Source organism: Mchenga conophoros, linkage group LG3, assembly GCF_057382185.1.
Source record: "Mchenga conophoros isolate Kocher_MC1m ecotype Shallow Benthic linkage group LG3, M_conophoros_male_GT1.1, whole genome shotgun sequence".
NCBI classification, from domain to species: Eukaryota; Metazoa; Chordata; class Actinopteri; order Cichliformes; family Cichlidae; genus Mchenga; species Mchenga conophoros.
Genome location: NC_140528.1, coordinates 29990170 through 30062258, shown reverse-complemented (window position 1 = coordinate 30062258; position 72089 = coordinate 29990170). Strand labels below are relative to the sequence as shown.

The 72089-nt window shown below is 42.4% G+C and overlaps 2 protein-coding genes, 1 long non-coding RNA gene and 1 pseudogene across 4 annotated transcripts; 3 read left to right on the top strand and 1 right to left on the bottom strand.

Moving 5' to 3' along the window:
* Window positions 1-14294: 14294 nt before the first annotated feature.
* LOC146578089 (endoplasmic reticulum chaperone BiP-like) lies at window positions 14295-23254 on the top strand. Its single transcript, XM_085269427.1, has 9 exons — window positions 14295-14376; window positions 14989-15130; window positions 15223-15454; window positions 15551-15688; window positions 21297-21409; window positions 21513-21903; window positions 21992-22229; window positions 22321-22488; window positions 22623-23254. Exons 2-9 carry the CDS (start codon window positions 15015-15017, stop codon window positions 23132-23134), a joined length of 1908 nt encoding a protein of 635 aa, XP_085125553.1. The 5' UTR covers window positions 14295-14376; window positions 14989-15014; the 3' UTR covers window positions 23135-23254.
* LOC146578090 (uncharacterized) lies at window positions 20576-20966 on the bottom strand. The gene is made up of 2 exons (XR_014891655.1): window positions 20930-20966; window positions 20576-20626 (listed from the first exon to the last, which is right to left on the bottom strand). It is a non-coding gene; the product is annotated as an uncharacterized LOC146578090 (long non-coding RNA).
* Window positions 23255-51930: 28676 nt separating the features above from the next.
* LOC146578088 (E3 ubiquitin-protein ligase TRIM21-like) lies at window positions 51931-58124 on the top strand. Of its 2 annotated transcripts, none has more exons than XM_085256147.1 (2): window positions 51931-52046; window positions 53616-58124. In XM_085256147.1, the coding sequence occupies exon 2, from the start codon at window positions 53625-53627 to the stop codon at window positions 55311-55313; it is 1689 nt and encodes a 562-aa protein (XP_085112273.1). In that variant the 5' UTR covers window positions 51931-52046; window positions 53616-53624; the 3' UTR covers window positions 55314-58124. The 2 variants fall into 2 exon arrangements, with proteins under 2 accessions (XP_085112273.1, XP_085112274.1); XM_085256148.1 differs by having other exon boundaries at window positions 51956-52027.
* Window positions 58125-64336: 6212 nt separating this feature from the next.
* On the top strand, window positions 64337-65229 carry LOC146578087 (putative C-type lectin domain family 20 member A; annotated as a pseudogene).
* Window positions 65230-72089: the final 6860 nt, after the last annotated feature.

The following is a 72089-nucleotide window of genomic DNA, read 5'->3' as shown; positions in this document are numbered from 1 at the left end:
TTAACTGGGAAAGAATAAGATAAAATATATAAATTAAAGTTGAAAATAAAATAACTGTACAACAAAATACACAATATAGAACTATATAAGAATGTATGAACAAAATACACAAGAAGTATAAATAAATAAATATATATATATATATATATACACACACACAATAACAGCAGCTGTACAAGTATGAACTGGAAATGAAGAATATAGTGACCAGTGTTGTGCAATCCACATTATGTCTTGTGCAGTGCAAATATGCTTAAAGTGATTTAAGTGATGAAGTGATAACAATGTCCAGAATGTCCAGTGTGTGTGTAAGAACTATATGTGTGGGTCAGTACTGTGTGGTGTGTGATTGAGAGACCGTATCGCCTGCGGGAAGAAGCTCCTCCTCAGTCTCTCTGTGTTGGTCTTCAGGGAGCGGAATCGCTTTCCTGACCTCAACAGAGAGAACAGTCTGTTGTTGGGATGGCTGAGGTCCTTCACGATCTTCCTGGCCTTGGTCCAGCACCGCCTGCTGTAGATTGAGTGCAGGTCAGGGAGCTCGGAGCGGATGGTGCGCTCAGCTGACCGCACAACCCTCTGTAGAGCTCGTCTGTCCTGCATGGTGCTGTTCCCGAACCAGGTTAAGATGTTTCCCGTCAGGATGTTCTCTATGGTGCACGAGTAAAAGTTCCTGAGCACCTTGGAGGGCAGTTGGAAGTCTCTCAAGCGTCTGAGGTGGTAGAGACGCTGACGGGCCTTTTTCACCACGGAGTTGATGTGACAGGACCATGACAGGTCCTGCGTGATGTGAACTCCGAGGTATTTGAAGCTGTCCACTCTCTCCACTGGGCACTCGTTGATGACGGGGGTCTGGTAGTTCATCTCCTGCTTAGTGCTGAAGTCCACTATCAGCTCCTTTGTCTTACTGACGTTTAGAAGGAGGTTGTTCCTCTGGCACCAGTTCTCCAGATTCCTAATCTCCTTCAGGTAGGCCGACTCGTTGTTATCAGAGATCAGGCCCACCATAGCAAGACGGAGGAAGCGAAAACTGCTGACACTTGAATGGCCCCTCCTTTCAAACCTCCTGCGTCTCACACCTTGAGGGCCAAAACCTTGAGTGGGCAGTACTGTGACAGTGGGTATTACAGGTCCTGCGCTGCAGTTGTTTGTATGTGTATCATTACACTCTAAGGTTAATTATGGGTATGGGCAGATATAACTGAGCTTATTGTATTTAGATAATATGCTAATCAAACAAATACTTTGGTTGGCCTTATTGACTGGTAGGCCCACAAACCCCTAGAGCTGATGTGGACTCATCCAACCTGACTGCCTCAACTTCTAGGTGTGTTCCACCCTTGCCCTGATATGAAAAAACCTGAGTAGCTTTGCAGATCAATTGCTATCAGTCATATCTATTATGACAGCCCCTCTAGATCATGGCACTTATTAACTAGGGGTGCAACGATACTCGTATTGATATTGAACCGTTCGATACAGTGCTTTCGGTTCGGTACGCATATGTATCGAACAATACAACATTTTTAATTTATTTGATCAACTTTCCTTCTGACGATGCTGTCTGTGTCGAGCGCTCAGTGGATCTGCGCTCGACAGTGCAGCCTAGGCGGAGTAGTCGAACGCAGATTCACTGAGCGCAGCGCAAGCTAGCGAGACAGAAGTTAAGCTCTCCTTGCAACATGGCAAATTGAACCTCCCCCACCCTCATTCAGATGTGGCATTTGGAACTATTTTGGTTTTCATGTGACGTATGACCCTGAAGGTAAGCGTCTCATGGACTAAAGTAAACAGTATGTCGGATGTGCCACGCAATGCTCAATTACATGGGTGGGAACTAGTGTGTTAGCACAGTTTGCTCGTTGACGTGTTGGCCGTCCAGCCCCATGCACGGGGTGATCCGCAGTAGCTCGTTAACGGAGATTTGCCGTGTTGTGGCTTTAACGTCATTTGAACGAGATTAACGCTGACAGCACTAGTGGGGAACACAACAAATATGACTGCACATTTACTCCAACATCATCCTAGTGCAAAGACAAGTGGAAGCAGACAAAAACAACAAGCAGGCATGCTACAAACTTTACCCCAGTCATTTAGACAGCCGTTAGCACATGATTCTCCTTATGGGGACCTGATATGTTTAATATGCTGCTGAGAATATAGACTAGAATAGAATAGAATTCAACTTTATTGTCGTTGCACATGCACAGGTACAGGGCAATGAAATGCAGTTTGCATCCATCCAGAAGTGCTTTAGTGATATAGATATATTACAATATATATTAGCAATAATATAGATATGTAAGTATATCTATATTATTTATTTATTGTTTTATTACTATGTATTTATTGTTTTATTACTTTGTTGTTTCAGCAACATTAAATTTAAAAACTGTACTTTTGAGTTAAAATATATATTTATATTTTTCAATAAATGACAAATTAAAAAGGCATGAACATTTTTTTTTGTATCGAAAAAATATCGAACCGTGACACCAAAGTATCGAACCGAACCAAACCGTGAATTTTGTGTATCGTTGCACCCCTATTATTAACCTGAGATGGTTTACAAACCCAGACCACAGGCTTCAGGGGAAGTTTAGACTTTAATTGCAGATTTCACAAATAATAATCAAATCCCATCAATTCTAATTATTTAACTAACCCACTCTGAGCTAATGCTGATGTTGTACTTGTCTTTGGAGGAGAGAGGTTGGTGGTGAGAAAGACACTTCCAGCAGTGTAGGTGTGTTCCAACTCAGTGCTCTGTGTTACTAGAAATATAGAAATAATCAGGAAACAGGAAGTGATGGGAAAACCACAAACAACACCCTCTGTTTCTACACATTCACACGGCAACTCAACGGCAGCACATTCACAACAAATCAAATCAAATCAAATCAAATCACTTTTATTGTCACATCACATGTGCAGGCACACTGGCACAGCACATGCGAGTGAAATTCTTGTGTGCGAGCCCCACAAGCAACAGAGATGTGCAAAACACAACAACACAAACGAGCAAAATACAAGAATGGCCAACCTGAAACTAATAAATTATGTACAATATATAATAGTGTATGCATTTCTGGATGTGTATACTAAATGTTTTTCTACGTGTGTGTGTGTGTGTGTGTGTGTGTGTGTGTGTGTGTGTGTGTGTGTGTGTGTGTGTGTGTATACACATTTTTACAAATTAAATAGTAAAAAATAATAAAATAAAATATATAAAAATATACAGAGTTGAGACATGTGCAAAACAGTGGCATTACTGTACAGTGTGTAGTGCCAGCCTCACAGCACACACAGACATGCAGGACAGAAAAACTCAAGCGCGTATATGCTTCCTCATATGACTTAATATGCACACACATAGTCAGATTTATGGAGCATCTCACCACACATTTTTCTTCTCTCTATTTACAAACAAGTGAAGTATTTGTGTAAGCAAAACGTGCAGCATGCATCATTATCTGCACACACAACTGTGGGCATACTAAGGTTTTTTTTTACATGGAATGTAAATGACGCTGGCACCAGAGAAAAGAGGTTAAGAGATTTAACCAACTAAAAAACAACAACAAAAAAAAAAAAAAACAGGCATGTGTTGTCCTATTTCAAGAGACACACAGACCCGTCAGAGGTTTAAATGAACTTAAAACACCTGAGTTTCTGAACGTGTTCTCAGCCTGTTATAACTCTACACAAAGGGGAGTAGCAATTTTAATACATAAAAAATATTAATTTTACAGTACTTAATACAGTTATAGAGCCAGAGGGTAGATTCCTAATTATTAAATTATCTACAAAAAGCTATGTATTGTCCAAATATTGATGACCTGTCATTTTTCCATGGTTTCAGTGTGTTAGGTTTTGTATTGTTGATTGTCATTTATGCTTAGAAATATTTAACCATATATGCTTAGAGGTGTATAATCAATTGTGTAGTGATAGGCTGTGTGATCTCTAACAGGCTACAAAGGCTTGGTGTGTATTCCACACCTACATCCTGGGAGCATGGGAAGAGGTCGTACCTTCTCTTATTGTTTTATGGCAGGATTAACGTAGCTACGTCTGTTCTAGTCTAAGTGATTTTTGTTTAGATGAACTGCTGGACTTCCTCACCGTGTTATCTAGGGTGAAGCATCTAGGGTGAGACTACCCTCTTCCTGACCAAGGATGTTTGCTTTTGTGCTTTCATGTTATAGGACCCTTTGATCAGCAGTACCCCCCCCCCCCCCACACACACACACACACGGTACTCTTTGTTTGTATGTAGACGTCATATGTTAATGGACCTATGCATATTCATGTAACCTCAATAAAAGAGCAGTGTTACGGGGGAACGGACGAGAGCAACTGGGGTCAAGCGAAGGAACGGCGTCTATCCGGTTCTCTCCCGTGCACGAGAAACATGAATAACTTTGCCTACTTCGTGTCTTGCTTGCTGTGTAATTATATTGTCTTCAACGTTCCAGCGAATAGGTTCAAGCTGCAAACCTATCACAGTGCACTCTCTGAACACCTAGATTGCACACTTGTTCTTCGTGGTGACCTCAACCAGGGACTGAATGAAGAAATAGATAGGCTCAAGGCAGCAGGAACTCAGTTCAGTTGGCAGTCCACAAATATATATAAACAGTATATGAGTGACTATGGGCTTTGTGATGCATGGTGCTCCCTTCATCCCAACCATAAGGAATATACATTCTTCTCAAATGTTCATCACTCCTACTCTCGTCTCGAATATTTCCTAGTCAGCAGCTCACTGATGAGTGACATTTCAGACACTGAGATTCACGCTATAGCTGTCAGCGATCATGCTTCTGTATCTTTAGCGCAAATAGATAAGAAGAAGACGACACAGAGTAAAACACATTTAAAACATCGCTGCTCAAAGATGAATATTTATATTCATGTATTTATTCATATTTCGGCTATAATGACTTTCATGGAACATCAACATCTGTTTTCTTGGGAAAAGGGAATGCTGTGATGAGAGATAAAATAGTTTCTTTATCATCTGGATTCGTATATTTCTAAATTCCTTCAGAAAGATAAATCCCTGCGTATCAGCTTAAAAATGCTACAAAAGACCAAGGATAAAGGAGGACTAGATGTGCCCAACTTTCAACAACACCTCTTAGCCAACAAACTACAATCCATCTCAGGATGGTTAAAACACACCCTGCTGGATGAGCCCTGGCTAAATGTAGAACAAGCACTATGCAATAATCTAGAGATTTCAGACCTACCATTTATCAGCTCAAACATCAAACGACAAGAATGCTTTAAAAGCATTAACATCAGCTCTTCTCTGACAGCATGGTGGGAGTTTCTAAAAATTACAGGGTGTTCATTAATCCCATGCAAACGTACACCTATCTGGAACAACGCTGACATATTACAAAAAGATAATATGATTAACTTCCCAGATTGGAGTTGTAAACGAATTAAATATTTGGAACATATATTAGAACAAACAGACTTTATTCTGACTATTTATACAGACTAGTTATACAATATGGGATCAACAAGAAACATTTTTCAGAATAGCAACAAATTAAATCTATAATAAAAAAAGAACTAAGCTTAATCAAGTTGAATTACAAACACAATTACGCGTGGTACAAATTTCTTACTCTTAAAACACCTAAATTATTGTCTAAAATATACAAAAACATTTTAAAAAAAAAAGGGTGAATCAATATCCCTTCCTATTGTAAAATCAGTCAGCTTAGACCAAAACTTCTGGTCTCACAAATGCTTAAAAACCTTTCAACTGATTAATCCCAGTCTTCAGTGAATAAAATATAACTACATAGAGTCCACTATGCAGTTCAAAGGATGTTAAAGATGTGCTTTACTTCCTATTCACACGGTCAAGGCAATACACCGGACAATTACATCCACGTGCTCAAAAATAATCTTCATTCTAACCAGTATAGAGACTGTCTAATAAACCACGTTAGTCTTGATACAGCCTCTGCCACCACATTAGATCAATCCCTCTGGGCTGCTTTGATTGGCACAAATATGATAACCTTATCCCACCAAAGCTGTGGAGGCCCAGCTTTTCGGATCCAATTACAATCAAATCACTCAAAAAGAGGAAAATACATAAAATAGTGTTTATTAAACAGGTCCATATGAACAGCAAAAACAGTACTATACAGCAAGATGACATAGCAAAAGCAAACAAGCAAAGCGGCGTGAACCCAGGGGTGTAGTGCCTTAAAGCACAAAAAACAGAGACACACAAAATGACAGACAGGGGGGGAGCAACAACCCGGGGCATATCTGACCCTCCTCTTTAGTCAGTCCTACTGCTGTTGTGTATTTTTTCATTCCTTGTTTTTTATTTGATCCATTTTAAATTTAAACTGATAAGTATTTTCTCAACTCTACAAATGTCAATATTATCTCAGTTATCAATGTAATATGTTTGTCAATGCTTTTCCCCAATGAGTTGTCAATCTGCACTTTGTTCTTTTTCAATCACCGACACTTGTGTTACATAACTTTCTAGCATTACTCCGTAACTTCCTGAACGGTGTTCCCATCTTCCATCATGTTTGATTGGGTTCCTTGGACAGTTTTATGGTCAGAATGAGTCCAAAAGGGCACAAAACTACAGATATCAAACAGACTGCAGAGTAAACACAATTAATCCTCCTGACAACCTATCGTGTTTTGCTGACAGAAGTGGGCTACTGTATCTGTTAAGGAAGAGGTTTTCACCACTTTTGGGCAGTGGAGGCGGGCAGAGAGATTACGATCTGCCTGCAGACACAGTGCTCATGTATTCCCCCTTTTATAACTCTTATTTACAGCAAGAGTTATTTTAACCTTTTATACACTGTATGTGATACTGAACTTGAAACCACTAATGTACCTCTAGAAAATGTTTTCATGGGCAACAATGTAAATGTCTTTCATATAGCCATCTTAACTCATATTAAGTCTGAGACAATGAACTCTGGTTTTGAAAAGTCTAAGACTGTTGACTCAGACTCTGAAAACTCAAAAACTGCTGGATCTGGATCATTAAGACTGTTCACTTCATGGACACTTGTTTAAAAGCTCTGGGCACTAAGGACTGTTTTTCACCTGCCTTCTCAGAGCGTGGAATTATGCCTCAAGCTACTCTTTTTTCTTAGGCTTCAGCTCAGCTTCCATCTCAGCCACCTGTTCAGGCTTTGACTCTACCACTTACTCCATGTCCACTCAGCCATTATCAAAGCCTGCAGCTCAATCATTAGTGCAGCCTGCAGCTCAGCCTTCAGTGCATCCTGAGGTCTCTGCATCTCCTGGCTCTGCTTCAGCTGGGGGTTTAGGACGACCCAGCCAGCAACTACTTGCGTCAGTTGTGAAATGAGCTGAGCTCATACAGCCTCCTCGTGTTTCCAGTGGAGGTTCTGGAGATATGCTCCAGCCGTCGTTTCCTGCTGGATCTGAAGGATCACTTCAGCTGTCTTCTGTCCTTATTGGATGGTCCAAGGACTCGCTCCAGCAGTCGTGTGGTCCTGCCTTGTCTGGTCCTGCATGCCACGTCTAGCGTGCCTGCCAAACCAAGTCCAGGCCTGCACGGAGGGTCTTCACACACCAATGTCACTGCCGGCCACCAGCCTACTGAGTTTTCTCACTCAAGCCTACACCGGCTCCGGTTATGTTGTGGGTCTCGGGGTTGACCTCCTGAACCAAGGAATATTGGATGCCTGGTTGGCCAAACTCCAGGTCAACCCCTTGAACACAGATTATGGACTTTTGTGCTGCTGAACTCCAGGTCGACCTTGTGATATTATTCTGTTATCATATGTTACCTTATATATGTAATCAAAGTAGTTGAATTATGATAACAGCTGTAGGACATATATTATCCTTTAGTTTAGATGGTGTGCTGTGTATGTAGTTTAGTTCTCATTATACTTTTGGGTTAAAAGAACATAATCATTTTGTAGTTCATTAGATAAGTATGCATCACTCTGTATGCTTGATCGGCTGTGAGTGTCTTACACTGTTTTCTTGACATGCTTTATTGTTGAATCATAAAAAGAAGGTTGTAAGCGGAGACTTTGTGTCTAGGGCAGAAGAGATAGACCACATTCCATACCCCCACCTTACAGAGGAGCAAGGAGCCGAGGTCATAACTTAGGCGCCGTAAGAGAGAAAGAATGTGAATGTTTAGGCTTTTACGACTAGATGGGGGCCGCTAGGAGTTATAAAAGGCTGTGAGATCTGCCGCCATTTTGAGACCTGATGCGAACCCTCAGCAAGCAGCTCTCCCGTCTAGACGTTCTAATGCTCTTAAATGTTGAATTGTATGGAAATAAATGATTGTTGATTGAGCATTTATACACCGAGTATTGTCCTTCCTTCAGCCCAAAGATTCAAAGAATTGGGAGATTTCAACAACCTCCAGAACTGCTTTCCTATAAACTTTGTGACTTGGACCTGAACCCAAATGCAGACATGGATGCATTAAACAGAAAACTAATTAAATAATTAGACAGAAAACAAACCTTTATTTTGGCTGATGAAACACCAGAGAAACAAAAGCATGGCAAAACCAAGAGAAGTCAACTAAACCTAAACTGGGTGAAGCTAGATATGATGAACAAAATCTGAAAAACGGGAGGGTGGCAGACGAAACACTGGGAATGACAAACAGGCATGATATGCAGAATGACATGCAGATGCGCCGAAGAAGAACAGAGATAACCGCAATCTAAATATAAACACAAGGTAACAAGAAAATGGCACAGGGAGACACAGCTGAACCCAATTAAACATGACAAGACAGTAAGGAAGACATGGACCTTCAAAGTAAAACAGGAAACACAGAACACAGGGATCATTGCGTACAATGACCAAAACCTAAGAACTAGAAATGCAAAACAGACACAAAATCAAACCAAAAATAAAGAAAAAGAACAATAACATTACAAAAACCAAAACACTGGGTCACCGACCCAGGACTGTGACAACTCACAGTTTTGGTCATAGTTATAATCATAGTTATATTCACTGTCATAGTCTGGTCTTAGTTGTTGCTTTTTGGTTTTGTAACTCATGTATCAGCCCAAATACATAAACGTTGTGCCTTGAACCTTCAAAGCTATGCTGTTTTTCAACTGGGGTTCCTTGGTGGGTTCGATTTTTTTGTGTGTGTTGTTTTTTGCTCGGTTTCAGGCAAGACCAGGCCTGCTCAGCACTGCATCTATGACGTAGAATGACCTGGTAGGTAATTGTTGTAATAGTAATAATTTAGTTATCTTCACATTCAATTTTCACATTACAACTGGTAAATTGTTACTTTGGCAAACTCAAAAAGTATAAATTATGCTAAGACTCTGATCTAATACATTTATCTCACTAAAGCCCATGAACACGACAGTCACTGCAGATGGATAGATACTTTATTGATCCCACAAAGGAAATGTTTGTGTTACAGCAGCATGATGAAGAGTAAAAACAGTTCAGTCTACAATAAACAGTTAATAAAAAAAACAAATGTAAAAATTAAGTTGGTAAGAACAATAAGGGTCAGACTAGGAATGGGTATCATTTAGGTTTTATCCGATACCGGTGCCAAACCGGTACTTTTGAAACGGTGCCGGTGCTTAAACGGTGCTCAAACCGGTGCTTAAAGAATGGAGAACACAAAATTGGTCCAAAAACCTCTCATGTTCAGCTGTTTTTTGGTAAAAAGATAACAATGTTAGCCTTTTCTGCAGCTATGGGGCATATATGATATCACTCTTGGCTGGAAGCAGTGCTTAAACAATGGAAAAAAAACACAAACTTTGTCCAAAATCCTCTCATGTTTAACTGTTTTCCACTTTTTCTTTGGTCATTTTAGCCTTTTTGGCCAGGGTGATGGGAGTATCTACCATCAAACAAGAAGACAGCCGCATGTAGCTATGATGATGTTTGCTAGTTCACCTTACATGTGTAACCCAGGTCCCACGTAGCTATGGTAAAGCTAGAGTATGTAGTACAATGAGACTGGGCCTGGGTTCGTAGTGCTACTAGTAATGATACCTGATACCCTCTAATTTAACTAATAAGGACCACCACAACTGTATTTTACACAAATGAAATCCCTCACCGGGTATTTATTTAGACAAAAAGAAATGAATAAAATAAACAGTTACTTTTATAAAATGAATTGAATTCAAATGAACAAACAAAAATACTGTAAATGTGACTACATGGATTTTCAATAAAAGATTATCAACACAAAATACCTCTTTCTTTGGTGCCAACTGTTATTTCAGTTACAACAGCTCACACCTTTAAAAGGGATGAATTTCAACCTTTGATGATAACTTTGATTAACTACACACTTACTCAATTTAAACCGAATGTGTAACAGTGGGCCCACACACACACACACACTTTAACCTGTCCACACTACACCTGTAGCACGGTGCTTGTTGCAGGCCTGATTCGAAGTTCGGGTGCGGTGAGGCCTAAAACTGATGGCCGCTTCACTCAAACTGAGCAATAAACAAAATACGTGCACTTTAGTTCCAGTTAGTACTCACGAGTCCAATGAGTTTGTTAGTAGGGCAATCAGAAACGGGCAGTTAGTTCACCAGTAGTGAAGACAGTCAGGGGTAAGAAAACAGTCGGGGGCGAGGAAACAGCAGGGTCCATCCGGGCAGAAACCTCTCTCTCCCTCTCCTTTCAGAGCGTCCATCGGCTTCTCTTGCAGATCACAAATAAGTAATATCAGGACCACGGGTAGTCGACATCAATGATACACTTAGATGCAAAATCCACACCACGTTTGCCTTACGACATCTCTCTCTTCGGACTTAGCTTCTGTGTCCGCTCCCACAGATTCACACAAACTGTTACCACTCGTCCCGCCCCCATAACAGAGAAGAGTGACATTGACTGGCTCGTCAGCACAACAACCAATGACAATACAATATTGAGATAACTGACATTAGATGGGTAAATAAACTTAGGTTACACCCCAACATATTTAGTGTGCACAGAAAATGAACTCTAAATCATGAAACCCTTTTATTTATTGGACTCTTAACTGTAAATGAAACACATTTGTACGAAAGCATATGATTTTTAAACCTTTTTATCAACTATTTATATTTTAACCATTTTTTATAACAGTACACTTTTTCTTTATACTGCCAGCCCGAATAATTGCATACAGGGCTACACATGCATTAATGTAATAACGTGGTTAGCCTACTAAACGTAAATTACACACGAATAACATTAAGCTACTCACGCAGAGAAGAACGGCTGCTGCTGCCATCAAATATGGTGCATTTCTCGGCTTTTAAAAAAAAACGCTATGCGTCGCCAGGTGTTTCATCAGATTCGAGGTGTTAGCTCCTTTGCACAGTATCACCTTAAAGCACTTGTTGCAGGCTGCTGAGTTTGCATCTTTTGCTGTGAAATACAGCCAGACTTTTGACCGCTTAGCCTTGGGCATTTTTAATCTGTTGCTCTGCTCTAAAAGAACGTACGTATCTGGACCCACCTACAATCCTTGGAAATGTAACATGTGACTAAAATCTAAAGTGTATCACAGCTCAGGAAAAAAAAGCACCGAAATAAAGCACCGAAATGTGCGCTGCTTTTCGGTCTGTTTACTACCGTTTATGTCAGAACCGGTGCCATCATGGCACCGGACACCGGTACCCATCCCTAGGTCAGACTGATATAAGAGAGAAGTGCAGAGTGCATTAATGAATAATATGAACACTTTAAATACAGCTGCATGAAGGGAAATACAAAGAGTGTTTGGGCTATTGTGGCTGACAGGTGAGTTCACCTGCGACAGAATGAAGAGTGTTAGGAAAATACATTTCTAAGTACTTGTAGAAGATCACCAAAAAAGGAATCGTATCTAGTTGTCACTAATTGTAACTGATTCTGCTTACGCATGAACCCTGCTTACGCATGAACCCTGACATATAAAACTGTGTATCAAAGTGCTTGCTCTTTGAGATCTACCGGACTGCGCTTTGGGTGGTGTCGTGTGGATCGCCCACATATATGTGCTTAATAAATAACTGTTGTTGACTGGACCTGCTCTGAGTATTGGTTGTTTGTTCTCAGCCCAACATCAAAGAATTCGGGACAAGAGTCATCATCCAGATATGTAGAGAACAGTAGGAAGGACTTTCTGAAGCGTTTTTACCGTGTACTTTCATTATTATTTAAAGAACATGAAATAAGTGTACCTTACTTTGTTTTGCAAGGCATTTCACAATATTGAATCACAACACATACAGATCCAACAGTCTAAGGGAGCTTGGAAAGAAAAGCGTCTGGACTTCTCTAAGTTACTTGAAGACGTTTCACCTCTCATCTGAGAAGCTTCTTCAGTTCTAAGGTCAAATGGTGGAGAGTCCCAGATATAAACCTAGTGGGAGTGACCCCCCCACAGAGGGACAAAAGGACCCCCTGATGATCCTCTAATCGCCTGAGCCAAGGTGTGAAACTGGGTGTGGGTCCCAATCAGCCAGAGTTTTGGGTGAGTTCATTGTGAAACCTGGCCCCACCTTATCATGCAAATTCCTGAGATCAGATGGCCCAGGATGTGAGTGGGCGTTAAGGCGTCTGGGAAGGATCTCAAAACTGGATTATAGATAGGAGACAGTTGGTGTTGTTGGTTTACGAAACCAACTATCTGCTATCTATAATACGGTTTTACTCTTCAGTGTACCCTTTCAAATAAAGCTGTCTTAAGCAAACACTTCAGCTTCTATAACTCTTTTCAGCAGATATTTCTGCTTCTTCATCTGTTTTTTAGCACATTCCATTACACGGCATTCAGACTGCATTTTCACAGGAAATGCAACTTTTCCTAGTTTGACCTTTGTCTAAGGTACACAAACACACACACTCACACTCACACACACACACCAGGACAGTGAAAAAGAGGATAGTTTACTACACATCATAAAACACAATCATTAATCTTTAATGATCCTGCTCTATCTTTCTGTTCTGACTTTAGAGTCTTTGTTTGTTTATTGAGCCAAAATTTGGGAATCACACTACTGTTTTAGTGGGGAGAAAAGGGTAAGTGAGTGGTAGTGAGAGAGTAAACCATTACACATAAAAACTTCATCCACGCACACAGTGGCAGGTTCTGTCTCAGAGCCCTGCAACCACTCAAAATACAGACAGTTCAGGCAAAAGAACATATTGAGTCATCATTTTAGCAGCTACACCAGGTTATAAATTATAAATCCATGTGATAAAACTCTGTCTTCATTAACCCCTCCGTTCACAGATAAAATTGCAAGCCGATAATTGTAAGAGGCACAGACATGTACCTTTTACCACGTTAATCTCCACAGTAAGAAGCTTAAATTACTGCACTGATTCAAAGTAAAGGCTGGTCTTACAAACCTATCCCTTTAGCTGAGTTATCGGCTAAAGCGATGGTTTGAAGGAACAGCCTCTACTTTATTTTTCAACTGTGTTTCTTTAAAACAGAATTCAAAGCAGAAGGCAGGTAAACTAACTACTGTGATAAATCTGTCTCTATACAGCCCTTTGTGCTTTAACTGGAGATTCTGATGCATCACTGATCTGCTGTATTACACAGAACTTCCTGCTACAACGCCTCAGGTATGCCTTGCTCTGACATACCTGCCTGGCATACATCCCTGCAGGATTCCCGTCAGTGGGAAAGTCTCGGTCACGTGAAAGGTGGAAACTTCTGAGGTCAAAGTATTCAATTAAACTCACAATCCTAATCTTAACAACCAACAACATAAAATCTATCTTAACTGATACATTCATGGTTTATATAACGGACTTCTCATGGGCCAAGATCAGCACATTCCTCTTTCTTATATGTAACGAAAGTGAAAGAACTTTACTAAAATTGTTGTGATTACATCAGTATCTGAAATGAGGAACCTGCTAAGCGCAGAGTTGAAAGCTGGGGCGGTGCTTTGTGTTAGGTCTGACAGACACAGGTCCTCCTATGCAGCAGACAGGCTCACAGAGAGAGAAACTTCTCTACAAGACTGAAACTGTTTAGAGCAAGGAGTCTCCCACTGACTGTACAAATACAGATGTATTTATTAGTTGTTAATTATCTCACGAGTCAGTGTGATTTTGACGAAATAGATTTGCAGTTTCATTTTGCTCTGCCCTGCCTACTAAGAAACCTGACACACACTAACTTGCGTACTAAAAGTGATTAAATGTTTAGCTGGGGGGTGGAGGGGGAGGTGCTTTGCCGAGTGCTGGCACAAACAGAGAGCAAACAGAAAGAGCGAAAGAGAGGTGGGGATTGGAACTTGAAGGCTATCGCTGCTTATACCATTTTATTTCTAAAAGAAATTCTTTCAAGACCTCAACAACAAAATCGAGCAGGTGAGACTCAAAGTGGCGCCAGTGGTAGTGAGCTAAACTGGGAAATTCAGAAACAGTGTCACAGAGGTATATATGAGGGTTAAAACATTTATCATCAGCATGATAATTATTTACATTTTCTACAACACGTTTTATCAGGAAGTAGTCGCGTTATTGTACCTAGGGTATAATCAGTCTAGTCCTAAAATATATTCACAAAACTGATGTAATATTTGTTGCAATTCTTACCAACTTCTTTGCCAGCTACTCTTAAAAACAAAACATTTTATACACAATGGTAATTAAAAAAAAACAATAAATAAAACATTTAAAAGTCACTTAACATTTTCAAATATTACTCTTAAACACCAGTCATAATATATTTATAGTATTTATTCTCTAAGACCAACTTCAAGTCTGCTATGGTTCTGGGACTCCGCAAATCATATGTGCACCATTAGCTTCTTAAGTGGTTTAGAGTAATGAACCAGGCTGGGAGTTTTTAAAAGCCTCAGGAATCTTTTGCAGGTGTTTAGAGTTAATTCGTTGATTCAGAAGGACCTGTAGACCACTTATTGTTCTCAAGGCCATGTTGATTCATGTTGTAATTCTTTTCTGCATTTCTCCTTGTAGATTGGAGAACAAACAAACAAACAAAGATGGAGCTGTTGTGGGTTGTGATGTTGTTAGTCTGCACAGTCTTTGGTGCCGCCGATTACAAAAGGATAACTGGGAAGACTGTGATTGGGATTGATCTGGGGACCACATACTCATGGTAAGTCACTTCAGGCTCTTTAAATAATGGAATGATGTCTCTGTGGAAAAATAATATGGGATTCAGACTGAATTCAAACTGTTTCCTTGCAGTGTTGGAGTGTTCAAGAATGGGCGTGTGGAGATTATTGCCAATGACCAGGGAAGCCGAATCACCCCCTCCTACGTGGCCTTCACCAGTGAAGGTGAGCGTCTGATTGGTGATGCTGCCAAGAATCAGCTGACCTCTAACCCTGAGAACACTATTTTTGATGCAAAGAGGCTGATTGGTCGCACATGGGGTGACTGGTCTGTGCAGGAGGACATCAAGTACCTGCCCTTCAAGGTGAGCTTTCAAGCTGAAAATAAAACTTGTTGGTTCTTTGGGTCATGTTTGAGCTAAATTCTTGTTAAATTAATATTGATGTATATTCCTGTGAAGGTTACTGAGAAGAAGAGGAAGCCCCATATCCAGGTTGACATTGGTGGTGGGCAGGTTAAGACCTTTGCTCCTGAGGAGGTTTGTGCTATGGTGCTGACTAAGATGAAGGAGACTGCTGAGGCTTACCTTGGCGAGAAGGTACAAAAATGTCAGAGATTCTAAATAAGTGAAGATGCAAATCTTAATTAACCCCTTTATGGGCTAATTAAGAGCGATAAGAGCGGGCACGCTCCATTTAGCTTAACTATTTTTAAATCCCGGTAGCACTGCAATTAGATAAGCCAGCGCATTTTCACATAAGATAAGAGAGAGATAAGATAAATCTTTATTAATCCCTCGGGTGGGTTCGTAATATGAAACTGGAGGAGTTGTACTTACTGTCAGGGCTCTGTGTGCGGGCAGGCAGAGAGGAGGATCCAAACGCAGGACTCAGACACAAACGTGAAACTCAAAATCCTCAGCTTAATTGCTGGTACAAAAACAAACACTAAAGTGAACACGGAATATGGAGAACAAAAACACACAGGCATGATCTGAGGGTACGACGCGACACTGACACAGAGAAACACAGGGCTTAAATACACAGATGGCAGTAATCAAGGGATAAGAAACAGGAGGGGAACACACCTGGGAGAAATCACAGCTGACGAGACAGGGGAAACGTAAATTGAGCACACTCACCTACGATACAGACCTTCACCATAAAACAGGAAACTCAGACACATGGAACCAGACAAGACATTGAACTAAACAGACAGATTCACAAACAGACGGGGTGACACCATAGACAGACAGAGATACAGACGCAGACTCAGAGGCAGACCGAATGTAACACGTAGAACTCAAACAATAATAATAATCATGATAATAAATTGGAAAATGATAATAATAAACTTAAAGCGCTGGGTCGCCGACCCAGGACCATGACAGTACCCCCCCTCAAGGGCTGGCTCCAGACAGCCCAACAGAAACACAAAAACAGCCCAAACCCCCCCCCCCCAAAAAAAACAGAAAACGACCCAACCAGGGCGGGCGGTGGAGGACCAGGACGGAGGGACATAGTCCAAAAAGGCCCAGACGGACAAGTTCAGGGGGCCGACAGCGCAGGAGGCCAAAACAGTGCAGTTCTGGAGGCCGACCATGCGGACGGCAACGGTGGCGGGAATGCAAGCCTGGAGGCCGGCTACGCGGAAGGCAGTGGCGGCAACAGAAGTCCTGAGTGCGGCCACGGTGGTGATGATGCCCAACAAGCGGCCTGGCAGATGACCGACGATGTGGAGGTGGTAGTAGGGGACCCGAAGGCTGCGTGGCCCCTGCAGCACCAGGCGAAGCGGAGGTTGGACCAGACGAGGCAGAGGCTGAAGCCGAAGCTGGGCCAGGCGACGCTGAAGCGAATGCGAAGACTGAACCAGGCGAAGCTGATGCAGAGGCGGGGCCAAACGAAGCCGGTGATGCGGGACCTGGACCAGACGAGGATGAAGACGCGGGAGCTGGACCAGACGAGGATGAAGACGCGGGAGCTGGACCAGACGAGGATGAAGACGCGGAGGCTGGACCAGACGAGGATGAAGACACGGAGGCTGGACCATACGAGGATGAAGCGGATGCGGAGGCTGGACCAGGCGAGGCTGAAGCGGACGCGGAGGCTGGACCAGGCGAAGCGAATGAAGCCGGACCAGGCGACGCCGTGGGTGAAGCTGAAGCCGGTCCAGGCGAAACTGATGGAGCTGATAAGGTGGCTGCTGCGGGCGAGGATGATGAGACTGCAGCGGGCGAGGATGATTAGACTGCAGCGGGCGAGGATGATGAGACTGCAGCTAGCGAGGATGATGAGTCTTGGGGCTGGACGGGCTCCTCGGGCCCTCCAGCTGACGAGGCAGGAAGCCGGCTAGGTTCTCCTGAACCTCCAGCTGACGAGTCTTGGGGCTGGACAGGCTCCTCGGGCCCTCCAGCTGACGAGACAGGAAGCTGGGCGGGCTCCTCGGGCCCTCCAGCTGACGAGACAGGAAGCTGGCTAGGTTCTCCTGAACCTCCAGCTGACGAGTCTTGAGGCTGGACGGGCTCCTTGGGCCCTCCAGCTGACGAGACAGGTAGCTGGGCAGGCTCCTCGGGCCCCCCAGCTGACGAGGAAGGTCGCTGGGCAGGCTCCTCGGGCCCTCCAGCTGGCAAAGCAGGAGGCTGGGCGGGCTCCTCGGGCCCTCAAGCGAGAACAGTCTCAGGAACAGTGGGCATAGGGGCCCCTGGAACACACAGGACAAAACCAGCGGGGGCGGGGACCTCTGGCAGGGACAGAACGGAACCAGCAGGCACACGGGCCTCTGGCAGGAACAGATCAGAACCCGCAGGCAACACGGGCCTCTGGCAGGAACAGATCAGAACCAGCAGGCACACGGGCCTCTGGCAGGGACAGATCAGAACCAGTAGGCACACGGGCCTCTGGCACGGACAGAACGGAACCAGTAGGCACACGGGCCTCTGGCAGGGACAGAACGGAACCAGCAGGCACACGGGCCTCTGGCAGGGACAGATCAGAACCAGTAGGCACACGGGCCTCTGGCAGTAACAGAACAGGACCAGCGTGCCCACGGGCCTCTGGCAGGGACGAAACAAGTTGCGCTGGCTTCTTTATGTCCAGGGGTCCAGAGTTAATTGAATGCTGATATTTAACCTCTAGGGAGGCCCCGGAGAGAGTAGAAGTCCCAAATTGAGCTAGGTCTTGAGGAGCAATGAAAGTCTGTGTGGGGCTATTCTCCCCCTGAAAGTGAGTGGGTGGAGATGGTGGCCGAGAAGCAGGCTGTGTTAATGGCTGAGCTGCTGGCAATACCAGAGAGCGCACTAAGGTCGACTGAGATGCAGGAGACGGAACTGACTGGAGAACAGGAGGAGACGGAACCGATGATAAAGCTAATGATTCCTCTACCAACTGAGCTACCGACTGGGCCATGGACTGTAACAGAGTTTGTAATATGTCTGGCTGTGGTAGCGACTGAGCTATGGATAGCGGGGGTGAAGACTGAGCTATGGGTGACTGAACTTGAGGTGAAAGTGGTGGTGATGGAGTTGGTGACTGGGCTACAGGCGGCTTCTGAGCAGGAAACACAGGACACTGAGCTACAGGTGGCTGCTGAGCAGAAAGTACTGGAAACTTAGCTGAAGGTGGCTGCTGAGCAGGTGACACTGGAAACTGTGCTACAGGTGGCTGCTGAGCAAAAAACTGAGCTGACACGGGCTTAAGAGTCTCTGGGGTGACACACACATTGTTTGCTCTCACAGAAGTGTTGAGTTGAGGACGAACAGCAGTCACTATATGCTTGACAAGTTCAGGAGCATGATAATCACCCGGAACCTTTTGAGGCATAGAGTCATAGATCTCCTTGGTTTCATCGACAGGTTTAGAAAGGTGAGGTATGGGACAGTCTAAATAGTGCAATGAACCGGGAGAATTGTCCTTCAAATAATCACTCCTTTCATTTACAGTTCTTATTTCAGCAGGGGGCGAAAGAGTGGCCCCACCACTCACCCTAGCCAGCTGTTCAGAAAAAGTCCTAGGCTCCCACTGGAGCTGTGAATGCTGGCAGCGGGTCCGCCGCTTTCCCGTCAAAGAGGGATCGGGACTGGCTGAGGGTGACGTGGCAAAACTCTGCAGCGGCTGCTCCTCCTGCGGTATGGAATCGCTGGGTGAGTCGGGTGGCACAATAATGATTCCTAACATCTTGTAGACCACCTGTGCAGGCGTAAGCTGGTTGCTTGCAGGCTCGTAGTAATCCTCCCGGGACCGGCTGGAGCGTTTTCTGCGAGACCGGGGCGTCCGCGGGGAGGAAGCAGACGAGTGGGCTGAAGGGTAGGCTGCCAGCGAGGAACGGCAGCACGGAGGCCCTCCAAGCACTAACCGGGTCCCGTCAAAACAGGAGCTGCGCTTCCACAGTGAGTCCGCTGGATCCATTACTGGTCACGTCGTTCTGTCAGGGCTCTGTGTGCGGGCAGGCAGAGAGGAGGATCCAAACGCAGGACTCAGACACAAACGTGAAACTCAAAATCCTCAGCTTAATTGCTGGTACAAAAACAAACACTAAAGTGAACTGAGCACACTCACCTACGATACAGACCTTCACCATAAAACAGGAAACTCAGACACATGGAACCAGACAAGACATTGAACTAAACAGACAGCTTCACAAACAGACGGGGTGACACCATAGACAGACAGAGATACAGACGCAGACTCAGAGGCAGACCGAATGTAACACGTAGAACTCAAACAATAATAATAATCATGATAATAAATTGGAAAATGATAATAATAAACTTTAAGCGCTGGGTCGCCGAACCAGGACCATGACACTTACATCTTATGCATTCAACTTGTCCTCGGTCTCCTTCCAAATATGGCTTTGCAAAGATTGCAACCACTTGCAGCAATAAAACCTTATATTTCAGAAACACGTTTTGCTGATCAGATCAGCTGTTCATAGCACTTCCCATTTTGGAATACACGTCAGTGCCAATTATCGCATGTCCTCCATCCCCTGCCCAAAATCAGAAGTGATGTCATATTTTGTGGGTAATGTAGTTTTTCCTTTTAAGACTGTTATAGGCCTATACTGGTGATTTTAAAAGTTATGTTTGACTTTATGCTTTTTTGTTTAGTTTCTGGGATGCTTAGACCTCAAATTGCACTGTTGGAAATAGTTTTTTTTGATGAACATGCTGTTTGTTTTGCAAATTTGAAATGTAATATTTAATTCATATTTTCCCCACAGTATTTAAAAGTTGGTGTATCTCAAAAATAAAACTATGAAGACCCTCAAAATAAATTTCCTGTGGTTGGAAACTACTTTGTGCAACTTTATTGTATAATAAATAATTTATAATAATTTATATTTCTTTGTAGTTCATTGCAATTTTTTGCAATTCTTTATAGTTACTATGGACTTAATGCATTTGTGTCTATTCTGCCCTCCCTGTACGTTGATGCCCAGTTTGGCAGATAGATAAACAGTTCTTCAAAAGGAGAGGCAAAGGCTTCCAGTTCTCATTGCAGGGTTTATTTGTCTCCCTAATGAAGGCACTGTAAAACTACAAACATAAGAAAAGCATATTAAAACATACATCTGGAACATAATATATTTCTCACATTACAAAGTACAGACTGAAGACTTAGCAACTTGAACTATAGCTGGCATAACCAAGAAAAATAAATGAAAACATGTTAACGCCAAATCCCGCTAGCTTGATGCTAACACATAATGGAATTTCCTATTGACATGCTAACACAATTAGCATCGGCAGTGCAGCTAACATGTCGGCTTCAAATATGAGAGTCAACAACCCATTTTACATCACATGCTTAACATGAACACAGAATATAATCGTACTTACAAGCATATATTTCTCATGCTCCAGTACAGCCAACTTCATAGCTAATATTTTGTGTGCTGGTATCAACTTGGCCAGACTCCATGAACTTTTTCTATATTTACTAGCGAAACTTGAGTACACAAACCCGCTTCCTCCCCCTAGTGGGGTGGTGGAGCTACTGCACCCCAGCAGTGGCAGCACAGTGTCATTAAATTTGCTATATAATGATTGTATTGATGTATAGCAACTTGAAATTCTCCCAAAAATGGCATTACAGCATATAAAAATATGAAGATAAGCTGTGGCGGACTTGGTTCTGTGGTAGGTCTTAAAGGGTTAAAGAGTTAAATGGTCTATCATGAAATCTGACTTTATCGTTTTTCCTTAGGTCACACATGCTGTGGTCACTGTCCCAACCTACTTCAATGATGCCCAGCGCCTGGCCACTAAGGATGCTGGTACCATTGCTGGTCTGAATGTTGTGCGAATCATCAATGAGGCGTAAGCATCCAGTCAAAAATGAATTTGATCATCTGCAATTTGAAACTGCAAAACAATGCCCCTGCCCTCCTATTGAAAAATAAATTCTTACTGTATTCTTTAGAACTGCTGCTGGTATTGCTTATGGCCTGGACAAGAAGGATGGAGTGAAGAACATTCTTGTCTTCGATCTGGGCGGTGGCAGCTTTGATGTTTCTATTCTGACCATTGACAATGGTGCATTCCAAGTGATAGCCACCAATGGTGACACTCATCTGGGAGGTGAGGACTTTGACCAGCGTATCATGGAGCACTTCATCGAGCTGTACAAGAAGAAGACTGGCAAAGATGTGCGCAAAGACAACCGTGCTGTGCAGAAGCTGCGTCGTGAGGTCGAGAAGGCCAAGAGGGCGCTATCTGCCCGGCACCAAACCCACATTGAGATCGAGTACTTCTTTAAAGGACAAGACTTCTCTGAGACCCTGACTCGTGCCAAGTTTGAGGAGCTGAACATGGTAAGATATTAATTTGGTTAATTAATTCAAACCCTTTTGGAAAAGCGGTTGAACGAGCTTTTTAACTTGTGTGTTCTTTAAAACCCAGGACCTGTTCCGGTCCACCCTGAAGCCTGTACAGAAAGTGCTGGAAGATGCTGAATTGAAGAAGTCTGACATTCATGAGATTGTCCTGGTTGGAGGCTCCACTCGTATCCCCAAAATCCAGCAGCTGGTGAAGGAGTTTTTCAATGGCAAAGAGCCATGTAGAGGCATTAACCCTGATGAGGCTGTGGCATACGGAACTGCTGTGCAGGCTGGTGTGCTTTCTGGAGAGGAGGACACTGGTGAATAATGACTCTTACAAATATTTTATTAAATAGGGTTGAGCTTTCAAATGTGATCAAATGTTTAGTAAACCTTTTCCCTCACTTGCAGGTAATGTGCTTCTTATGGATGTGTGCCCCATGACCCTTGGTGTTGAGACTGTTGGAGGAGTAATGACCAAGCTGATCCCCAGGAACACAGTGGTGCCCATCAAAGAAGCCCAGATGTTTACTACACCCTCTGATTACCAGACAACTGTCGCCATCAAAGTCTATGAAGGTAAGAGCTTGGATGTTGTTTTTTTAAAGTTGCCAAATAGTGTTTTTATAAAAAAGGATTCAATGACAAGAAATGTGTGACACTGGAATTTAACGTTCCACAAGTCTAATTGTGACTGTTTTTCTTTTTCTTAGGTGAGTATCCTTTGACCAAAGACAACCATTTCCTGGCTACCTTTGACCTGACTGGCATCCCTCCTGCTCCTCGTGGTATACCGCAGATTGAAGTCACCTTTGAGATTAATATCAATGGCATTTTATGTGTCACTGCTGAGGACAAGGCCACAGGAAACAAGAACGAGATCATAACTGACCAGAACTGGCTGACACCTGAGGACATCAAACACATGGTGAACGACGCCGAGCACTTTGCTGAAGAAGACAAGAAGCTGAAGGAGAGGATCAATGCTCACAATGAGCTGGAAGGCTACGCATATTCCCTGAAGAACCAGATTGAATCCATTGAGAAGGCAGTGGAGGAGAAGATTGAATGGTTGGAGTCCCACCAAGATGCTGACCTGGATGACTTCCAGACCAAGAAGAAGGAGCTTGAGGAAGTGGTTCAGTCCATTATCAGTCAGCTCTGTGGTAGTGCAGGTGGTCCACCAGCAGACGGCAGTAAGCAAAACGAGAAGGATGAGTTGTAGGCAGGTTTGAAGTCTTAACACTCCTTGGCCCTCTGGCATGTTGGCGTACATATTGGACTGATGGGACTGAAATTGGGACAGAAGTGGTTGGGAAGGGGCTAACAATAACAAGTGACCATACTGAATGTAGCTGATGATAAAATGTTTGTGTGGGTTGCCATGACAACACCAGAAGCGTGTCTGAGATTGTTGTATTGTTTTCTATTTGTTTTCCTGTATTTGGGACTCATGTTTGTGTACACTTACAGTAGAAAGAGATATGAGTCCAGTGATACATTTTTATAAAAAATGTTTCTGTTAAAAATTATTCTGAAGTAGTTCCTTCCTGTGAGTCGCGGGAACTGGAAGTTGTGAGACAAGAGAGACAAGACAACGATAACACGGAACATGGAATCTACAACTTCTCTACTGCTGGTTTTACAAGGCGTACACAGTAAAAACATGCTGGCTAATTTGTTAAGCACTTGTGCACTTTGTGAAAAGTAATAACTGGTTGAGATGGATGTCGTATGTGCTCTTAATATTATTTTACTTGTTTCTAGTTTTCACGGTGCTTCATGATTGTGAGAGTAAGTGAGAGGAATAAAAAAGAATTGTGGACATCAGTACGAAGCGTGGATTCTTTGGACCAGAGTTGATACACTGAATTTCCTCTAAGACTTTAAAATAAGTTTCAGTGTGTGGCTGTAACTCAGGTGATAGACCAGGTTGGTAGGTATCTTGCCCAAGATACTCATAGTCATTGGTAGGTATCTTGCCCAAGATACCCATGTTGCTAATGATTCATCTATGTGTGAACGATAGATAATGATAAGATCAAGGGCGTAGATTTGGCATGGACAGAAAGGACATGTCCCCACCAATATCCAGCGATTATTGAATTGTCCCCACCTATAATTTGACCTCTTCGAGTAAAGAAAAACAAACCCGATAGAAAGAAAAAAAAAAGATCTGTCAACGTCTCATTCACCCAGCGGTGCAAAAAGAGTTAAATTACGTTCTCTACTGGAGTCCTACCTCATGTGACAAATATGGCCAATGTGATTGGCTGTGCCTTTCATGGCCATACATGCCAACACTCCCGATTATTCTGGGAGAATCCTGAATTTCAATGCCCCTCCTGAAAATCTCCCAGAGCCGTCGTTCTCCCCAATTTCTCCTGATTTTCCACCCGGACAACAAAATTGAAAAACCATATCCCAGGTTGGCAAGTATGTGCTAGGCTTTGGCCCACATCAGTCTAAAATTGTATGTAACCATGAATAACGTGATGCTATGTCCACCAGGAGAGACTGGACAGTATAGATGTAAAACAAATATGCCAGCAGTTTATCTCAGTTAATGAGAGGAGAAGGCATGTGTTTGGCTCCTTCACATAGTGGACATTGAGTTGTTGTGTGGGGCACCAGTAGTCCATGTCTGTTGCTGTAACAGTAGTTCATGTTTAGAATAAAAAAATCCCAGCTCACTGATTTGATAGGGGCAATAGTGTGCCTATTGCGATCGTGGCTTAAGAGTTGGGCGTTTGTCTTTAATCAGAAGGTTGCCGGTTCGAGCCACGGCTTGGACAGTCTCGGTCGTTGTGTCCGTGGGCAAGATACGTTACACGTTGCCTACTGGTGGTGGTCAGAGGGCCAGAGGGATGACTGGATGTGTAAAGCACTTTGGGGTCCTTAGGGACTAGTAAAGCGCTATACAAATACAGGCCATTTAAAATGTTGCATGATTTTGCTGAGAGACCTTTTACTTTGTGGTAATCTTAGACAAAAACCACCAGGTAATGCAGTGTTCCCTTAGTACTAATGTACAGTATGAGAGACGTTGGTGTACAATAACTGAAGTAATGTTGTTAAGTCCTTAAGGTCATATTCTTTTATTGTCATGACTGTATTTGAAGCTATTTTTATTTTTGTATGATACCTGAGTTATATGGAATATGGCTGAAGTAAACTAAAGTCTAAAATCAGTCATTTGTTTAATAGTAATTAATAGTGTCTGTGAAGGTTCTCAGTCATCCGGGTCATTGTAGACTAAGGTGCTTGGAAAGAAAAGCGTCTGGACTTCTTTGAGTTGCTTGAAGATGTTTCACCTCTCATCCGAGAAGCTTCTTCAGTTCTAAGGTCAAATGGTGGAGAGTCCCAGATTTGAACCTAGTGGGAGTTTCCCTCCAAACGGGGACAAAGGACCCCCTGATGATCCTCTACCTAATCACATGAGCCAAGGTGTGAAAGCGGGTTTGGGACCTAATCAGTCAGAGTTTCGGGTGAGCTCATTGTGAAACCTGGCCCCACCCTATCATGTGATTTCCTGAGGTGAAATGGCCCAGGATGTGAGTGGGTGTTAAGGCGTCTGGTAAGGGATCTCAAAACTGGATTATAGATGGCAGACAGTTGGTGTCGTAAACCACCGCCTATTGACTATATATATATATATATAGATATATATAGATATATATAAAGCGTTATATAAATGCAATCCATTATTATTAATGTTTGTACTAACTTGGTTTTAAAGCCTTTACTGTAAAATAAACGCCGTTCAATAGTCAACCTTAATCTTACAGAGAATGTGATGATTTTATGGATAATTAAAGTCAGTCATATATCCACAAACACAACAAGCTGAAAGTCAGTGATGCTGCTCGGTTTGCAGTCCTGAACATCACGGCACAAGCAGGATTCACTGCACTGTTAATGTTAGCTGTGTTATATTGCTGCCTCTGTTCGGTGGTGTCGAGCCAAACGGACTTTAACGTGTGTTTGAACGAGCTGACGGTTCACTCGTTAAGCTGAAAGATGCTTTAATCACAGCAGTCACACATGTGTCCACTGCACCATCTGGGAACTCTTCTTGTTTAGCACTCGTAATAACACAAACACTAAATCCCGCTTCTCTGGTGCTGTTGTGTAGCAGTGAAAATGTATTTATAAGTTACACATGTTTTTGAATCCTGCAGCTTATTACACATTTGATTTCCATGTGTGACAACTGCAAGTATCCAGAGTGAGGACAGACTGAGGGACCCACTGCTGCACATCATCTGTGAGGCTTTGCACCCCTGATGATCCACCAGGACAAACTCAGCAGTGTGTGAGGAAGAGGAGGAGGAAGAGCCAGCAGCAACTGACAGATGGAGAGAATAGACAGACTGTTCCCTGTTTGTGAAAGACTGCTAGGAAAGTTTAACATAACTAATTGTCTGTCCTGAATCAGTCTTATTAGGTAATGTTCAAATAATTTTATGTTAAGTGACGCTGAAAAACTAGTTCATGCATTTATTACTTCCAGGCTGGACGACTGTAATTCATTATTATCAGGATCTCCTAAAAACTCCCTGAAAAGCCTTCAGCTGATCCAAAATGCTGTCAGGGACTAGAAAGAGAGAGCAGATTTCTCCTGCATTTCCACAAACGTAAGTATGCAGAATCTGGTAATGAGTCTTTCACATCACTATGGAGGAGTTTTGGTTATGTATATTTTGCAGAATTGATTGAATTCAGCCACATTGGAGGTTTTTCAAGTTCATCCCAAATACACTTGATGTGATTCAGTCTGATTTAGACTTTGACTTGGAAACTCCAAAACCTTGATTTTATTTATTTGAGTCATTCAGAGTTGGACTTGCTGGTCTCTCTGCGTAACCTGAGTGCTCTTGAGTTTCTGGACATAAAATGGTGTTTGAACATCCTCCTTCAGGATTTCTGAGAGCAGAATTCATGTTTTCCTGAAGCAGCAGAGCAGCCCAGACCATCACATCACATCTCACTGCTGCTGTGATGTTCTGTTTATGAAATGCTGTTAGTTTGATGTCTGATGTAGCGGGAGTCAAACCTTCCATAGAGTTCAGCTTTTGTCTCTTCAATCCAAAGAAAGTTTTCCACAAGGATCATCCAGATGTTTGTGGCAGATGTGAGATGAGTGTTTGTGTTGTTTTTGCTGAGCAGTGGTGTTCTCCTTTTCTCCACTTAAAGATAAATACTAATTTCAATATTGGCTTTTTAGCAGAATTTCTGGGTCAACCTCATTTCACTATAATTTCCCAGTCAACCAGATCACAGACTTCAATTGTGGACAGATGGGATGTAATAGAACAGTCTAACTGATAATATCTAAAAGTTCACAGTCAATTATAAATCCATCACTTTTCAATGTCTTTGATGCCACCTGGTGAACTCTAAGTTTTTATTCAATTCAATTTTATTTATACAGCACCAAATCACAGCAACAGTCGCCTTAAGGCCCTTTATATCGTACAGTAGATCGTACAATAATAGATACATTTCGGATTTCGACGGAACAGATCAATAGCAATAGCATTAATGAATACTATTGAAGACATTTCATCAGCAACACATTATAATAAATATACTATAGGGATATTCATTGATTTAAAAAAAGCTTTTGACACACTGCAACACTCCATCTTAATTTCCAAGTTAAGTACTTATGGTGTGAGAGGAATAGTGTTGAACTGGTTAAGCAGCTATTTAGATAATAGGTTTCAGTATGTGCAGTGTTTAGGCTTCATCTGAAAGAATGAAAATAGAATGTGGGGTCCCTCAAGGTTATGTTTTAGGACCAAAACTTTTTAATTTATATATAAACAACACTTGTGTTGTTTCAAAAATGTTACATTTCGTTTTGTTTGCAGGCGATACAAGTCTTTATTGTTCTGGAGAAAACTTGAAAGAATTGGTAAAATTATGGTTATTGAAATGAATGAGTTAACTTAAATTAAAAAAATAATTGAATTAAAAAATGGTTTTAAGTAAATGAGTTATCGCTGAATTTGGAAAAAAACAAAGTTTATGATATTCAGAAACCGTCTAAAGGAGGAAGAGATAGTATCATCTATAGAGGGAGAATTAATTGAAAGAGTGACACAATTCCATTTTCTGGGTGTAATAGTGGATGACAAGTTAACATCGAAATCTCATATTGAACATGTTGGAAAAAAAATGGCTAAAAGTATTTATATCCTGGGTAATGTTAGATATAAATTAGATTACAAGGCAATGCAAATATTATATTTTTCATTATTTCTACCTTACCTGAGGGAATACATATGTGACTAATATGAAACCATTATACTTATTACAGCTCCTTTTCATGCTTGGAAACAGTGTAACTTCAATTAAAAGGAAGGTTGTGTGTAGGAAGTGAATTGCTGATGTACCATGTGTGAAAAAAAAAATATATATATTTATATATATAAAATTCCCCACTCGCCCCTGTGGGCGGTCAATCCTTCAAGCTCGGGTCCTCTACCAGAGGCCTGGGAGCTTGAGAGTCCTGCGCAGTATCTTAGGACTGCGCTTTTCTGGACAGAGATCTCCGATGTTGTTCCCGGGATCTGCTGGAGCCACTCGCCTAGCTTGGGAGTCACCGCACCTAGTGCTCCGATTACCACGGGGACCACCGTTACCTTCACCCTCCACATCTTCTCGAGCTCTTCTCTGAGCCCTTGGTATTTCTCCAGCTTCTTATGTTCCTTCTTCCTGATGTTGCTGTCATTCAGAACTGCTACATAGATCACTACAGCTGTCTTCTCATGTTTGTCTACCACCACTATGGTTAGCCAACACCATTTTCACACCAAGCTGCTTGCCTATTGTAGATTCACTCTTCCCAGTCTGGTGCAGGTCTACAATACTTTTCCTGGTGTCCTTCGAAAGCTCTTTGGTCTTGGCCATGGCGGAGTTTGGAGTCTGACTGTTTGAGGCTGTGGACAGGTGTCTTTTATACAGATGATGAGTTCAAACAGGTGCCATTCATACAGGTAACGAGTGGGGGACAGAAAAGCTTCTTACAGAAGACGTTACAGGTCTGTGAGAGCCAGAGATTTTCCTTGTTTGAGGTGACCAAATACTTATTTTCCACCCTAATTTACGAATAAATTCTTTACAAATCCTACCATGTGGATTCATGGATTTTTTTTCACATTCTGTCTCTCACAGTTGAAGTGTACCTCTGGTGCAAATTACTGACCTCTGTCATCATTTTAGGTGGGGGAACTTGCACAATCGGTGGCTGACTAAATACTTTTTTGCCCCACTGTAAGTTTACTGCATGGTATGTATATGCATGGTAGAATACTGCATGTAATCATTTGTGTTTAGAAGTATGTAGTTGGTGGCATATTGAAAGAATGTCTCATCCTAGGGGGTCTGTAACACTCCAAGGTGTTCTAGCGTTCACCCCCACATCCTGGGAGCATGGGAAGAGGTCGTACCTTGTTTTATTGTTTTACGGTAGGATTATTATTATTTTTTTATTTAGCCTTTATTTAACCAGGAATGTCCCGTTGAGATCAAAAACCTCTTTTTCAAGGGAGTCCTGGCCAAGAGGCAGCACATTTCCAAACAAATACATACAAACAAACAAAGTTAAAAAATTACACAAAACAATTACACATTATTGAGGCAGCCTGTAGGCCTTTGAGTTTAGTTTTAAAAACATTTAAAGACAGCAGTTCAGTCAGTTTCCAGTCTTTCTGTAGCAGGTTCCACGAAAAAGGCGCAGAGTGGACAAAGGCTTTCTTACCCAGCTCTGTGCGGACAAGGGGAACAGACAACAGCAGCTGATCATTTGAACGCAAGGAGTAAGAACCACTATTTGTCCTTGTGACCAAAGTACAAATATAAGGAGGCAGCAATTCAAGCATAGCTTTGTAAATAAAAGTGTACATATGCCCCTGTCTTCTAATGGCCAAAGAAAGCCATTTTACTCTTAAGTACAAGTCACAGTGATGGGTCAGATATCTACAGTTAGTAATAAACCTCAAGGAAGCATGATACATCGTGTCCAACATTAGAAGACATGAAGAAGAAGCGTTCATATACAGAATGTCACCATAATCTAACACAGATATAAAGGTTGCAGTGACAAGACGTTTTTTTACTGCAAAAGAAAAACATTGTTTATTACGGAAGAAAAAACGAAGTTTAAGTTTCAGTTTCTTTACAAGTCTCTCTATATGTGGTTTATAGGTGAAGGAGTCATCAATCCAGACACCAAGGTATTTATATTCATGAACTCTCTATGACATTTCCTTCAAGGGTGGACACCACTGGAATAGTCTCTGGGACCTTCTTTGACTTAGAAAACAACATTAACTTAGTCTTGTCAGCATTGAGAACTAATTTTAGCTTAATAAGTGAATGCTGGAAAGCAACAAAGGCTTTCTGTAGGGTTTCAATGGCCTGAGCAAGAGATGATCCATAACAGTAAATAACTGTGTCGTCAGCATAAAAATGCAAATTTGTGTCTGAGACATTTTGACCCAAGTCATTGATATATAAAAGGAACAGAAGGGGACCCAAAACTGAGCCCTGTGCCACCCCCTTGTGGACAGCAACAAATTTAGAACAAAGACCTTCAAGTTTAATGCACTGGGTTCTATTATTCAGATAATTTGAGAACCACACTATTGCATGTTCTGACAATCCAAGGCTGAGCAGTCTGTTTTTTAGGACAGCATGATCAACAGTGTCAAAAGCTTTTGAGAGGTCAATAAAGAGTGACGCACAGTACAATTTCTTATCAAGTGCCACTATAATATCATTTATCACTTTCATAGTGGCAGTATTAGTACTGTGTTTTTTCCTGAAGCCTGACTGAAATTTGGAGACAATATCATTAGAGTACAAAAACTCTTTCAGCTGGTCACAAACTAGAGATTCCAGGATTTTGGATAAAACACACAAATTTGATATTGGCCTATAATTAGTCAACACTGATGGATCACCTCCTTTCAATAAAGGCAAAACGAAAGCTGATTTCCAAACCGATGGAATTTCTTTGGTTTTAATTGAAAAATTAAATAGAATTGAGAGTGGTTCTGCAATAAAATCCGCTGCCAGCTTCAAAAAATAAGGTTCCATCAAGTCTGGACCAGGAGGTTTTCTGTGATCCAAAGCCTTTAAAGCTTTATGCACTTCATAAACACTAAAAGGTACAAAGTTAAAACGGTCTCCAGAAAACATAGAGAATTCTGGGCAAGAATTTGTTAAAAAAGTTTCTGCAGAATCAAACAAGGAACCCACTGATAAAAAGTGCTCATTAAAGCAAGTCAAAATTTCAGTTTTATCATTAATTGAGACTGAATCTTTTACAACAAATTTAGGAAAGGTTTGAGTCATTTTATTAGCAGAAAAAGACTTGATTACTTTCCAAAATTTCTGTGGATCATTGAGGTTCTCAGTGGTGACAGACAAAAAATATTCAGATTTGGCCTCTTTAATAAGAAAGTGCATTTATTTCTAAGCTGTTTGAAAACAGACCAATCAGTGGAAGTATCTGTTTGTCTTGCCTTGTCCCATGCTCTATTACGCTCGTGTATGCTATCTGCGAGTGTCTGCGAAAACCAAGGATTTTCTCGACCTTTAATTCTAACTTTCCGTAGAGGGGCATGTTTATTAACAATTCCCATAAAACTTTCCTTAAAATATGTCCAAGCTAGCTCTACATCTGGTAATAGTCCGATTTTTTCCCAATTAATTAATGACAGATCATGATGAAAAGCCTGTTCATTAAATTGTTTAAGATTCCTTTTGCACACTATGCGTGGCTTACATTTTGGAATTTTAGCATGTCTGCAAACAGCAACAACACAGTGATCACTTAGGTCATTACAGAAGACACCAAGCGAAGAGAATTTATGAGGTACATTTGTTAAAACCAAATCAATTAATGTGGACTTTTCAGGGCATTTAAGATTTGGCCTGGTAGGAAGATAGACTAGCTGGGTAAGATTAATTGAATCGCAAAATTCTTTAAATTCACCAGAAGTTGCATTTAACCAGTCCCAGTTCAAATCTCCAGCCATTAGTAGTTCTGTGTAATTTAATTTAGCCAAAAGGTGCTTTAATGAAGATAATGCCTCTTTTGAAGCAGATGGGGGCCTGTAACACCCAGCAATGGTTATCGAAAGAGTATTAGCAATATCTACATTCAAGGCCAAAAACTCCATTTGTTTGCATATCGATTGGGACAGAACAATCGAAGCATTAAATCTTGATTTGACATAAATAGCTACACCGCCACCTTTTTTTGGCCTATCAGTGCGATATACATTGTACCCATATATATTAATGTCTTCATTAGTAATAGATTTAGTTAACCAAGTTTCAGAAATTATAACAACATCTGCATCTGTAGATTTAACCCAAATTTTGACCATGTCCATCTTCGGTAGTAGGCTGCGCACATTAAGATGAATATATTTGACACCAGACATTGTTTTAAAATCAGAAGGAGTCTGGGAATATTGCAGTTCAGGGCCAGGATTTGGTTGCACATTTCCTGACAAAAGTAAAAGCAAGACAATCAACAACCTCTGTTTCACCTTTGATTTGGGTTCAATGCTTTGATATGTTGAACCCAAGCTGAAACCTCCATTAAATGGGCAAATAAAATAAGTATGCAAAGCCAGAATAGACTGAAGTTTAAGTAAGTCTCTGGGCAAAATATGCATAAAACTAATGTCATGATCCAACTGAGTTGGTAACTGCTCTGATTTTCAAATTCAATTCAAATTCAAATTTTATTTGTCACGTACACAGTCATACACAGTACGATATGTAGTGAAATGCTTGGACAACTGCTCGTGACCTAAAGAAAACAAAAAAGGAAAAGGCTATGAATAAGATAGGAAATAAATATGAAAAATTAAAAAGGGTAAATTTAACTAAGAAGGAATAAAATATAAATTAAGGTTAAAAATGAAATAACTGTACAACACAAATTAGAATGAAGGGTAAATTTAACTGGGAGAATAAGATAAAATATATAAATTAAAGTTGAAAATGTAATAACTGTACAACAAAATACACAATATAGAACTATATAAGAATGTATGAAGAAATATAAATAAATATATACACAATAACAGCAGCATATACACAATAACAGCAGCATATACACAATAACAGCAGCATATACACAATAACAGCAGCGTGATTTAAGTAATGAAGTGAAAACAATGTCCAGAAAGTCCAGTGTGTGTGTAAGAACTGTATGTGTGTGTCAGTACTGTGTGGTGGAGTGATTGTGATTGAGAGACCGTATCGCCTGCGGGAAGAAGCTCCTCCTCAGTCTCTCTGTGTTGGTCTTCAGGGAGCGGAATCGCTTTCCTGACCTCAGCAGAGAGAACAGTCTGTTGTTGGGATGGCTGAGGTCCTTCACGATCTTCCTGGCCTTGGTCCAGCACCGCCTGCTGTAGATTGAGTGCAGGTCAGGGAGCTCGGAGCGGATGGTGTGCTCAGCTGACCGCACAACCCTCTGTAGAGCTCGTCTGTCCTGCATGGTGCTGTTCCCGAACCAGGTTAAGATGTTTCCCGTCAGGATGCTCTCTATGGTGCACGAGTAAAAGTTCCTGAGCACCTTGGAGGGCAGTTGGAAGTCTCTCAAGCGTCTGAGGTGGTAGAGACGCTGCCGGGCCTTTTTCACCACGGTGTTGATGTGACAGGACCATGACAGGTCCTGCGTGATGTGAACTCCGAGGTATTTGAAGCTGTCCACTCTCTCCACTGGGCACTCGTTGATGACGGGGGTCTGGTAGTTCCTCTCCTGCTTAGTGCTGAAGTCCACTATCAGCTCCTTTGTCTTACTGACGTTTAGAAGGAGGTTGTTCCTCTGGCACCAGTTCTCCAGATTCCTAATCTCCTTCAGGTAGGCCGTCTCGTTGTTATCAGAGATCAGGCCCACCACGACGGTGTCGTCAGCAAACTTGATGATGGTGGTGGAGCTGGTAGTGGCCACACAGTCATATGTGTACAAAGAGTACAGCAGGGGGCTCAGAACACACCCCTGGGGGGCTCCAGTGCTGAGAGTGGTGGAGGCTGAGACATGTCCGCCCATCCTTACTGCCTGTGGTCTGCCAGTTAGGAAGTTGGAGATCCACTGACACATAGATGAGCTGAGTCCCAGATGCTCCAGCTTGGTGGTGGGTGTGGAGGGAATTATGGTGTTAAATGCAGAGCTGTAGTCTATGAAGAGCATTTTAACATAATTCCCCCTTCTAGTGTCCAAGTGAGTGAGTGATGTGTGGAGGAGATGAGAGATGGCATCGTCTGTGGAACGATTTGGACGGTAAGCGAACTGTAGTGGGTCCAGTGTGTCTGGTAGTGAAGAAATGATGAAGTCTCTGACCAGGCGTTCAAAGCACTTCATCACTACTGAGGTGAGGGCTACAGGGCGATAGTCATTGAGAGAAGCAGGGTGGGGTTTCTTCGGGACAGGAACAATGATGGACTCTTTGAAGCATGTGGGGATCACCGACTGAGATAAAGAGATGTTGAATATCTCAGTGAACACAGGAGCTAGCTGGTATGGGCAGTCTCTGAGGATACGACCTGGGATGCCGTCTGGTCCTGCTGCTTTCCTGGTGTTCACTCTCTTGAAGGCTCTCCTTACTTCATGCTCGGAGATGACGAGCACGTTTCCGGTGCTGGCAGTATCTTCCTGTCTGCAGCCGTTAGCGCCGCTAACACTAGCATTGTTGGAGTCCTTAGCTGCAGCCTCGAAGCGAGCATAGAAAGTGTTCAGCTCGTCTGCCAGAGTCACGGCCGCGTTCGTCATACCGGTTGTTGGTGCTTTATAGTCCGTTATTGTCCTTAGTCCCCGCCACAGGCTTCTAGAGTCACTCTGTTGGAGTTGTGACTCTAGTTTCCTCCCGTAGCGCTGCTTCGCCTCTTTCACCGCCCTCCGCACGTTATATGACGCGGCTTTGTACGGGTCCATGTCCCCCGTCGTTAGGGTTGCCAACCATCCCTTAAAAAACGGAATCGTCCCGTATTTCGAAACAAAAGTACACGTCCCGTATTGAGCTAATAAGGGACGCACTTTGTCCCGTAATACAGTGAGAATCAAAAGTAGTCTATAACTTTTAATGGAATTAACGCTTTGTTTGAAAACATAATTCCCAGCCCCTCTCCTGCTTTGTGACCAATGAGCTGACAGCACACTTATGACAATTCGAGTATGACAATTCAGATTACCGCTCATCTCATTGGTCGAGGAAAGGTCGCTTGCGGAGAAAATACCGGAAGACAACAGATGACCACAACAAGAAGCATGGCCAACAGGGGAACAAACGCCGACACTGCGGTGCAAGTCTCGGATGACAGTACACCTAAAGCTGGGCAGACACTGTGCGATTTTTTCAGTCACGTTATTCAGCTCCTGCTCAAACTGCACGATTGACTCGCAGGGGTTAGAAGTTGGTAGGTCACGATGCAGGGTCTCACACTATACCGCCCGATGCTCTGATGCGACCTGAGTGCTCACACTGTGCCTCCATAACATGAAGGTTATAACAGAAAATCTGTCGCTCGCTCTCTCTGTCTTTCACTCACACAGACACACCACCACCATCAACTTTGCTAAATTGCTAATGAAAAACATGATCAGGCAGCTGTGATTGAGCAGCAGAGTAAATCCAACTATTTTCACGGTTGTTGTGGTCGTGATAATTTTGTGATGCCACATCAAAAAGGCTCGGATGAGCTTTCCAAAGTTCTACAAGTTGTGCCTCCATCGCTTGTGTCCAGATCACACGCTGCACAGCTGTGCTGCTCCGTCTTTTTCACCGACGTTTACGTGTTTGCACGTGAGCAGTGTGAGCGGCTGTGGTGACACCCTCACGAGCGATTGATGATCGGGAGCTGGTCGTGAGGTGTTAATCACTTCTCGTTACCCCACGTATACTACACGACACACGATGAAGGCCAAAATCGGTCCGATCACTCAAAAATCGGCTCAAAATGGGCCTAAAACCGCACAGTGTGAGCCCAGCATTAGAGCAGCAATGTTTGTTCCCCTCAGAGAAAGGGAAGAATGGGAAAAGGAAAACACCTGGCTGGAAAACGTTAATATGGGCATGTGCAGTGAATATCAGCGCTATGTGGCCAGAAGTGTGATAATATAATTTATTTTGTGTAATAAACAACTGCAAGGATAGATGATTACAACAAATAGATGACTAATACATAAAAGTAATACATAGATGAATAATGATGATGAGTTAAGATGCGTAATCATGGGAACAAGTGGGTTTTCAAACGGGAGCAGCTGATTAGCATTAGAAAAGCTGAAATAATACCTCAGCTGAAGCCAATTGTACTAAATGCACTAAATGTGCACAGTTACAAGGATATTTTTGTTCTATTGTTTTCTATTATTTTAAGTTAAGCAGGACAGAGTTCTTTTAAAGAAAGATTTACTTATATTCTCAAAAGTTAAGCATGACAGGCTTCTGTTTAAGAAATAGACCTGTTTTACTGTGTTAATGTTGTCATTTTGAGCTAAAAATAAATGGCTAAATGATCATTTGTTTCACATGTGTTCATATCACAAAGAATATGCATCTACTTAAATCAACTTCAAGTCAAATGGTTAAAAAAATAATTTCACACACAAAAAAAGAGCTAGAAAATTCACCACACTGGGAAGGGTGAAGACAACTGGGTCGCCCGGCCCTGGCCACGAGGTGTCCCTTATTTATTTTTCAGGGAGTTGGCAACCCTACCCGTCGTGAGTCCCGTGTTGTAGGCAGCGGTGCGGGATCTCAGAGCGTCGCGGATGGTTTTATCCACCCACGGCTTCTGGTTGGGAAACGTTGTGATAGTCTTTGTCTCCACGGTATTTTTGCAACATTATAGAGCATGTGTCTTTTTCAGAATTCTCTTGCAGATAAAGATCATTTTCAGAGGTTCCCCTGCTATGTGTCCATAAGCAATTGCTTATCCGAGGGTCCAAAAAGGCCAAGAGGCATATAAGAATAGTAAATACTGCCATCATCCACAATTTTAGTACTTAACAGAAGTGAACAGTACAGACCTTTGGGTGAAGCAAACCAGTTAGCTCCAGGAAAATGGCACAGGGCCAGACCTTAGCTAGTTAACTCCAGAAGGATAGCGCTGGGCCAGGCCTAAGCCGGTTAACTCCTGGAGGACAGTGCAGGGCCAGATCTTAGCCAGTTTGCTCCTGTGGGAAGATGCTGGACCGGGCCTAAGCCAATTAGCTCGCTGAAGGACGGTGGAGGGCCAGGCCTAAGCCAGTTAACTCATGGGAGATGGTACAAGGCCGGACCTAAGCCAGTTAGCTCCACAAAGATAATGCGAGGCCGGTCCTAAGCCTGTTAGCTCCACAAGGATGGCACAGGGCCAGGCCTAAGCCTAAGCCAATTGACTCCTGGAGAACGGTGCAGGGCCAGACCCTAGCCAGTTAGCTCCTGGAAGACGGAATAGAGCCGGGTCTAGGCCAAATAACTCCAGGAGGACGATACAGGGCCAGGCTAGGCCTGTTAGCTCCAGGAAGATGCATCCATCAACTTCCAAAGCATCTACCAACCACACATTTTTCCAAACAATCCATGCAATATTAACTGTCAGGTTAAGAAATACGTTAAAAAAATAGTTAAGAGATACGTTAAGAAATGCATTAAAAAATACGAAAAAATCTTTTAAAAACAACTAATTACAGACGGACGGACGTAACGAACAAAGAGCATGCTGCCATCTTGGATGCACCGCAGTGTTATTAACCTAGCTATGTCAGTTTTAGTCTAAGTGCTTTTTTACACATAGATGAACTGTTGGATTTTCCAGACCAGCAGGTTAAGGGAAGTCGTTTATGGGGCCACACTCTGACCCCCCCCCCCCCCCCCCCCCCACACACACACACACACACACACACACACACACACACACACACACACACACTGAAGTATAAATAAAGACCGGGGCAGTTTCTCAGTGCGAGTCTCAGTTCTGGAGGCTGCCCTTGCTAGCAAGAAGTTCTGTGTGTTTCTCTTCTCTGAGTCTTTACTGAAGAAGTGTTTTAGAGTATATTTCTTAACAGTTGCAGTGAGTATTGAGTGCAGGCTTAACACTGACAGCTCAAAAGGCTCAAATGTTTCCTACTCTGAATATTTTTATTGGTAATTTGGGTTTAAATGAATTAGGGTCCTCTGCAGAGAAGCAGCAGTGTCATTTATGGATTCAGGTGGTGATACAGATGAGCAGAGGTAATCATGAGCCTATAAGAAACACAATATGCAGTGTTCTTAACAGGTATCTGCCACCACCTCGTCAAAGATAACCTGAGTAATAAAAATGTTTTTAAAAGATGTTAATTTTATTTAGGGAAAATGTTATCCAAACCTACCTGTGTGCAAAAGTCTGTCCCTTGTGTCAACCTTGGCATCGAGAACTGCAAATCAAAGATGTGTGGATTTTCGTCTTATTTTCTTTGAAGGATGATTTGAATTCCGACACATTGGAGTTTTTTTTAGCACGAATGGCGGTTTAAGGTCAGGATGAAGCATCTCAGGCTTAAAGTCTACACTAGGCCACTGGTTTTTCTGAGCCATTCAGAGGTGGACTTGCTGCTGTGTTTCAGATCATTGTCCTGCTGCCTGAGTGCTTTGACCTTCAGACCATGACCTGATGGTCAGACATCATCCTTGTGGATTTTCTGGTGCAGAGCAGAATTCACAGCTCCATCAGTGACAGCGAGTCGCCCTCGACCAACCGGAGAGCGCAAAGTTGAAGTCTGAGTCACCCACGAGGAACACAGATGTGTTTAAACAGTCAGTCTGGTGGACTTAAAGGTGTGGTTTGTAGTTATGGGAGATTATGGAGCTACCCTGCTGACAGATGAACAAAGATTGTCTCCACACAGTGGACATAAAGGAGCTGTTATCATTATTCATGATGGACTCATGCCTTCGCAGGTTTCTGTCAAAAGTCTGTTTGGGTTGAGTGCTCCGTTTATTTTTCTGCAACAAGGTCAAACACAGAAGAGTGTCAAAGGGCACACTCTGAAACTGTGTCAGAGCAGCAGAGAGTGGGTGGGTGGGTGGGAGTGGGCAGATTGTAGTGACTAAACTCTTTTAGGTACTGCAGCTGATTATCTGACAGGAAGAAGGAGATGAGGCCTGAGCTCTACAACCTCAATAATAGATGACAACCTGGTGATGAGTGATGGTGGAGGGCAGGCTTGCTGCTCCATCACTACACAGAAAAACTCTTTGACATGTTTATTAAGATTACCTCAGAGTTTTTTAAAATTATGTTTTTATAATTGGGCATAATATCATAGCCATTTCTTATGGGAGTGGCTACATGCTTATCTAAACTCTCATTCCCACCTTGACTCTTGGTCTTCTTCACCTTCTTCTCTTTGGAGCTTAGATGTCTGTGACCAAAAAAAAAATAAAAAATAGAGATTAAGAATAACCCAATTATTTATAATACAATAGGATTAATAGATAATAATAATAGACTCTCAGTAGCAGCACACTGAGCGCTATTTATAAATGGGAGAGAGATCTTAATATTCATTATACTGAAGAGCAGTGGAAAGGAGCCATTAACATAGCTCGATCCAATTTTACTTGCAACCGCTTGCAAGAAACTGTCAGTGTTTGAAATGGACTCAGGCGCAGATCAGAAATCCTTGGCAAAATAGAGTGCGTTTATTTACAGTTAAACACAAGGTGGGAATATATATAGTGTGGCAGGGAGAGGGATCCGGTGCTCCGGGGGAAACAGGGATTAATGTTATACAATCTCCTCTCCTCGGCAGATTCCAAAAACACACAGGCTCGCTCGGGTCCAGGGCAGATCTATACACACATACAGAAAGTTGTCCAGGTTAGAAACGATCTCTAACTCACAGATTCAAATTCACCAGATTCAGAGAGACTGACACTGATGGCTCAACAATCCAGTGAAGAAAGACACAGGTCCACCATTAAAAATAGTGCTCCAATCAGCTGGGATCGGCTGCAGGTGTGACGGTGAGCACAGGTGCATGAGCCTGTAATGAGCCCCGGCAGAGGAGAGAGAGAGAGCAAAAAAACCAAACAAAACATGTTGCCTATCACAGAGTCAGCCAGTAAGGCACGGGGACCATGACAGAAACCCAATACAAAATCCTACACTGCCTATACATCGCCTAATGTTTTACATAAGATCACACCTCATGTTTGGCTCCAAAGGGACCCCGGATATTTTCTTCTTGGCCTACCCTCAAAAGAATTAACATTAAATTACTTGCAGCACAAACTATGTGATAAACTATTGCTGTTAGCTAGGAAATGTATTCCCATTAACTGGGTTAAGGATAACTTTATGTGACTTTATGGTACAGGGAATTATTTAAAGTTATTCCTCATGAAAGAACTGCTGCTGTCTTAGGAGGAAATGAGGATCTGCTTCTCCATGTTTGGTCCCCTTTGCTTTTTATTTGCCAAATGATCTGTCCCAACTGTTAAGGGGAGGTTGTTGCTTTTAAGATGTCGGATAAATAGGAAGTGAACGTAAAGGACAACAGTTCACTCTTGTAGTTTTTTTTTTTTGTAAATCTGTGGGTAAATGGATGACAATATATTTTTCTTTTTTTCTTCTTTTATTGTTTCTTTTTTGTTTGTTTGTTTGTTTGTTTGTTTGTTTGTTTGTTTGTTTCTTCTTTCTGATTTTTTCTTTTTTTCCCCATATGCGCTTTCGCAAAGGTATGTAATGACTTTAATGTATGTGATTTCCTTTGGGGTTTTTTCTCTTGTTTGTCTGCTTTGTTATGTTTTTATGCTTTTCCTGATGATGAATAAAAACTGTTAAAAGGGGGGAAAAAGGATTACGTCGGCATCAGAGTGATCCAGTGATAGTTATCAGTACAGACAGCGTTATGTTTATATCCTCAAAAATCAACAGACTCATATTCATGTTTGTGTCACAGAGTGGTGACCTGTCCATGTGTACCTCTGCTGTCAGAGCCCTCCCCTGCTCTCACACCAACAAACAAACAAGGAAGTCATATTTAGATATTAGAAGGTAACTTCCTCGTTCTGCTTGTTGGACAGTCCACTGTTTGAAGTTTCTGTCCTTTTTCCAGAGCTTAATGTAAACAAGTCCTTTCATAACTCATATCTACACTGTGTCTTTGTGTCAGTGGGGAAGTCTGTATCTTAAAATTCAAATACTGAGTACAAAGAGAGAGTGTGTTAGTACAGATGGTTATTTACTGCACAGCTGTCTGCATGAACACCAGAGAAGAACCAGATGTAAGTTTCAAACCTGCAGGCTCATTTCATGTCTGTGTACAGAGGTGCTGTGTGGACCACATTTGAAACATTGCTTTTTCTTCATGGACAATTTTAAATAGATGATCATTAATTAATAGTAATCATAAATTTATTATAGCAGTGTATGATAAGCTAGATATCTATGTTTAATATAAAGTGCTGACATGCGTGTCATGGTCTGAGTGAAGAGCTGGAAATTTCCATCAGTGCCTGAGCATCCTTGGATCTGCCCATGGGCAGGACTACCTCAGCTTCACGCATCTGGAGCTAATTGGGGCAATCAGGCCCAATGGCGTGTCCAGCGGGGTGGCCTGGGGGGGGCACAGGCCACCCCCCCAACCAGACTGGCCAGCCCAGGTGCCACCCCAAAGGCAAAACAATACAATTCAATCAAATATCAAATGTCCGATTATGTTTTCACGGTGAAGCTCAGATATCCGAGTGTAAGTGAATGCAGCATCGGCTTCTGCGCTATGCGCATCACGTTAGCAAAGGTAGGAGAGCCAAGCGCGAAAGAACTGCAGGAAACAATTTTTCGGTGAAAGAAAATGAGGACAGAATAAATGTCCCGGTAAGTAATATCAAGTTTGTTGAGTTTAGTAAACTTCGGCGAAATTAGAATCCCAAGGAAAAAATAACACTTAAAGAATTATTGCAGCCGTGGAATATTTCAGACAGTATGCTACTGAGGGCAGCTAACATAAGAGTTATGAGTTATAAGATATAATCTAAGTCGTAACATTGCTGTATGGAGCTGCAGATTTGGTTGCAGGTTAACATAGCTGGACTGGCCATCGGGCATACCGGGCATATCCCCAGTGACTTATTTTTTATTTTTTTTGTAACGGCATGAACAATGAGAGGTGGTGGATTGGCCAGATGCTGGCCGATGTGTAACAATAACTCAGTTGTTTGGTGGTGGCTATGACGGGGCTTCCACAGAGGCAGCAGGTGGATGAGGGAAGGGGAGGCAGGAGGAGAGACCCGAGGCAGCCACCAGTCCGAGTGTCAGGTGAACTGAACTTCAGGTAAGAAGTTATGACCTGCAGTCTATCTGGGTCAGATATGAACCAAGTTTAGGTGGAGTTTATTTTCATGTTGCTGACTTTTTACCGTCAGTTGCAATAACTCGTACTGCCCGAGCTAGCATGACGGAGTTTCTGTACAGCTGTTCAGTTGCTATGATGTTACTGATAGTGAACTTTATTTTATTCATAAGGTTAGTAGAGTTGCCAACGGCTCCTTAAAAAAATGGAATGGTCCCTCAATCAGAGAAAATATTACACGTTTCGTATTGAGCTGAGAAGAGACGCAGTTTGTCCCGAACTTTAGCTAGAATGGAAAAAAGACACAAAGCTGGATTTATTCTGTCTTTATGCTGCACAGCTGCCTTCTCTCATCCTGCCTCTCCTGTTTCTACTTCAATCATGAAACTGATCAATGATCAGCTGATCGACTCTCTTGTTTATTTATCGCCCACTTTGTGCCAGAAAGAGGAAACCAGCGGATGTCGCGCTAAACAACAGCAGCACGTTTAAGCTTGATCAGCTGTTGTTAGAATGTATTTAATATTAATTTCTAGTATCAGCTGATGTTTGCTGGAGCCACAGCTGTAAAGCTGCTGGTCATGATGTCAGTTTAGATATGTGGTGAGAGGGAAACATGAAGATGAAACCAGGAGATGTCCTTACTGAACCATCAGAGCTGTGATGGAGAAACAGGTTTACCTTTTAGCTGACATGAATGAGTTGAAGGGAAGTTATGAACTGTTTCTGAGAGACAAATAACACCAGGATCCTTTTTTATGTAGCTGACAGCTGGTAACTGTGCAGGGGCGGGTCTAGCAAAGTTATGCCAGGGGGCCAGGTAGGGCATTAACAGGGAAAGGTGGGGCACAAAGAAATACTTTTCTTTCTTATTCTCATTTAAAATATCTCGCTTTTATTAAATAATTATCTAAATTTTACAACCAAAGTTTTTATCTGACGTAAAATGTATAGAAATCATACATATACCAAAAAGACTGTACATCACTGTCACAACAGGGTTTGTTTTCAGTCAAAGTCTTTATGGCTTTACTACCTGGTGGGTCGGCCTGTAGTCAAAATGCCCGATTTTCTGTCCCAGTCCAGCCCTGCAGGTTAATACTGGCAGTGTCACCATGCCAGCTGACTGTATTTCATCATCAGCCAGTGTTGTTCTTTATCAATATTACCAAAGTTTACCATAAGGCAGCAGAGAAAGTATTTACTTGCTTTCAGGTTTTATTCAAATGTTAGTCTTTTCAGTTGTTTCTCCACTTTTTTCCTGTTTCAAAATCAAACACCAGTTTGTGAGAAGATTATCTTCTTTTTTTAACAGGCAGATAAAGTTTTGCATTGGAACTGGCTAATTTTTCAATTGTTTGTTACAAATGTTCGTATTTTAATATTCAAAAATGTTTTTGCCCAAAACATATGTGCACTATATGTCAGTAAAAATACTATGCAAATATTGCTGTCCTTGAATGCTGAGTAAACACTGACAAAGCACTGATTGTATCTCTTGTACTTTATCAACGCAGTATCTAAAAACTTTGCACCGTAGTGGTTAAAATCTCATTCTAATAAGAGTTAAAAGCGCATTCGGTTATTAGGTTTATAGGATTATTGAATTATGGTTAATCGTTGGTAGAATTTTTTTTTTAAACATTATCTGCCAATTACATCTGCCACCCTTCTCCAAATCTGTGCCCCTACCTGGCCCCCCCAACAAAAATTTTCTAGACACGCCACTGATCAGGCCAAAGGGGATTTAAGCTCTGCGCTGTCATCTCCTTCCTGCCAGTTTGTTAGCTACCTGATGTTGGTAACCAGCACTCATGTTCATGGTTCTGCTTTCAATTAGATTTACTTACCTTGTTTCTTGTGCTTCAGGTAGTGATGTGTCCTGTGTGTCGAAGCTTCGAATCGTGCGTCGGGTAATCGCGGGGGCGTTTTTCTGAAGCGCATATCGAGGCTTGCGTTGATTACGTATGCAGTGACGTTCGAGGCCTCGCGGGCAGTCCGTACCACGTGACTGATTCGGGAACTGGTTCACCGGTTCGCGCCAGATTCGAAATAAAATGGGCAGCAAAACACAGCTGATTCCCTCATCACATCGTGTTGTGGAATTGGATTACGTACGTGTTACATAGCTACTGGAGTACTGGACACAAATTTCTTTATCCAAACTTGTATAAACTTGCTGTGGTTTTTCTTGCAACCCCTGCTTCATCTGTGCCCTGTGAGAGGATATTTTCAAAAGCAGGAGAAATCCTCTCAAAAAAGAGGAACCGTCTTAAGCCCAGCACTGTGGAAAAGCTGCTATTTTTGAATAAAAACAAATGAAAACTTTACCCTAGTGTCATGAGCACTGTTATAAAGTCACAAGCACATTCACATCACAACTCCCTCCCTTTTTGTTTCCATGTACATTCCTGTGTTAAGCTGCCAATTTATTATACACAAATATTAATTAAATTAATATAATATAAAATTAGTATAATATTAAATATAACTAATATTTAGAGTTCAGTTATTGGTGTCATGAACAATAGTAATTCCTTTATTCATTCAACTTGAAGTGCCACACACTAGTTTGTGTCATTATTGAGATGTACATAAGCATGATTACGCAGTTACACAATCATCCCAAAAACTGTGTACTGATAGTTTCCACTTTCTCTTTTGTATCAGATATACTGAGACAATATTCGGGATAAATAACCATGAAAAACAATTTATTTATTCAGTTTAGAGGTTTACACATCATTATAATCATTGAGCCCGTTTCACTTGAATTGTCCACTTGATGGCGCAGTAGAGCAAATGAATCATCACAATGCTTCGAACCATGAGTCGACCAGTTGGATGGGAAGCTTCAGTTCATCATGAGGCTTCATCTCACCATCACTAGCTTCAGGACTTTTTTTCCAGTGCCGACTGCCACTCCACCACTTGGATCTCGGTTCATATCCACTCACTGGAAAATATCTCCAAACCTCACCTGCCTACCCTCCTGCTCGCTCACCACTTTGGATCCAACGGACCCCAGGTCAGCCGTTTCACCTTTTTCAAACCCTAAAGAATTACATCATCTCCTCCTCAATACTGCACCTCCACCTCCTGCAAGTAAGCTGGAAAGACTGTTATACTCACCCTCTCTGGCAATCCACTTGAACACAGCTCTAACTGTGCTCTCCTCTCTCCCCAGTGTGACCATTACTTACCTGCCCAAGATCCAGTTGGGTTACGTTTGTGCCACTCTGATAGTTTCACGGCCCCGTTTCCACGCCACAGTTTGCCACATCCCGGTGTATTCACCTTTGTCACATATATTGTTCATTCAGCAATAAATTGTGTTAAAACACTCTCTTGCATCTGCTCTGGGTGTCTGAATACTTAATATATTATCATGCTTTTTACAACTACGTGAATGTACTGTTGCTGAGGAAGTAAAATGGACTGGACTGGGAAGCGCTGTCGGTAACCAAAGTGAGAAGGACAACTGGAGTGTCAATGAGGGTCGATTCATCCAATGCGTCCGCCTGGAATAGACACAGTATCAATGGTAAATGGCCTGTATTTGTATAGCGCTTTACACATTCAGTCATCCACCCATTCACACACACATTCACACACTGGTGATGGCAGCTACATTGTAGCCACAGCCACCCTGGGGCGCACTGACAGAGGCGAGGCTGCCGGACACTGGTGCCACCGGGCCCTCTGACCACCACCAGTAGGCAACGGGTGAAGTGTCTTGCCCAAGGACACAACAACCGAGACTGTCGGAGCCAGGGCTCGAACCGCCAACCTTCTGATTACAAGACAAACTGCCAGCTCTTGAGCCACGATTGCCCCAATTAAATAAGTAAGGTTGGTTTGAGAGAATGTGACAAGCATGACCTGTAATCTAGCAAAACATTCAGCAGTGTAGTGGGTTACTTTGTAACGAGTTAGGGTACTCTACTTTTTTTGAAAAATGTACATTAACGTGTTAGCTTCTTGCATTACATAATTTGTATTTTTGTTATTTTTCTAAAAAATAATTTTTTATTTCATGACTTTATCTCAAAAAGAAACTAAATCTTGACTTCAGCCTGGTTTTTGGGCCACCTGCAGCATAGCCATAGTGCTGTGATACGCCTGTGCCCTGCTCCTGACCTGTGTGTGTTTGTGTGTGAGGGTTTTCTAAAGAGAGGGTATTTTGTTTGTACAATTTGGTAGCTGCTAGGGTATTAAATTGTATTTAAAAAAAATCCATAGCATTTTATCTTACTGGCAGAATTTAAGTAATGCAAAAATACACTTACATTACATGTCTAAAAGAGCCATGAAAATAGATCTTTTCAACATGATTCAGTGTGACAAAGCCAGGGCATGATTAAAAAAAAAAACAGGTTGTCACGGTCCTGGGTCAGTGACCCAGTGTTTTGAGTTTCTTGTGCCTCTGAGTTTTTTGTATTATGTTCTTAGTTCTCTTTGTTGTCCCAGCCTATTCTTTAGTGTAGTGTCTTAGTTTGGTGTTCTTGTATTCTGTTTAGTTCTGAGTATTTGGTAGCTGCCCTCTGTGTTTCTTAGTTGCTCTGTCTCCCCTAGTCTAGTTTGCATCTGTGCTAATTCCTGTTTTACTTTGAAGGTCTGTGTCTCATGTGAGTGTGTCCTACCTTGCTCCCTTGTCTCGTCAGTTCTGATTTCTCCCAGCTGTGCTCTCCTTCTGTGTCTCATTCCCCTCGTTACTTCCCAGTGTATTTAGACCCTGTGTTTCTCTGAGTCAGTGCCGTGTTGTCCCTCAAGCTGTGTGTTTCCTCGTGTGCCTCGCTGCAAGCTGTGAGTTTATATTTTCCCAGTTTAGTTTTGTATGCTCGTTTTCTGTGAGCAGCAATTAAAGCTGTGATTTTGAGTTCATCCCCTGAGTCTGAGTCCTGCATTTTGGGTCCAACTCCTGTCTGCCGCACAGCGATTCATGACACAGGTCTTTTAACCTAAAAATGTTTTAATGGCCATGAAGAAAGGTCTCTTCAATAGCTCTTTCAACTCACCTGTGTTTACTGTCTCCACCTGAAATTAATTGCAGTCTGAATTTTTTTTTTTTCTTCTGTCTTTTTGTCTTCGGTCTTCAGCCTTGGAAGAAAAAATAAAATTGAAAACCTTATCAGCGCACTAAATATACAACACCTTGCTATATTTCAATTGTTTTAGATAGAAGTTGCCACTGCTAGCTAAGTCACTTTTGAATGATGCTAATGAGAAGAAAAAAAAACCTGCCGAACAATGAGGCTGCTGTTGTAAAAACGCCAACTTTCTTGCGTTGGCAAGGGGTCGTTAAAATATCACTAAGACCCTTTTCTTTATGTGTGATTCTTAGTAAAACTGTGTTTTAATCGGTTAAAACTGACGACATAATCTATGTTTGAAAAAGAGCGCGAACAACTATTCACCACCTGGGTCTGTGCTTTTTAACACAACAGCGCATTCGAAAACAAGTTATTGGCTGCAACATATTAATATACTTGCTTTTTTACGGAAAAAATAAACATAACGAAGGTTCCGTTTTACTTACAAGTTTCTCCAAATGTGTTCTCCAGTAGCTCGAGAAGGGCAGCCATATTGAACAGAATCTTCTGTCAACGTCGTTCAGGTTAGAGAGAAGACGTCATGACGTCCACATGCGGAGCTCGGAGAAAAAAAACATTTACTCAAAAATCATAATTAAGAAAGCAGTATTTACTCTGAACTTCTAAGCCATGTACAATTATAACTGTTTGAATCGTTAACCGAACAGAAAAGTTTTAAGTTGTTTCAACTTTGTGAGGAATTTTAATTGTTATAGCCACAAACTTTATAAGTCAGGTAGACTGTTGGGGTTTACAGTGTAGACTTAATAGTTAATATATACAGTAATGGACTTCTATACATTTTACATCAGATTAAAACTTTGGGTGTAATATTCAGATAATTATTTATTAAAAGCTCGACATTTTAAATGAGAATAAGAAAGAAAAGTAAAGTATGTCTTTGTGCCCCCTTTTCCCTGTTCATGCCCTATCGGCCCCCCTGGCTAAACTTCACTAGATTCGCCCCTGCACAGTTACCAGCCGTCAGCTGTAGAAAAAGATCCTGGTGTAGAAAGTAATATTAAATAAATCCTAACAACAGCTTATCAAGCTTAAACGTGCTGCTGTTGTTCAGCCGCTGGTTTCCTCTTTCTGGTGCGAAGAGACGGACTCGCGACAGAAAAGCCGATCAGCTGATCATTGATCAGTTTCATGATTGAAGTGGCAGCAGGAGAGAGAGAGAGAGAGGGGGCAGTCGCTCCATATATCGGTCGTTAAGCTTAACATGGGAACGCTTTACAAACATTCAGAGATGAACTTACACACTTGCTTTACTTTTCTCTGGGATCACTTCCTCGGAGATGAAATGCCGGATTGCTAGCGAGGCTCCAAATACACACAGCAGCTCTATCACGTGACCACACTGCTCCCACGTGCTACGGTTATGAGCCGAGTTACGCAGTGTCGCAAGTTTTGTGAGGTGCTTTTTTGATATTTAATGGATCAGATTACATTTTTTATTTCCCTCCGATATCCGATCCAGTAATTTACGTTAGTGTCGGACCGATACGTAATATCGGATCAGTCCATCTCTAGTAATAAGGCAATGATTTTCTTTTCTTGACTCTTCTGTGATTTGAAAATCATTTACACATGCTTCTTGATGTCAGCAAATCCAAACTGAGAGCATTGATTGGGAGAGCTCAGAGCCATCATACCCACCCAGGTGTTTTGGAGTCTCCACTGAAGGCTGAAGATGTCGAATCTCTACACCTTGACATTGATCCCCTTGTGCCTTCATCTAGTTTTAGAAGAGACATTTCCTGGACCGCACTCTCACGTGCTCTGTACCTACATCACCATCTCTGAGAGTCGCAGCTTGGCCCGTCACAGGGTGAAGTTATAAGAACGTCTTATTTTACCAAGTCCTCTCTCAGGTTCCTAAATCATTGATGGCATTGAGATAGTTTTTTAAATAATCTCTTCTTCTGTAATATAAGAACCTCTCCTGCTTTTAATGGTACTTTTCATGTACTTCCTGTTGCATTCTCGTCCCAAACAGATGCTGACGAGCTGACACAGTCACATGGAAGAGGGAGAGAAATCTGACAAAACTGTTTGTAATGATTTCAGTGAACCTCATGTCTAACAATGACAGATGTATAAAATAAATAAAGATGAAAGTAACATGTGTCCTCTTTAGTTTTCTGTGTTACTAATACTCCACTGATCAGATGTGTGGCTGGATGAGGCTCCTAAACATGATGAAATGCCCACAGTGGGAGGCCTTTGTCATCACATGCTTGAACTCATCATATGTTTGCATATGCTGAACAGGCAGTGGGACTGTATTACTACATGCTGTAACTGTTGGGTAGCAAACTGCATGAACACCGTACTGAATATGACAGGTGTGGTTGAACTGCACAGACACTCTGAAGCTTCTCCTCTGGCAGGACAGGAGTGAGGCCTCGTCCTGTGAGCCGCTGTGAGGATGTACTCGGGGAAAGGTCACCGGCCTCAGACTCTTCACCTTTTTAAAGACAAAGCAGTCATTTAGATAGAAGATTGGATCATGTTTACCTGCACAAAGATAAATTAAATGTCATTACTGACCAACACTCACAGTGTTTTCTACAGCTGTGGCCCAACATTTAGAGAACAACAAGTGTTGCTTTTCACACAGTTTTAGATCTTTTTGTCAGATGTTTTCTGAAGGATAGAAACTTCTATGTTTCTACAGCATGTGATTGATTATATTTGCTCAGCTCTGAGTTCTAATTGTAGCTGATGAGAAATGACTGAACCATCCTAGTGACAGCTCTGGATCTTAGACTGTAGGATCCACAGGAAGTTTCTAAAGATGACGACCCCGAGCGTGTTTCTGCTGTGCTGATGGATCTCCACGGAGCGTCCTGACTCTGTGTCACATGTTAGCTTCATGTGGGTCAAAGGTCAAAGCTGCTGACTGTCAGGAAGCTTCAGAGAAGATCAGACAAAAACGAAACACAAAGCTGAAGATGAAGCGGATCTACATGTGACTGTTGATGGTTTCAGATGTAATCAGTGTCAGGAATAATCAGATCAACATTTCAAGATTTCAAAGCGTTTATTGTCATATTTACAAAGAAAAGCATTTCTCTGTGCAATGAAACTCTTTCTTTGCTGTCCACACACAGATGCAGGCTAATAAATACAAATAGAACAAGATAAAATACAAATACTATGAATAAATGAGTGGAGACTAAATGTAAGTGTGAGGTAGATGTATGTGCAAAGGAGCTATGAGCTTGATATGAAAGATGACCTGATGTGCAAACATCACTGTTAAAACAGGTCAGCTGTTCAAGAGTCTGATAGCAGTGGGAAGAAGGAGTTGAGTCTGGATGTTCTGGATTTTGAACTTCTGAACCTTCGTGCTGAGGGTAGAACTGTGAACAGTCCGTGTTGGGGGGATGTGGGGTCTTTGAGGATGGCTTTCTCAGACGTGCTGCTAACAGGTGAGTCTGTTACCTGGACTGGACTGAGTGAGCTGCTGTGTCACAGCTTTATCAGTGACACACTCAGCATGTGTGTGTGTGATATGTCACAGTGCTTGAAACACACATGAAAATATATTAAAGGTTGAATCTTTGTTCTTTTGGTTTGTGGAACAAAAATCAGCAACAAAGAAACGCGAGCGTAAAACTTAGTGTAGAAGTGCAACAAACGTAAGCCGGCTCATTTGACGCAGTGACGCTTGAAAAGGATTTGCGCACCTACATCATTATTTACGGTTTAAGTTGTGCTGCCTTCAGGTGCACCTGGTAAATTCAGGAATCTCTACTCCAAACCACAGCAGGTTGTTTTAGAGGCTTTTCTGGGTTAATGTTGGTTTGTTGGCAGAAACATGTCTGTGATCGCTGTGTTGTTCTTTTTGATGCAGGATTTCATGTAACTCGGTGCTAAACTCATAACAATGAAGTTGAACAGTTCTAGTGCTCATGCGTCAGCTAGCATGCGTCAGCTAGCATGCAGCCTGTTTCAGTTGCTCCTGCTTTTACTCTTTACTCTAATTTTTTCTTACTTCTTTCTTTGTCCTTTACTGAGTGTGTCCATCTGTTTAAAAGCTTTCTTTTCAAACATGTGGATGGAGAGAGTTTTTGTTCTGCTGTTGCTTTCACTGAGGAATGGGACCACAGCACAGCAGCTACACACCAGAGATCAGCTGAGCCGCCTGATGCTGCTGTTGCAGATTAACTGGTGTCTCAGATTAACTGGAGACGGTCAAACAGATGTGTGACAGACTTTAAGGAGCTGCTGCCAACAAACCAGCAAATAAACACTGAATATTTCATGTGTGACATTTGTGAGGTGGCCTTAAACACAGTCCGTCAGTCTTTTTGCTCTTGAACAGTGAAATATTAAAAACTGTCTGGAGTTTATTTGGTGATGTTCTCGTGCACGAGGCGAAAAAGGAAATCCAGGTGAGTTTCTCCTGATCACCTGAGGCCGTCATTACTGTGTGAACCCACACACCACTCCTCACTCCTCCCACCCGCTGCACACAGTCACTGAGTACAGACCGGCTGATTCCTGTAAAGGGAGAGGCAGGAAGAGGCGGAGCAACACCTGAAAAACAAGAAGCCCAACGTCATTTTGCAGAAGTGAAAGTGTGAGAGAGCAGCAGCAGAGCTGCAGTCGAGTCCTGTTTGTCTCTAAAAGAAGATTCACTGGAGTCCATCAGGTTTCTCTCAGCAACAGTGGTGAGTGCAGCTGATCACACTTCCTGCTTCTACACAAATCTTCACTCTGTTCACTTCATCAGGACTCATCACAGTCACACTGGATCCATAGAAAGCTGCTCATGTAACCACAGATCCACTGTAGGAGCATCGAGCTGCTGCTTCAGTCTCACTGTGGCTCTGCTCAGGACTGTGGACTCAGGCTGTGCTCTGGACTTCAGACTGACTCCACACTTCCTGGTTATTCATCACTTCCTGTTCCTCTTAGATTGATTCTGGATCTGATTGATCATAAGGATTACAGACGTGAAAACACCTATTTATTCTTTATTGATATAAAGCCTTTGACACTGTAAACCAGCAGATTTTGGTCAGTACTTCAAAAAGTCATTCACACATTTTACAAAGATTATCTGACTTAGTGTATCCTGTAAGAGTCACAGATGATCCTCAATCATTCAGAAAACAGTCGATGCTGCACTTTATAACTTTGTGTGGAAACATGAATCTCATTATTTAGACAGATGTGTTTGAATCATCCTGATAATCAGGCTTTAAACATGTCAGAGTTCCACACATCAGCTGTGATATTCAAGCTGACCTGGATCAAACATGTCATCAGACACAAACATAGATGATGCTGTTTAATCCCAAAGCTTATTTAAACAAACTGGAGGACAGAATTCCTCCTTAAATGGGATTTTGATCAAATCCACTGATCTCGTTTTCACACACAGGCTTTATCATGGTGGCTTCTTCTCTACTAACATCAATCTTTGATTTGGACAAACAAATATGTGAAACACAAAAATAAATCAATGTTTTCTGAGGATCCAGAATAACATGAATGATGTATCCCAGCGAGTGACTGGAAAAGTTCATCTTCTTCCACATCCTGAGTTTGTGAGGATGTTCCAGTATCTGTGAGAGAAAACAGGACAGTTTTTACTGACGCACAAATGGACCAAATATACAGACACCTCTGAATAAACATGTTCTCATCAATGCCATTAAAATACTGGATCAACAGTTAATAACACATTTCTGAGGTTTGTGATTCATCGTCCTCCTCACTGTCAGCTCTACTGGAACAGTCACTGTTTAATATTAATGGCTCGTTGATCTGGACGTACAATAAGAAGTATTCAGTCACCAACAAGGTCGAAGTTTACTTCACAGTGATTGATGGAAAATATCCAACAAACTGATTTATTCAAGTATACAAATGATCTGGATGAATCTTGGACCTTCTGTAAAACAGAGAAACAATTTCACATCTTTGTAACGACTGTATTTATCTTCATCCCCAAACGTTGATCCTGTCCATCTGGACGCTGCACTGTACAGCAGACACTACGATGTTAGGTTTGTGTTTGGATGAACCAGTTTGTGTCTGAGTGTGTTGCTGGGTCTCCACCAGTTACTCTGAGAACTGAAGAAGCTTCTCTGATGAAACGTCTTCAAGAAACTCAACGAAGTCCAGACGCTTTTCTCTCCAAGCTCCTCAGACTACTGACGCTTGTTTCTCTCTTTGTAAAATGAAATTTAAAGTGAATTTTGAATCAAATGTTTCTCTTCTTTCTCCCTCAGAGTGCAGACATGTCTGCTGCCAGCAATCTGCGATCTGAAGATCAGTTTCTGTGCTCCATCTGTCTGGATGTGTTCACTGATCCAGTCACTACATCATGTGGACACAACTTCTGCAAAACCTGCATCAGTCAGCACTGGGACACTAATGGCAGAAAGAAGTGTCCTATGTGTAACAGAGTGTTCAAGAGACGACCTGAACTAGACATCAACACGTTGTTCTCTGAGATGGTTGCTCAGTTCAGACGTGAAGCTCAGCAGAAAGCCAGCAGCAGCAGCTCAGAGCAACAAGCTGCCAAACCAGGAGAAGTTCCCTGTGACGTCTGCACTGGAACCAGACTGAAGGCCCTGAAGTCCTGCCTGGTGTGTCAGACCTCCTACTGTCAGACTCACCTGGAGCCTCATCTGACACTGAAAGGTCTGAAAAGACATCAGCTGGTTGATGCTGTGGAGAACCTGGAAGGCAGGATGTGCACGAAGCACGATAAACTCCTGGAGCTGTTCTGTAAGACCGACCAGACATGTGTCTGCGTGCTCTGCTCTGTTTTAGACCACAAGAACCACGAGTTTGTTCCTCTGAGAGAAGAATATGAAGGAAAGAAGGCAGAGCTGGAGAAGACAGAGGCTGAGATTCAGCAGATGATCCAGAAGAGACGACTGAAGATTCAGGAGATCACAGAGTCGGTGAAGATGAGTAAAGATGCTGCAGACAGACAGAAAGCAGGTGTTCAGGTCCTCACGGCTCTGATGGAGTCTGTTGAGAGACGCCTGAAGGAGCTCATGAAGGAGATCGAAGACAAACAGGAAGCTACAGAGAAACAGGCTGAAGGTCTCATCAAAGATCTGGAACAGGAAATCTCTGAGCTGATGGAGAGAAGCTCTGAGGTGGAGCAGCTCTCACGCTCTGAAGACCACCTCCACCTCCTCCAAAGCTTCTCCTCCCTGAAAGCTGCTCCACCCAGCAAGGACTGGACAGAGGTCAGAGTTCATCCACCATCATATGAGGAGACTGTGGGGAGAGCTGTGGCTGAGCTGGAGGAGACAGTCTGGAAACCCATGAAGAAGAAGCTGTTAGAGGCTGAGCTGCAGAGGGTGCAGCAGCATGAGGTGGATGTGACTCTGGATCCTGATACAGCTCATCCTAAACTCATCCTGTCTGATGATGGAAAACAAGTTTATGATACTGATGTGGAGAAGAAACTTCCAGACAACCCAGAGAGATTTTCTTACTGTGCTGGTGTTTTAGGACAGCAGAGTTTCTCTTCAGGCAGATTTTACTTTGAGGTTCAGGTTAAAGGAAAGACTGCCTGGAATTTAGGAGTGGCCACAGAGTCGATCAACAGGAAGGGAAAAATCACACTGAGACCTCAGGATGGTTTCTGGACTGTGAGGCTGAGAAATGGAAATAAGTACAAAGCTGCTGCTGGTCCTTCAGTCCGTCTCTGTCTTCATCCTGGTCCTGAGAAGGTGGGGGTGTTTGTGGATTATGAGGAGGGTCTGGTCTCCTTTTATGATGTAGGTGCTGCAGCTCTGATCTACTCCTTTACTGGCTGCTCCTTCACTCACAAACTCCACCCATTCTTCTGTCCCTATATGAATGATGGAGGTAAAAACTCTGCACCTCTGATCATCTGTCCTGTCAATAACATTAATCTATCCCCGTTTTCATTGGCACTTGATTTCTGTTTTGATTCTGATTAAAGGGAACAAATGAACATATTGAGTGTAAATTAGAGATGGACCGATCCGATATTACGTATCGGTATCGGTCCGATACAGACCTAAATTACTGGATCGGATATCGGAGAAAAATAAAAAATGTAATCCGATCCATTAAATATCACGAAAGCACCTCACAAAACTTGCAACACGCCGTAACTCACCTCAGAACGTTAGCCGGTCGGAGCAGTATGCATCACGTGATAGAGCGGCTGTGGCATGCGGGACCTGTCGGTGGTCTGGATAGCATTTGGAGCTTCGCTAGCAACCCGGCATTTCATCTCCGACAAAGTTATCCCGAGAGAAGTAAAGCAAGTGTGTAAGTCCATCTCTGAATGTTTGTAAAGCATTCCTGCGTTAAGCTTAACAAGCGACTGCCTCTTCTTGCTGCTACTTCAATCATGAAACTGCTTAATGATCAGTTGATCAGCTTTTCTGTTGCGAGTCCGTCTCTCTTGTTTGTTTTTGGCCCACTTTGCACCAGAAAGAGGAAACCAGCGGCTGAACAACAGCAGCACGTTTAAGCTTGATCAGCTGTTGTTAGAATGTATTTAATATTTCTTTCTACTCGAGGATCTTTTCCTACGTAGCTGACGCTGGTAACTGAGCAGGGGCGGATCTAGCAAAGTTTAGCCAGGGGGGCCGACAGGGCATTAACAGGGAAAAGGGGGCACAAAGACATACTTTTCTTTCTTATTCTCATTTAAAATGTCTAGCTTTTAATAAATAATTATCTGACACCCAAAGTTTTAATTTGATGTAAAATGAATAGAAGTCAATTACTGTATATAGTAACTATTAAGTCTAATATACTCTAGTAAGCTATAGTACTTTTTCCTTTGGGAAGGTACCATCTGTGCAGTCTGCAATTTTGTTGAAGAAAGATGTTGAATCTATTTAATATTTCTTGAAAAATAATTGATTTCTGTGCATTTTTTTTTCACACTGCATCAAATTAAGGTTGATTACGTCTATTAAGCATCATGAGGTGGAGCGTGAGGGGTGGTTCCCTATTTTTTATTTATTTATTTTTGTTGTTGCTGGGAGTTGGAACCCTATTAGTTAGGTTGCTTAATATTTATGCTAAGTACTCTTTAAAATACCAGAATAGGGAGGATGGTGTAGGTTTAAGTTTATTAGATTGATCAGTATTGCTGAACTATGAAATATTTTTTTGCATACAGGTATAACAGAATAGCTTTAGTGTAGTTGTTGTTTTAAACTTGAGTATGAACTTATACAAAATGCCGCAAGATATTTTAAAAAACAGTTTTGTTGATTAAAAAAAACACTATATCGGATTCATATCGGTATCGGCAGATATCCAAATTTATGATATCGGTATCGGTATCGGACATAAAAAAGTGGTATCGTGCCATCTCTAGTGTAAATCCTCTTACTTGGCTCTCGGCGAAGGCGGTCGCACTTTTCTCCTCTCCTCCTTCCCCTTATCTTCCCTGCTTAGCCTCTTGTGTCCTGTCTTGTCTCGTGTGCACTACTTTTCCCTGGAACAGTCTCTCACTGTCGTTCTCTAAAACCTAATAGAGAATTATGGATTTGATCAACTGGTCTCTGAACGCTATTGACACCCTCTTCTCAACGAGAAGTCTGGGCTCGGGAGAGCCCGAGTGCCCTGGAGGGACTTTCCCTGCCGGATACACGATGGATGGGTGGCAAACCTGGAGGATCTTGTGCCTGGCGGGACTGTCTATCGAGGACGCTGAGGATATTTACCTATTCGGAACCATGATAACGGGGTTCTTGCTGATCGGAGCTGGCTTGGCCCTGACTTATCGGAGAAATAAGAGAGCGGAACCGGCTGTTCAAACTCCCCCTAAGCTGACCGCTGGAATTGAAGCGATGGGGCGAGGCGCGGCCTCCCACACCGAACGCAGCATGGTTAACACCTTGGAGACGCTTACAGCTGCCGTGAAGACTCAAACTAACACCATTGAGCGTATGATGGGATACATCAGAGAGGGGCCTGCTCACAATAACACCCTTGAGCGAAAGTTGGATAACATCGCAGAACGGCTCACTGCAGCTGTGGGGTCTCAGAACCAAAAGAACGAGAACACCACGGAACAGAAGCTTGATACCATCATGGGGAGGCTCGCAGCGCTCCAACGGGAAATCGAGGCCCCAGTGTCAGAGTGCTAAATTCGCTGCTCGCATAAAGGAGAAATCAACAATATTCTACATTTGGACACCACGGCGCCAGCTGCTAGGCCCAAGGCTGGAGCCCACCAAAACAACTCCCTGATAACGACTGTGTGATGACTATTCTTCCCATCCCATGAAGGACACCTGGATCGGCTGGAGGACTGTTTACTTAGCCTGATACGGCGAAGGACACTGTCTCAGCTGAACTATGGACACGCACACACACACACTTACACTGATAAGCACGCACTCATCCCCCTCCCTTCCAAACGCCTTCGATGCTTGTTCCTGCGGGGGAAGGCAGCGGGTCTGCGTGCCGCGCTGAAATGATAGCATGGTGCAGGACGACTGCTGTGTTCCTTCGAATCACCCCCCACCCCCCTATCCATCCCCTGTGGCTTGTCATGTGCTCTGATGTTGTGATGTGGACATTAATGTGCTCTCTGTGCAGAGGAGTTTTTTTGTTTCCTGTTCTCATGCTGTCCTCCCATAGGTGCCCAGCGTGTGAAGAGGTCTCTTTTTTTCCTCTTGTACTTTTCCCAATGTTGTGTAATTTTTTCAGTGTTATTCTCTCAACGCTGCCGGTCTCCGACTGTATTCCCATGTGATGTCTTGTTGTTGTGTGTGTAAGTCGGGGGGGGGGGGGTCCTATTCCTCTGTGGGGCAACCTGCATATGGCCAATAAAGCATTCATTCATTCATTCATTCATTCATACAGTCTCCATGTTTCTATAGAATCTGATCATCAGGACTCTGATTCACACTTTGATTCTCATGGAGTTTGATTTGAACAGAAGAAAAGTTGAATCAGGAAATGTTCCCACCAGAGGCGGAGCCAGACATTTGAAACACCCGGGGCTTAGCCCTAAAGGGTAGTATGCATGTGGGATTTTTTTTCTCTTTTTTTTTGGGGGGGGGGGGGGGGTAGAAATGACTGAAAGATTAATTGGCTCTGTTTCGAGTTTTGTTCAAAAAAGAATGACTTCATGTAGGGGAAAATATATATCACATGTGCAGGACACCTTAAACTAGTTTTTTAATTAAGCAGCGAGGCAGAACAAGGTCAGGGCTGCATCAAGACACGAGGACTAAACCCCAATTCAACCAGACCCAGAACTGATCTGGAATTAAAACAGGACTACAAGAGTTCAAAATCAGGACTACTGAGGACTTAACCAAAACAGAACCAGAATCAGAACTAGATGATAGTAGCACTAAAAATCATCATAGACCTGCACTACACTTATTTTTTAATTCTACCAAAGTACACTATTTAGATTGAGAAAAGTTTATATAATTATTTATCCTTGTTGTGCAAACAAGCCTGCATAACTTAATAAATATAGAATTTGAAAAATAGCAAACCTAAAAAGAAACACTAGGTACGAGATACATGAGTACCTGATATGGTGATACTTTTGGTAAACAACCATTTGACTAACATGTATGTCTCACCTGCTCTTGTTCATCTCTGTTCTGTCCTCATTCTCCATCTCCCTCTCTCTCCCCCTCTGTTCCTCTCTCTCCCCCTCTGTTCCTCTCTCTCTCTCTCTGTTCCTCTCTCTCCCTCTTTGTGCTGACAATCATCAAATATACAGTTGAAACCACATATTTATGTACTCTTCAGATCAAAACACAAACACTTTTTTAATTGTAACATCAAATCAGACTAAATATTTTTTTTTAGATTGATAAATATATTATTTATCAATAACATATTTGTTAACTTTAAGAGTAAAGAGAGAAACTATCTGTATTTCTTAATTGCAAATGGCACCAAATTGTATTCAAACTGAGCCACACTTATGGAGCTCCACAGTTCTGTTCCTGGTGTTTTGGTTGACATCTCTTGATGTTCCCATGTCACAGAAACAGGCTCTGTGTTTTGCCTTATATGCATCCACAGCTGTGCCACCAGTTTACTCACATGGACTCTACTAACCTATCAGAAGCTTCTTCAGCTCAGAATGGAATCGTCTGGAGTTTCTTATTAATTAACAATAAACTTAGTGTATATGTACTCCTACATTTGATGAAAGTGATAAAAAATAGAAGCTCTGTCTCTCTTTATTCTGACATTTAACTAATTCAAAAGATATATCAATATTTATCTAAAACAAAAGTTTACTCTAAATTGATGTTGTACAGTAAAAATGTTTTATGTTTTCTCCCAAGTAATGCCTCTAAAACACTTAAGTTGGCTTTATTAAACGTTAGATCTTTAGCTGGGAAAACATTTTTAATTAATGATTTAATCACTGAGCACAGCCTTGATTTTATGTTTCTAACTGGTGGTGGTCAGAGGGCCCGGTGGCGCCAGTGTCCAGCAGCCTCGCCTCTGTCAGTGCGCCCCAGGGTGGCTGTGGCTACAATGTAGCTTGCCATCACCAGTGTGTGAATGTGTGTGTGAATGGGTGGGTGACTGGATATGTAAAGCGCTTTGGGGTCCTTAGGGACTAATAAAGCGCTATATAAATACAGGCCATTTACCATTTACCATTTAACTGAAACTTGGTTGGACCAAAGTAACAGTGGAGCTGTTCTCATCGAGACGACCCCTCCTAACTACAGTTTTATCAGTGAGGCCAGGGTGAGCAGGAGAGGAGGAGGGGTTGCTGTCTTATTTAATGAATCATTTCAATGTAAGCAGCTATCTCCTGGAAGTTGTCAGTCTTTTGAATATGTGGCTTTACAGCTGAAGGCCCCATCCAAAGTTGTGTTTCTTAATGTTTACAGGCCTCCCAAATACGGCACAGACTTTTTTAATGACCTCAGTGAACTGCTGTCTGTGATCTGTGTTGATTTTGACTGTGTAATTATTGTTGGGGATTTTAACATCCATGTGGACAACCCTCAGGACAAAGGGACTAAAGACCTGAGTAACACTCTGGGCAACTTTGGGCTGACTCAGCATGTAACAGAGGCCACACATAATAGAGGACACACTCTTGACCTACTGATCTCCAAAGGCCTGAGCATTTCAAAGGTTACTGTGTCTGATGTGGGCCTGTCTGATCATTACTGTGTTTTCTTTGAAAGTAAAATCTCAGCCCACACAAATATATCAACAACAGTGATCACAAAACGGTGTATAACTGAACACAGTAGTGAGATCTTTAACCAGGTCTTCCCATTAACACCTGACCTGCCCAGAGGGTCAGTCAATGAGCTCGTCAATAGCTTCAATGCTAACATGTTAAATGTAATGGACACTATTGCTCCCATTAAGGTGAAGGTTATCTCTGGAAGGAAAAAGTCTCCATGGAGAAACTCCACACTAGTGAAAAATGAAAAAAGAGAGTGTAGGAAAGCTGAGCGCAGATGGAGAAAAACAAACCTCCAGGTTCATTATGACATTTATAAAGAGAAACTTCACAATTATAATTTACAACTGAGGAGTGCAAGGAGGTCCTACTTCTCTGACATCATCACTAAAAACAGCCATAATGCTCGGGTCTTATTTTCTACAGTTGACAGGCTAACAAACCCTCCTGTGTCAGTGGCAGCTGAACTTCATTCGACCATGGCCTGCAATGACTTTGCCAAATTCTTCACAGACAAAATCCAAAAGATTAGACAAGCAATTGGTACATCAACAGCAGATCCAGGATATGTACTGTGTCCACCAAAAAACTGTTTAAACACCATGAAACAGTTTCAACCTATTAACAGCAAAGACCTGGAGGACATCTTAGGTCAGCTGAACTCCTCCTCCTGCAGTTTAGATGTCCTGCCAACAAGTTTTTTCAAAAAGGTCTCAAAGACTTTAGAGTCAGACCTGTTACAGATCGTCAACTTTTCTTTAATATCAGGTGTTTCCAGAATCACTAAAAACTGCTGTAATCAAACCTATACTGAAAAAGGACAATCTTGACAAGACACAAATGAACAACTACAGGCCGATCTCAAATCTCCCATTTTTAAGTAAGATCATTGAAAAAGCAGTTTCTCAACAGCTCAGTTACTTCTTAAAACAGAATAACTGCTATGATGCCTTCCAGTCAGGTTTTAGACAGAACCACAGCACTGAAACCGCTCTGACAAAAGTGTTTAATGACATATGTCTGAACACAGACAGTGGAAAAATGTCAGTCCTAGTTTTACTGGATCTCAGTGCAGCATTTGATACAGTTGACCACAACATATTACTCAAACGACTGGAGAACTGGACAGGTCTTTCAGGAACTGTACTAAACTGGTTCAAAACATACGTAGAAAACAGGAAATACTTTGTATCAATAGGTAACTTCACATCTGAGCAGACAAGTATCACATGTGGAGTTCCCCAAGGTTCCATCTTGGGACCCCTTCTGTTTAACATCTACATGCTCCCACTGGCACAGATTATAAAGAACAACAAAATAAACTACCACAGCTATGCAGATGACACACAAATATATATCACAATGTCACCAGGAGACCAAGGCCCTGTGCAGGCTCTTGGTAAAATGCATTGAGGAAATCAATGACTGGTTGTGCCACAATTTTCTCCAGCTAAACAAAAACAAAACTGAAGTAATAGTCTTTGGCGCCAAAGAAAAACGATTACAGGTCACCAGAGAACTTCGATCTATACACCTAAAAACCACAAACCAGGCGAGAAATGTGGGTGTAGTGATGGATGCAGACCTAAACTTAGAAAAACACATTAAGACAATAACAAAGTCAACTTACTATCACCTCAAGAATATTTCAAGGATAAAAGATCTGATGTCTCAACAGGACCTGGAAAAACTAGTCCATGCATTCATCTTTAGTAGGCTTGATTACTGTAACAGCATCTTTACAGGTCTACCTAAAAAATCAGTCAGACAACTACAGCTCATTCAGAACTCTGCTGCTCGAGTCCTCACTAAGACCAAAAAAGTGGACCACATCAGTCCAGCTCTGAGGTCTTTACACTGGCTGCCTGTCCGTCAGAGGATAGACTTTAAAGTTCTGATGCTGGTCTATAAAGCCCTGAATGGTTTAGGATCAAAATACATCAATGACCTCCTGACCCAGTATGAACCTTCCAGATCCCTCAGGTCATCTGGATCCGGTCTTTTATCAGTTCCCAGAGTCAGAACCAGACACGGAGAAGCTGCATTCAGCTTTTATGCTCCTTATATCTGGAACAAACTCCCAGAAAGCCTCAGATCAGCTGAAACACTCAGTTTATTTAAATCCAGGTTGAAGACTCACCTGTTCTCAGCTGCATTTGAATAAAGCACCAAATCCACACTTTTAAGCTTAAATTTCAAAACTTATATTTAACTACTGATTTTATCTACTGTTCTGATTTTATCTGTTTTGATTTTATATACTGTTTTGTTTGTTTGTTTGTTAATTAGTTAGTTAGTTTGTTTGCTTGTTTTAATCAATTTTAAATCATGCTTTTTATTTGTTTTTGTTTCTAATGTCTCTGTAAAGCACTTTGAATCACCTTGTTGTTGAATTGTGCTATACAAATAAACTTGCCTTGCCTTGCCTAAAGTGTGTGTATGTAAATATCTGGTTACAAATGTGAATATCCTGCTGTGTACTGAAATCCCTCTTGTTTTGCATAGAAATATACTGAACAACATACAAAGCATAAAATAAGTTTTTATGCTTTGTATAAAAAAAATGAACTAAAAAAAAAACTAACTAAAATTAACTGAATTTATAGCAAAAATGTGTTTAGTTTTCATTGATGTGTACGTGTCATACAATAGACGAGGGTGAAGATGAAGTTTAGTTTCCAGGTTTTTTCTTGCTGTGTCTCATTATGCCAGCAGGTGGCAGCACGTTAGTCGAGTCGTCTGTGTCGCTGCTCCGTCCACGCGCAGAATCATGTCAGGAAAAGTCGGGAGAAAGCGCCAGAGTCCAATTTGGGATTACTTTGAATATGACTGTGTTTTGGATAAAGCAAGTGTCTTGTAGTGGAAAGAGACAAATTATGAGGGACATTTCTAAAGGGGAAAAAATCCCACAAACCTTAAAGTGCAGTTGAAAAGCTCACACAAGAAGGCTAACCTAGCTTACCTTGAGAAGGTAAGGGAGCACACTCAACCCTCATCCCCAGAAACAGAGGCTAACCCCAGGCAAGGCAGCGTGATGCATCCCGAGACAACAGGACGGGGACATCTACATAACTGTGTGAGTCAATTGCCTTCAAAGAGTTTATCAATTCACTTGAACCAAAATTACGAACACCCGGTGCTGCAAGAGTTAATAGTCTCATTGGGGCCAAGATATACATTTTATAGTTGCCTGGTATCAATGGTTGTTCATCTGCCCTAATTTATTTATTTATTTAAAGAACCCATAGGTGAGTTGTCTGTCTCTGCGTGTTAGCCCTGCGACAGACAGGCGACCTGTCCAGGGTGCAGGGTATGGTAGCTGGAATAGCAACATACCAAAGGATAAGCAGAAGAGAATGACTGATATGATGAAACTGGGATTTTGTTACACTTAATTATTGCGAACACAACTAAAACTATAACTGAAACTAAGGATTTAAAAAAAAATAAAAACTAAACTAAACTAGCAAACAATTGGTAAAAACTAATTAAAACTGATATAAAATTGAAAATCTGAAGTCAAAACTAAATAAAAATAAAAACTAATGAAAATTGCAAAACTATTGAAACCCTGGTGAGGACAGTAGACAAGTGGGTAGATGTTCCATGGACTAACACTCATCAGTTCATCTGCTATGATGGTGAGAATATGTGGGCAGCAATATGATGAAACAATATTTAATAATGTTATAATCTAATTTATATTCTGTTTTACATCGTGTGTTCCTGAAAGAAACAGTTTGAAGAATGAGACAAATTAGTTAAAGATATTTTTGTGTTTCTGACTCGACAGAAACAATGAAAAACAACAAAATATTTCATTTGATTGAGACGTCTGTGACCTGGACTCAGGCTCAGAACTACTGCAGACAGCATCACACCGACCTGGCCAGTGGACTCGATCAGATATACAGTGAAGAGTTTAAGAAGTTGCAGAACTCTACAGCCTCGTGTATCGGCTTGTTCAGAGACAGCTGGAGGTGGTCAGATGGGAGTAACTTCTCTTTCAGATACTGGGACTCATTTAATGATGGACTAAACAACAGGAAATGTGCAACGACTCTGTTAGAGAGATCAGGAAGATGGAGCTCTGCTGGATGTGACCAAAGAAAGCCTTTCTTCTGCTATGATGGTGAGTTTACACAGATTTATCTCAGCTGTTTGTCCAACAGATGAACTGCTGGACTCACTGAGAGGATTTAGGTCAGTGTGTTTCTTCAGCCACTTATTTCTGCATGTATGTTGAACTTCTGTCAGAGGTGAAGATGTTTAGCTGATGGTTGGAACAGAGATTTCTCTGTAGAGCGACTGATTCATCTGAAGAATCACTGAAATGTTTTTAATGGTTTCCTTGATTTTTATGGCAGATAAACTGATTCTGATCAGGGAAAACAAAACCTGGGAGGAAGCCTTGACTTACTGCAGACAGACACATCATGACCTGGTTTCAATCAGCAACCCTGAGGAGCAGCGATGGGTCCAGGAAAGAGCCAAAAACGCCTCGACTCCTTTCGTGTGGCTGGGACTGCAGTACTCCTGCTTTCTGGATTTGTGGGGTCGGTGACGAGCTAGTGTGCTATGAGAGGTGGGCTTCAGGGCGAAAGACTGAAGACTGTAGCATGTCTGCAGCCATGACCACAGGAGGGCAGCACGAGTGGGTCAGTCAGAGGGAGAATGAGGCATTTGTTTAAACATAAAGTCACTTCTTAGATTGACATGTACTGTAGAGTTCCTGGGGTGAACTCTGTTTGAAGTGGGAGAATGACCAACAGATTATTACCTGTTATTACCAACAAGACAGCGTACATCACTGTCACAACAGCATTTGTTTTCATTCAAAGGCTTTATGGCTTTTCCTATACCTGGTGGGCCGGTCTCTAGTCAAAATGTCTGGGCCCATTTTTTGTCCCAGTCCAGCCCTGGGCACGACACGCAGTGAATTAATCTGAGAAGGTGCATCAAAAAATAAATGGCTGGGCCAGTGGTGCACATCGCAAATAGAGACTTTCAGGTGTTTGGACCAATGTTTTATTTTCTTATCAAAGCAGAAAGCTTTAATGAGCAGCTGGATTTGTCTCGCATTAACTGGCTGAGTTAATGCCAGTTAATGCAACATCGAAGCAGCTGGACTCCACAGCTGTGCGTGTTCATGGAGCTGCATGTTCACCTGCTGGACATCACAACCTGACAGGTTTAACTGTCTTCAGAACATTGCAGAGGCCTTATTGACAGTATTTGGCTCTACATGTCTGTGTGAACAGGTTTTCTCTCACATGAGTCCTCAGGCAGCCTCTGAATGCTGGACACTGGGAGACCTGTGTCTCTGAGTGGGAGACCAGAGATCACATTAACATGTGTGTCTCTGTATTAACAAACATGCCATATTGGCTTAGTTTATTTTTGTTATCATTGTTGTGAGGAGACCATAAAAAGCATTTGTATTTTCTGTTGTACAGTTATGGAGTTCTTGTTATGGATAAAAAGTCTTTTTTTGTTTCAAAATAGATGATAACTGTTCACTGATAGCTGCCAACATCTGCAAACAAATGTAATTCTATAAAGTGGTTCTATATAATGTGTAACTGTTCATATAGAGCGTTATTAAATTTATTGCTAATGCAATCATATGGCACACTCACCTCTGAGGAAATTTTAAATGGTACTCGCCATCAGAAAGGTTGCTGACCCCTGGTTTAGATGAACTGTTGGACTTCCAGACCAGCAGGTTTAGGGAAGTCTTTATGGGGTCATACTCTGACCCCCCCCCCCCCCCCCCCCCCCCACACACACACACACACACACACGCCCCCTGATATAGAGCAAAATATCAAGAGTGCATTTCATCATTTGCTCGGTAGGTTGTGCTCTTGCATTTTGTTTGCTCGAATGTTGCCTGGATTCAGTGGGAACGTCATAAAAAAAAAAAAATTCTTGTTATTCCTCACATACAGTAAGAGTATTCAGGGCTCTCAAAATTTCAAAATCCCTGGTAGCCCTTCGGGCAGGGACTCTTCAGGTTTTGGTAGCCCAAAATAAATTTAAGTAGCCAGAATAAAAAATAGAGCAATTTTTTGATTGATGTTTTGTTTCCTTTACAATATTATACATTAATGTATAATATTGTAAAGGAAACAAAACATTAATCAAAAAATTGTTGAAAAACAAATTACAACATTGTATAAAAATTACAATCATCAACTCAAATACTTGGTTCTGATTGAACAGAAATTTCTATGGACTTGTAAGAACTGTGTAGGACTTGAATCAGTCTGTGTCAGATCCTGAATTTGAAATTTCCACTGAAGTCACGGGTAAGAGACAAGTGGAACCAAGATCGAGGCCATTTGCTTTTTGAAGTTTGCAAAGACTGCTAAATTGCACCAGTGGTAGTTCACTCTTTGCAACATAGTAGCTGTTCTAAACAGATTTTTCATTTTTATTTTTAGTATGTTATTTGCAATTGGTGTTTGTTCTGGGAAAGATATTGCAGACTGAGCAATAATGCATTACTTGCATTTCTCATGGGTTCTAATGGGGGCCTTTCTTAAAATGACTGGTCCCAGTAACAAAGGCGCTTGTCGACTCAGAAATCGAGAGAAAACCAACAACACACCCGGCAGAACATTATGTTATTTACACGGGTGCACATAAGTGGTCCGCATGTGCGCATTCGCTGTCAAAATAAAAGATGCGCACCAGATAAGAAGTTGCAGCGCGCGTTTGCGTCCATATAAAAGGCTGTTTTTGTCCGCTAGAGTGGGATTTTCACGGCACATTCCACACCACATCTGTGCGTTCATCATTTGTTTGAAGCCAGCTCACCTCCTGCAACCACTTTTCCGAGAATACGTGCTTCTTTTGTAGTTCGGACTCCTTCTGACATTTCTTTGGAGGTGGAGGAACACCACAGTAATTGCTTAAAGGAGCTTCTTCGACATCTTTAAGAGTTCTAAACAAATGTCTGTCCTCCTCCAGAAAATCCTATGTACGCAAACACGCGTTGCAACTTCTTATCTTGTGCGCGTTTTTTTTTTTTATTTTGACAGCGAATGCGCACCTGCGGACCACTTATGTGCAGCCCTGGTTATTTAGCTCGTCATATCGCAGCCACAGAAATTATTTTGTCCATGAAACCATAAAGCTGCACTTTCTTTTTGCCTTATAGTCTGATTTGTCATAACTTCTCCGTTTTGTGGTAAGCTTTTCTTTGGCTGTCACTTCTTCACCCTGACCTGTCTTATTTGGCTCAGCAGAACTAAAATATATATCGGTCTGTGAAGGTTCTCAGTCATCCAGGTCATCGTAGTCAAATATATATCCTGCTGCTTTTACACACAGACTCACATAAGCTCAGCGATTCTCTGCGCGATCAACCTCTCACATGTTTAAGCTGCGGGAGATTTCACTTGTCATGTTTGCATAGTAAGCTAACAATTAATAAGACGATGTCAGAGGAATTGGTGCACAAATTATCATCACTCACAGATCAGTGCTGTCCGAGCGATTGCAAAGTGAAAGCAAAAAACAAGCGCAAATTCAAACGCGACTTCAATATGTCACATATTGACAGTGGCTCACCGATGCCAATGACATAATTACCCAGCTACATTTCTGAAAGAATGCAAAAGCATTGACATATATTTTTCCTTCCTACAATAGCCCGACGGGCAGGGAAGAGATAGATTTTGGTAGCCCGACTGGAAAAATCGCTAGCCCCAGGACGTCGGGCTAGCGATTTTGCGAGCCCTGGTATTAAAGAAACATTTTAATATGCCTATATTTGGTTTTAGTTACAATGAATTTGAATTAATTTTATGTGGTTCGTCTGACTCAGTTTGTAGTGTTACAGTTATAATAGAACCCAAGTTTAGATAAGATAATATGTCTACTGTTGATACTTTATTACCTTAATAACTGAATGAATGAGCAGAAGACTGAAACCAAGAACATTCAACAATCTAAAAGTAGAGACTCTAATGCTTGAAAGCTTTGGCATCTAAAGCCTCTCAAACATATTTGTGCCCTATACACTAAGACACATAGTCGAACCTTTTTGAACATTTATCCCACACTTAGAAAGGGACAGTAGATATTGTCAGCATGTCCTTTTGTTAATTCACTGAAAAAGGAAGAATTAGGCAGGGAAATCTTTTTAAAGGACTGCTTCTTTCAGGTCTAGGGACATAATGGAAGATTGATTATATGTCCTTCTGGGTTTGTTAGTAGCACAGAACTACTTTTACTCTTTGAATCTCACTTTATTGGTTATTATTCAAAATCTCAAAGAGATTGTTAAATCCAGTTTATTATACTTCCGGCGCCGCTCCGATCTGACCGAGTCCTTTTTTCTCTTTAATATATTTTTCTCTGTTGTTTTGTGTTTATCGTTTTTGTTTTTCTATTGTGGACTGCTGTCCCCACAATGGAGCTCAGAATTCTATGGACAATCGTGTTCTTTATTACATTTTTTACGGCATCTGTGTCCGGAGAGCTCGTGGAGGTCCGACCTCCCATTGTTTACAGCAGGGATCAGCTGTTAGCCCTCAGAGCCTCCGCTGCCCTGCCTACCGCCGAGCAAGCTAACATCCCCCGCGAGGTGAGGAGGAAGAGACGCGGTACTCGGGCCGGGACCGGACGTTGCAGTAAAGTTAGGAGGTACCGGCCAGCGATTCCATCTATTATTATGGGGAATGTGAGATCTCTCCCCAGTAAAGTAGACGAACTGGCGGCTCTTACCCAACATCAGAGGAGCTACAGGGAGTGCAGCCTGATGTGCTTCACAGAGTCGTGGCTAACTGCGCTAACTCCGGACTCACACGTAAACATGGAGGATTTTCATCTGATCCAGGCCGACAGAACAGCGGAGAGTGGTCAGAAGAGAGGAGGGGGTCTGGCTGTGTTTGTGAACGATAGATGGTGTAACTCTGGTCATTTATCTATCAAAGAGACGCTATGCTGTAAGGACATTGAGCTGCTAGCAGTTAGCATGAGACCGTACTATCTACCGCGAGAGTTTACACACGTGATCATGATAGCTGTGTATGTCCCGCCCTCTGCTAGTGCTGCAGCAGCCTGTGAGGTCCTGCACACTGTAACCAGCAGACTCCAAACACAGCACCCTCAGGCCCTTTTCCTGATCTCTGGGGACTTTAATCACATCTCCCTGTCCTCCACTCTCCCCACCTTCACCCATGTTACCTGCCACACCAGAGACAATAAAACATTGGACTTATTGTATGCCAACACCAAGGAGGCATACAGCTCATCACCTCTCCCTCCCCTGGGGGGCTCAGATCACAATCTGGTTCATCTCCAGCCTGTGTATAAACCTCTAGTACACAGAGAACCAGTTGTGAAACGCACAGTAAGGAAATGGTCGGCAGAGACTGAAGAGGCCCTGAGGGACTGTTTCCATTCTACTGTGTGGGAAACCTCTGCAGCCCCCTGGAGGATGACCTCAACAGCATCACAGACTGCATTACGGATTACATGAACTTCTGTGTGGACAACACCGTACCCATCAAAAAGGTACGGTGTTTTTCTAACAACAATCCATAAATAAATCCTGAAATAAAGGCTCTCCTCAAGGAGAAGAAGAGTCTTTAGATCTGGAGACAAACAGGAGCTGAGAGTTGTTCAGAAGAAGCTGAAATGGAAGATGAGGCAAGGAAAGGAAAACTACAGGAGGAAGATGGAAGAGCAGCTGCAACAGGACAACATCAGAGGGGTTTGGAACAGCCTGAAGACAATCTCAGGACAAAAACCAACCCCCCAGGCTGCAGGAGACTTGGGGTGGGTGAATGACCTAAATAAATATTTTAATAGGTTTGATCAACCACCCACCCCTCCCACAGCATCGTCCCCCCTGCTGCAATCTCCTTCATCTTCAGGGCCTGCCTGTCCTTCATCTCAGGACTTCACACCTCTCAGGTTCACAGCTCCCAGTCATCACACCCACCCCCGGCTTCTGTGGATTCCAACATACACACCCCTCCCCCGAAATCCACTCTTTCTATCTCAGCACTTCAAGTGAGGAACGAGCTTCGCAAGATCAAGATCAAGGTGCAGAAGGCTGCAGGTCCAGATGACATCAGCTCCAGGCTCCTGAGGTGCTGCAGAGATGAACTGTGTGGCATCCTAGGTTATCTGTTCAACCTGAGCCTGTCACTGGGGAAAGTACCACAGCTGTGGAAGACCTCCTGTGTGGTACCGGTACCAAAGACCTCCCATCCCAAGGACCTCAGCAGCTACAGGCCGGTAGCCCTGACATCGCATCTGATGAAGACCCTCGAGAGGTTGGTTCTAAACCATCTGCGCCCCCTGGTGAGGTCTTCATTGGATCCGCTGCAGTTTGCTTACCAGCCTGGCATCGGGGTGGAGGACGCCATCATCTATCTCCTGCACCGAGCTCTGACTCACCTGGAGAAGCCTGGAAGCACTGTGAGGATCATGTTCTTTGATTTCTCCAGTGCTTTCAACACCATCCAGCCACGACTTCTGAGAGACAAGCTGGAGATATCGGGAGTGGACCACCACATGTCCCAGTGGATGCTGGACTACCTCACAGGACGCCCACAGTATGTGAGGACACAGGGCTGTCTCTGACACGCTGGTCTGCAGTACGGGGGCCCCACACTGTGCTGGCACCCTCTACACTGCAGACTTCTCCATCAACTCCCCACGCTGCCACCTACAGAAGTTCTCTGACGACTCTGCCATAGTCGCCTCATCACAGGTGAGGACGACTCAGAGTACAGACAGTGGACTCTGGACTTTGTGGACTCGTGTCAGCAGAACCACCTGCTAACCAAGCCGGGAAAACCAAGGAGTTGGTGGTGGACTTCCGGAGACGCAGACCCACCACACTGACACCGGTGAACATCCAGGGAGTGGACATTGAGATAGTGGACTCTTATAGGTACCTGGGTGTTCACCTGAATAATAAACTGGACTGGAGCCACAACACAGGAAGGGTCAGAGCAGACGCTACCTGCTGAGGCGGCTGAGGTCATTTGGAGTCCAGGGAGCGCTTTTAAAGACCTTCTATGACTCTGTGGTGGCATCTGTCATTTTTTACAGTGTTGTATGTTGGAGCAGCAGTTTATCGGCAGCTGAGAGGAAGAGGCTGGATAAACTCATCAGGAAGGCCAGCTCTGTTCTGGGATGCACCCTGGACCCAGTGCAGGTGGTGGGAGACAGAAGGACTCTGGCCAAAATAACATCTCTGATGGACAGAGTCTCCCAGCCCATGCATGTAAATGCTGCTGAACTGCAGAGCTGCTTCAGTGACAGACTGCTGCATCTAGATGCATGAAGGAGCGTTTCTGCAGGTCCTTCCTCCCTGCAGCTGTCAGACTGTACAATCAGAACTGCTCCCAACAAACACAGATGTTTACATCTGCACTGTAACTGCAATAAGTTAATTAACCGATTCACACTACAACCTGCTCTGCCTCTTATCTGTAGTTATTTTTATTTAATTTAATAACTGTACAGTACTCTGTATATAGTAACCATTGTCCTTAATGTAAATATGTAAGAAAAATTGTGT

Coding starts and splice junctions, on each gene's coding strand:
- LOC146578089 (XM_085269427.1), top strand. CDS start 15,015: ATGGAGCTGTTGTGGGTTGTGATGTTGTTAGTCTGCACAGTCTTTGGT. Junction 15,131..15,222: donor CTGGGGACCACATACTCATG/GTAAGTCACTTC, acceptor GTTTCCTTGCAG/TGTTGGAGTGTTCAAGAATG. Junction 21,904..21,991: donor AGTTTGAGGAGCTGAACATG/GTAAGATATTAA, acceptor TTTAAAACCCAG/GACCTGTTCCGGTCCACCCT.
- LOC146578088 (XM_085256147.1), top strand. CDS start 53,625: ATGTCTGCTGCCAGCAATCTGCGATCTGAAGATCAGTTTCTGTGCTCC.